Source organism: Panthera tigris, chromosome F3 (genome assembly GCF_018350195.1).
Source record: "Panthera tigris isolate Pti1 chromosome F3, P.tigris_Pti1_mat1.1, whole genome shotgun sequence".
NCBI classification, from domain to species: Eukaryota; Metazoa; Chordata; class Mammalia; order Carnivora; family Felidae; genus Panthera; species Panthera tigris.
The window spans coordinates 507,614-569,792 of record NC_056678.1 but is presented as its reverse complement, the minus strand read 5'-3'; the positions used below and the strand labels follow the sequence as shown (position 1 = coordinate 569,792).

Here is a 62,179-nt window from a genome sequence, read left to right as displayed (position 1 = left end):
TGTGTGAGGTAAACAAGATTAGATATTCAGGAGGACACACTCCCCAATTTAGTACTATGGCAGAAAGCTGCTTTCACAGGAAGGAAGGACCAAATTAGGTAAACAAGTAAATAGGGTTATAGGCTGTAGGCTGCAGGGTGAAGATGCCCAGAGGGGAGTAATTAGCAAAAGAAAGGTGCCTTATGGATCCTGAGGTAGCATCTGTCTTCTCCCCTAGACTAGTTAAGATAAACAGAGAAGGTGCCTCAGGTCCGCTGTTAACAACCATTTGCCAGGGGCCAGGATTTTGTTTTATATTGACCCAAACCCCTAACACCCTATATCTTCAAACCCCCTTTCCCTCATGCCCATGAGTTCATGTTCACAGATTGACTGTCTCTTTGTGCACGTCCATCACCATGTTTGGAAGCCTTCTGATCCTAATAAAAACAGAGCAAGGACCCTTAATCCTGCCTCATGTGTTCTCCGGGACATTAGCTGTCTCTCCCATTGTAATCCTGCATCCCGCTGCTGTCTTGCTAGACAAGCAAGAACCCTAGACCCAGAGTCTACAGACACATACTGAAGCAATACATAGATTGCTTTAGCTAGGAACATTTGTTTATATTCCTTCTCTTAGTTATTGCTTCTTTCCCATTTTATTGTTTATGGAAATGCAATTTATATTTAAGTCAATATATTTTTAAGAAACCTGGAGATTATTGTTTTTTAAGCAGTTTCCTTATGGTTATTCTGGTTCATGAGGTCACATGGTACTTATATAGCTAAGTTAGTTTCCCAGTTCATATACATAAGAATCATTCATAAGAATGTTTTCCTGAACTCCTATTTGTTAGATAGCAGACATAATCTATTTCCAGACACAATTACTTATTTAGACAATTCCATTTTATACAACTCTTGTTCTCTTGAGTGGAAAATCAGAATGGATCAGATAATTGCTAAAGAGAAAAAACAAGAGTAACAGCAAGGCAGACCTCTATCTCTTTTGGAAGTTGAACTTTCTTTCCAAAGACAGGAACTCTACTTGAGACATGCCTATCTCATTCTTAAACCTTTGCATATCTTGATGTAATTCTTCACTTAGATATACTTCAGATGCTGGAAAACTAGATGCTGAAGAAGAACTCACAATTTCTAATTCAGAATCAATACTTTTATAGTTAGGAGTACTGTCATTATCTGCATATAAAGGCTTCTGGAAAAAAGTCTTGTACTGGTTTTGTTTTCTCGTGTTTGTGACAGCAGAAATATCATGACTTTTTGTTTGAACCATGTGTTTCATCACATCGCAGCAGGCAAGCCACAAATCAAAAAGGCTCTCTGAATCACTAGACTGAGGTCTAATTTACAATCGGTGGTATTTTGGTCCATATTTTTTGCCATTTGCATGTCAAACTCTTGGCCTTCTTTCACTTTAAATGTAACTAGTGGTTTCCTTGCTTTTTTATTTTCTATATCATTTTAAAAATCCTCATTGTTGTTAAAAAGATGCTCAATGTCTGGTTTGTTCTCATTTTCATAGTCTGATTTACTTTCTTTCTTTCTTTAGTATGAAATTTATTGTCAAATTGGTTTCCATGCAACACCCAGTGTTCATCCCAACAGGTGCCCTCCTCAATGCCCATCACCCAGCCTCCCCTCCCTCCCATCCCCCATCAATCCTCAATTTATTCTCAGTTTGTAAGAGTCTCTTATGGTTTGGCTCTCTCCCTCTCTAAGGTTTTTTTGTTTTTTTTTGCTATGTTTTCACTTCCCCTCCCCCATGGTCTTCTGTTAAGTTTCTCAGGATCCACAAAAGAGTGAAAACATATGGTATCTGTCTTTCTCTGTATGACTTCTTTCACTTAGCATCACACTCTCCAGTTCCATCCACGTTGCTACAAAAGGCCATATTTCATTCTTTCTCACGGCCAAGTAGTATTCCATTGTGTATATAAAACACAATTTCTTTATCCATTTGTCAGGTGATGGACATTTAGACTCTTTCCATAAATTTGGCAATTGTTGAAAGCGCTGCTATAAACATTGGGGTACAAGTGCCCCTATGCATCAGCACTCCTGTATCCCTTGGGTAAATTCCTAGCAGTGCTATTGCTGGGTCAAAGGGTAGATCTATTTTTCATGTTTTGAGGAACCTCCACACTGTTTTCCAGAGTGGCTGCACCAGTTTGCATTCCCACCAACAGTGCAAGAGGGTTCTTGTTTCTCCACATCCTCGCCAGGATCCATAGTCTCCCGATTTGTTCATTTACCCACTCTTGACTGGTGTGAGGTGATATCTCAGTGTGGTTTTGATTTATATGCCCCTGATGATTTGCTTTCTTTTAAAGAAAGCTTAGAAGATGACTGACAAGCACATTCTGGGGACCCAGAGTATGAATAAGAGAGAATGACATTTTCAAGACTAGGCTCTTTTTGTTCAGGAAATGCCTGAAATACTACCGAGACAGACGCTCTAAATGCAACTTCTTCCTCACAATCAACTACAGTATTTGTCCAATTCAAAGGTATTTCCTTTCAGTTGGTTCCTTCTTAGAGTGACCCCATGGTGGTTCTTCAAGATGAGTAGGAATTAACAAATTTCAACAACTTCAGCTTTCATTCACTGCTGATGAGTTTTAAGCTATTTTTCCAGTCTAATTTGTCTTATTTGATCCACATTTCCTCAAAATTTTGCATAGAAGCATGTCTTAAATATACAGATATATCATGCTCCCTCTCACATTCCTTATTCATTGCTGGTTCTTGAGTCATTTTTTGCAGTTGCAAAAACGGATGGTTAATTTCCTTGTTTTGATTTTCACATGTCTTTTCTGCCAGGATACATGTTGTAAAAACACCTTATCCTTAAGTAATCAAGTATGGACAAAGAAAAATGAGAAAATAATTACAATTTAACTGTTAACTTTCTTAACCTATGTTTAGCTGTTCCCAAGTCACTGGATTGTAACTTCCTGTAAGAAGTGAAAACTAACTTGCCTTAGCCTAAGGCAGAAGAAAATATGACTCATAAAATTAACCTTGTCAGTTTTTGGAACTAAAAAATTCATTACGTGTTAAATCGACCAAAAAAGAATTTAGATGATTTTTAATGTCACAAACCTAAAAACTGTTTAGCTTACCATCCCTTATAACGAGCACTAAAGTGCATTTGAGTACTTTTTAAAGATTAATAACTAGAGAATTGGAAAACTTTAAACTAGTAGCAGCCAAATCAATTAATATCAAAGAGAAAGAAATGCGCTGGCAGTGTGAATCGGCTTAAGATTCTCTCTCTCCCCTGCCCTCACCGACCCACGTGCTCTGTCCTCCCTCTGTTAAAAGAAATAATTAAAAGAGAAAGAAATCATAAGGAACAGAAAATACATTTACAGGATAGTACTCTATTTATTGAAAAATATCTGTGTGTAAGTGGACTCCCACGGTACAAACCCACCTGGTTCAAGGGTCAACTGTATACCTGTATGATGTCTCCACTAAGAGATTACCGGAACTTAACATAGCGCCAAATTAGAAAATCAAAACCCCGTTCCTACTTTCCCATTCTTTTCTGGACACTATGGCCATTTTATTGGCCTTCAGACATCTTCACATTTAAAACAAGTATTTTCTTGGGGGGCCTGGGTGACTTAGTCGATTAGGCGCCCAACTTTGGCTCAGGTCATGTTCTCAATTTCATGAGTTCGAGTCCTGCATTGGGCTCCTTGCTCTCAGTGCAGAGCCTGCTTCAGATGTTCTGTCCCCCCACCCCCCTCTCAACAATAAACAAACATTCACCAAACAAAGTATCCTCAATATATAGTAAGTCACTAAAAGCCACTGTGATCATTTTGCCTTCTATTTCTATAGCACGCTTTACAGTTTACAAAACGTTGCCACATTTGTTCATTCCACATAACCAAGAGGTGGGTATTAGTGCCATGTTTAGGAACGAGGTCATTGACATTCAAGCAAGTTTTTCCAAGATCCCACAGCTAGGAAGTGACGGAACCAAGATGCTAGCATGTCTTTTGATTTCAAATACAGTGCTTGTAGCATTGTGCAGCAGCTGCCTGAGCCTAAGAGATCAGGACCTTTTCACCTCCTTCCCTAGTTGTCACCTTAGAATACGTCATCATTACTTTAACTATATTACTACAAGTGGGACTGCGAAGTTATTTTAATTATCCAAAATGGGTTTTACTTATTGAAGCACCACTAAACCAAACTGTGGTCATCATAATCCCAATGTTCCTTGTAGATCTACTTGACAATCCAAATATATTATTATCAAGTCCCAGGCCTTATCTTTGGAAGGTTCAAGTGGTAAACACCATAATCCAAGCTCTTTCTGGATGTCAGTAGGAGTTTGACACATCCGTATACACCACAGGATCATACACTTGGCCATAGGTTGACCTAGAGTAATTCTTTAGTGTTTCAGATAACTTAACTCCAAAACCCAAACTCATTCCCTCCAAGCCTTCGTTTTCTGCACTAATACTACACAACTTTCATTATGTCTGCAAATTGGCAGAACTCTACTATGTTGTGTGGTCATAATTAACACATAATTATTTTATCACATATAGGAAAACATACAAGGAAATCGTTTCTGTGGGAAAATGCAGAGATGAGAGAGTGAAGTCAAAGCATCTCTTGGACGTTTTAACATCACTCCATGCTTATACTTAAAAATAAGAAGAAGACAGTACCTCAGGAAGAGAAGGTGATTCTACATCTTCCTCTTCTCCTAGTTCTAATGCTAACATCATATCTAGAGAATACGGTCACAGATAAATTAATGAAAACATGTGTTACTATGAATTTTAAACACATACACAAGTCTATCTCCATTCATGAATATTTCAATAAAATAAAAGCAATAGCAGAAAAGATGTTCAGGGGGTTCAAGATTTTCCAGAAGTAAAAGGGGGTCGTACTTGGGATACTTATAAAGAAAGATAGCAAGAGAAAAATATCTTCACGAATAAAGGATAATATATTTGGATCTACATACTTTCAGATTTTTCTCGTACTAGCATTTAATCATAGGAAAACAACTCACAGAGATTCACTAGCTTACCACTTCTGTCATTTTTATGCACTGCACCAGCAGAAGTCAAACTGCCATTAACTGTTTGCTCTGGTGGCACATTTTCAATAATACCAACACCATCTTCCTTTGCTTCCATTGCTGACTTTGCTGTTCCTTCCTAGAAAAAAAGCACAAAAGCAAAAACCCAACTTCAGAAAAATATCACATTAATTCATTTGGTCACACACTCACCCACTCAGAAAGACAGGCACATACTGTATCTGTCAAGTCATAGCCACGATCCGGGGCAGAGCTGGAAATAGAAATCAAAGACAGAGTCTGTTCTATATGCTAGTAGCGGTAGAGATGCATGAAAACAGGTAAGGACAGAAAAATACCATCCACTAGTTCTACAAGGGAAGTGAATAACATACAGTGAACGCACAAAGGAGGAAACACTTACAGTTGGGAAGCTCAGCAAACACTGGGAAGATAGGGCTGTATCTTAAAAGACACACAAAGTGCACAGGGAGGGTGTGAAGGGCATTCTAGAAGGAGCAAAAGGATCAAGTATGAAATAATATAGTAAGTGACAACACCTATGCGATATGGCAAAACTGGAACAGAGTTATTGGCAATGGGATAGATAGAGATTACTGGAACATGAGGACGAAACCAAAAAAAAAAAGGGGGGGGAGCAGTGTTATGCTAGAACATGAATTTTCTCCTTCAGATAATGGGGATCCATTGAATAAGCAGAAGAATGACATTGTCACAAGAATATTTTAGAAAGGTCACTCTGGAAGCAATGTAGGAGGAATGTAAAGGAAGCAAAACCAGAAGAGTACTGCAAAATTATAGGTGAGAGAGTGAATTACAGGACTAACATATGAAAAATGGTAAGCAGGTACAAACTATCGAATGTGGTGAGTGACAGCATGCGGTCATTTCAGGGAAGTTCGGAGTCCAGGACTTTTCCTGTTTCAGGGATGCTATTTATCAGACTAGGGAACACAAATGACAGAGCAGATTACAAAGAGTCAGGAAAGAGGAAAGGGAAAGCATCAGAAACAATGTCTTTAAACTAGGGCATATTAAATTTAAAGTACCCAGGGGACGTAGGAAGAACACGTTAGGGCCGCCTGAATGCCTCAGTCAGTTAGCACCTGACTCTTGATTTTGGCTCCGGGCATGATCTCACAGTTCACGGGTTCAAGCCCCCCATCTGGTTCTGCGCTGACAGTGCAGGGTCTGCTTGGGATTTTCTCTCTCTCCCTCTGTCTCTCTGCCCCTCCCCACTGGTGCTCTCTCTGTCTCTCTCTCCAATTAATAAATGAATAAACTTTAAAAAAAGAAAAGACAGAAAATTAAGATCAATACAGTTCAAGTAAGAAAAAAGCCCATCATAAATATCTAGAAAACATATTAAACTGATATAATGCAAACCTACACAGAACTCTGAAGTTGTGAAAAGGAAAGTAAAAGGAGGCGGGAGGAGTTAAGATGGCAGAGGAGGGGGATCAGAATTTCCCTTGTCCCTCAAACACAGCAGTATTGAGGTCACAACACTCGGAATACCAGGAGTACAGGCTGCAGAGGGACAGAAAAATCTCCACAGGTGCAAACAGACAGCTCGGCGGGACAGAAGGGTGTGTATGCGAATTGGGAGACATAAAATGGGCAGCACAGGCATGGAGTGGGGGAAGCCCTTTGGTGGAGAAACCAAAGGAAGGTAGAGAGAGGGGCTGCGGGAAGTGCATTTGGATATGAGAAAACCTGTCTGGACCACAGACCAAGGAGAGGTCCAGAGAGCCAGTTTCTACTTTGCAAAACAGCCTTAGAGGCTAAAAACCAGAATTTTCAAGGTTGCCAGACTTTCTCTAGAAAAGAGCTACCACCTCCCATGCCTGGTGGGGAGGGAGCCGCCCCTAGGCTTGGTAGCAATCTCAGGGCTACACTGGGAGAGAACACCTTGAGTATGGTGGAAAGGGGAGGTATTGCCCTGCCCAAGGGAAAAAGACCCTGCAGGCACGAGCCAGAGGCCCTCTGTCCACTGCGCAGAGTGGCGCTACTCCAGAACCAGGTCCGAGCAAAGCGGGATCCTACAGGGTTTTGAATCCCAACTCAGTGCTCAGGGAGCACAGGAGACTGTGCAGCCAGGCAAGCCAGCCCCGCAGGCTATTCCGTGAGGACGGCCTGAACAGTGAGTTTTGAGACACCTCGTGTGGGCAGGAGAGATTGGGGTGTCACCATTTCTCTCCCCATGACCTACATCGTGGGGCTTCAGGGAACGGACAGTGAGCCTCAGCGGAGGCAGGCCCATTACACCAAACCCTGCCTCTCTGTGCCTGGTAACTGCTTCTCTATGGGAGTGAGACTGACACTGATGGGACCAGACAGCCCCTCCCCTAGACCAGCACAGCCACCAGTCCCAGGCACCAACAGACAACTCTCCTCTGGTTTCGTATCTGAGTTTGTTTGTTTGTTTTCATTTGAATTATTGTTCTTTTTATCTTTTCTTTTTTAATGTTTATTTCTGTATTTTGAGAGAGAGAGTGAGTGATCAAGCAGGAGAGGTACAGAGAGAGGGAGAGAGAGACAGAATCCGAGCAGGATCCATGCTCACTGCAGAGGCTGGTGGGGGTATCGAACCCACCAACAGCGACAACATGACCTGAGCCAAATTCAAGACTCGGACACTTCATCAAATGAGCCGCCCAGGCGCCCCTCTTTTCTTTCCTTTTCTGTCCCTTTCTCCTCTTTTTCCCTTTTTTGTCTTTCTACTCTCCTCTTTCCTCTTCTCCCGTTGGGAATCAGCCTAGTAGTCTCGAGTTGATTTTCAGTCAAAGCTAATTATATATATATTTTTTTCTCTTTGTTCCTCTGTTCTGATTGTTTGTTTGTTTGATCGGGCATTTTCTCCATACCTTTCCAGATCTCCTTCTTCCTTTTCCTCCTTCTCTTTCTGCATTAAGCCCTATAGCTCCTTTGAGTCACTGCCTGGTCTTTTTTTCCACTCCTGTCATTTATCGCTTTGTTTGGGCTAAGGATTCTTCACCACCCTCTTCTCCTTTTTTCCAGGATTACTTCAACAAACAAATCAAAGCACACCTGGTGGAAGGCCCAAGCCACCACTCCAAGTAGCAAGAAAAGCAGCCAAAGATGCACCAAAAGAGTGCACACAACACACTCCAAAAACATTTGTTCAACTGCCAGGCCCTGGACCGTGTAGGACCCCTTTTTAATATAGTAGTACTCGCAGGTGTGGGACACAGAACAAGCTATTAAAACACATAAAGGGCAGGAATCTGGCCAAAACGACGAAATTGAAGAATTCTCCTCAAAAAAAAATCCAGGACGAAAGGACAGCCAGAGAAGTGCACAAAAGAGACAGAAACAATATATCTGAGCACGTTTTGGGAAGAACACTCATAAGACGCATAGCTGGGCTTGAAACCAAGCATAGAAGACAGCAGACAATCTACTGCTTCAGAGATCAAGGACCTAAAAAATCGTCAGGATGAATGCTGAAAATAAAATGTAAACGAGTTACAAAATAAATTGGATGCAGTGACAGCAAGGATGGGAGAAGCAGCAGACAGAATCAGTGAAACAGAAGATAAAATTATGGACAAAGATGAAGCAGAGAAAGGAAAGAAAGGAAATTACTAGACCACGAGGCAGGTACTAGAGATCTAACTGATTCGGTGAGATGAAATAATAGCCACATCATAGGGGTCACAGAAGAAGAAGAGTGAGAGAAAGGGGCAGAAGGTTTATTTGAACAACTTGTAGCTGAGAACTTCCCTCATCTGGGGAAGGAAACAGGCATCCAAGTCCTGGCGGCACAGAGAATTCCCTTCCAAATCAACAAAACCAGGTCAACACCACGACATGTCAAAGCGAAACCGGAAAAATACAAAGATCAAGAGAGAATTCTGAAAGCAGCTTGGGACAAACGGGGCTTAATCTGCAAGGGAAGACACATAAGGGTAGCAGCAGACCTGTCCAATGAAACTTGGCAGGGCAGAAGGGAGGGGTAGGAAACAGTCAATGTGCTGAATGGGAACATATGCAGCGAAGAATGCTTTCCCCAGCAAGGCTGTCATATGAATAGAAAGAGAGAGAAAGGCTTCCCCAGACAAACAACACCTAATGCAGTTCATGACCACTAAACCAGCCCTGCAGGAGATCCTAAGGAGTGACTCTGTGAGTGGAAAGCAGCAGAGACGACAAAGGACCAGAGGCCTCACCAAAAGCATGAAACCTTCAGATAACACAATGGCACTAAAGCCATATCTTTAACTAATCACTCTGAATGTCAATGGACTCAATGCCCCAATCAAAAGACACAGGGAATCAGAACGGATAAAACACAAAACAAAACCAAAGAACAAGATCCATCTATATGCTGTCAACAAGACACTGATTTTAGACCCCAGGACACCTCCAGATTCAAAGTGAAGGTGTGGGGAACAACCTATCATGCTACTAGAAGTCAAAAGAAAGCTGGAGTCGCCATACTTCCACCAGACAGACTAGATTTTAAACCAAAGACGGTAGTAACAGATTCAGAAGGGCTTTTTATCATAATTAAGGGGTCTATCCATCAAGAGGACCTAACAATTGCAAACGTTTATGCCCCAAAGTGAAACGCCCACTTATATGAATCGATTAATCACAAACATGAATAAATGTATACATACAAATACCATGATTGTAGACGACCTTAAGACTCCACGCATGGCAATAGGCAGATCGTCAAGGCAGAAAATCAGTAAGGAAACACAGATCCAATGTGTCACTGGACCAGATGTATTCAGGTACACATAGATATATATTGACCTTCATATATACATTTATATACCTGGATATCAATACCGATATATTGAGATCTTTTCATCCAACAGCAGTAGAATGCACATTCTTCTTAAGTGCACATAGAACATTCTCCAATATAAGTGACATCCTGGGTCACAAAACAGCCCTCCACAAATATAAAAGGACTGAGATCGTACCTTGCATATTTTCAGATCACAACAACGAGCACTTGCTCATTCTTTCTCTCTCTTCCTCCCTTTCCAAGAGAAATACAAACATTACAAAAACATTTAGCTCGGCTCCTTCCAAAAAAGAGAAAAAAAGAATAACAAACCTTGTGAGGCAATGAGTCATGGATGAAAACCACACACAGACAGTAGAATTCCATAACCAATATGTTGACAATGGAGTTGACAGAAAGTGATGTACTAAGAGAACAGACACTAAAGAAATGTTTTCTGCAAGGAAATATTAGGGTAGGGGTAAACCATTAAAAAAGAGCATGGTGGGGGGGGGGACACGTCGGTGGCTCAGTCAGTTCAGCGTCCAACTTCAGCTCATGAGTCATGATCTCACGGTTGTGGGTGTGAGACCTTCATTGAGCTCTGTGTTGACAGCTCGGAGCCTGGAGCCTGCTTTGGATTCTGTGTCTCCCTCTGTCTCTGCCCCTACCCCACTTGCACTCTGTCTGTCTCTCTCTCTCTCCAAAATAAATAAACTTAAAAAAAAATACCTTAAAAAGCATGGGGGGAGAAGAAAAAAAAAAGGAAAAAAAAATAAGACATGACCAATCAATCAAGCATGAGCTTAAGACAAGGAAGAAAAGGAAAAATGTGAGCAAAATAAGGTAAGTGGAAACAACATATATTTTTTAACAGGTACATAAGTAGGATTGGGAATATTCTATGAACAATAGTCTCTTTTAAACCTTTTAAACATACATATATAATCTATACATAAAACAGAGGTTTTCATTCACAGTATATCCTTAATAATACTGACTTTTATCACTCTACAGTTATCTGGTTATATATACTGTAATAAAGAATTTAAGTTTTTTCACTATAAAATAAATTTTTCAATTACTGGCATCTGTTGCTTCATAAAAGCTGTAAATTATTACTAGACTAAGAGAAGAACAGAAAAAGAAAGGTTCCTAACACAACAACTTTCACTATGGAGAAAGAATTGGGAATGAGTATTCTAGGAAGAAATGTGAACCTTCAAAGGATGCATATAATGGGACACAGATGGGTTGAAAAAACAAAGGCTGAGGACTTTTTCTCTGCAATTCTAAGCTCACAATGGGAGGATACTAAAAATATACTGCAACCTTCTTTCGTATGTAACTCCTGATTTCCTCAATAGAATTCATTTGCGTTTATACATATTAAACACCAAAACGGAATACAAACTGACCTTACTTTTTAAATTCACATATTTAATTGTGATATATCATGCGTATTTCATTACTTTTCAAATTCCATTCTACGGAATTCCATTTCCCTACTCCTTTATTCACATTCAACAACTATGACGTTGCTTCTTACAAGCAAGACTTCATTCTAGGAGCTCCAGGAGTCAAACAAGTGTGTTTCCTAACCTCCAGTAGCTTATAATGATTTAGGGGCTTTGAAATGAATATTTAACAAAATATCAGATGTCTGAAACTTAAATTTTAGAATCTGACACAAGGACTAGGAGGAGATATTTTTAAAAGCTAGAATAGGAAAGATTTCTGAAATTAGAAATTTGACAACTTGGCTATGAAGAGCCTCTGCTCATAGAGCTACTCTTTTCAGCAAAATATGTATTCTTCAGGGAGATGCACCATTTTAACTTACTCTTCATGGAGTTATTTCAAAAATACAGGGAAACACCTTTGTAAGGTAAATGTTGAGAAATAATGTAAACATCTAAGTTTCTACATTTTCTAATATTATTTTAGTCTAAATGTAGAACAAAAGATAGAGACAAAGGAAAATCCTGTATCTCTCTCTCAAAATAAAAATTGCCCGGGGCGGGGGCAACCTACAATAGACAATTGGATCCAATAAAATTTCATTTAGGCATGAGTATTATCAGTCATGTTACTATCACAGCAAGAATCCTTATCCTTAACCAAATATCATATTTCCTCCATTATGGGAAAGCTTTTCCCAATATAATTTGACGGTCATTATATATTTTCCAGCCCATTCTTTTCTCAGCCTCCACCTCTAGGATTTACCAAAGTACAACAAAACAAAACAAAAAATCCAACGTGTCATGTATCTGTCAAGGGGTTTGTTCTTGCTAACTTTCCATTACACACATAAAATGATGATGCACAGGCTACTCTTAAATTTTCAGAGTAAATAAGGGAGAAAACTAAATTCAGAGCAGGAAAGTGAGTGTCACAGGAGGGTACTTTACCTTGGTACCGAAATCTAAGTCTTGGCTAGCTGATGTAGGCCATGAATCATCAGGACCAGGTTTGTCGGAAAGCCTTTAGAGCAAAAATATACAAGAAAAACATGTTCATTTATTTAAAAACAAAATTTCAAAAATTAAGGGAAAGGTCAGCTATCTGTTTATTCAACGAAGTCTCTTGGTATAATTAAAAGTTGGCCTCTGTTTTTTCCACTAAGTTTTATTTTAATTCCAGTAACAGTAACATCCAGTGTCTTATTAGTTTAAGTTGTACAATATAGTGATTTACCAAATCCATACTCACCCCGTGCTCATCATGACAAGGACACTCCTTCATCCCCATCACCTCCTTCACCCCTCCCACCACTCACCTCCTCTCTGGAAACCATCTGTTTGTTCTCGGCAGTTAAGAGCCTATTTCTTGGTTTGTCTCTCCTTTTTTTCTCCCTTTGCTCATTCGTTGTTTCTTAAGTGCTACATGAGTAAAATCATATGGTATTTGTCTTTCCCTGACTTTTCTTAACCCACTAATCTCAGGCTCCATCCAGGTCATTGCAAATGGCAAGATTTCAATTTTTTATGGTTCAGTAATATTCCAGTGTGTGTGTGCGTGGTGTGTGTGTGTGTGTGCGTGTATGGATATACATATACACACACGTACATACATATAGGACTTCTTTTTCGTTCACTCATTTGTCAATGGACCCTTGTGCTGGCTATTGGAAATAATGCTGCAATAAACACAGGGCTGCGTGTGTCCCGTGGAATTCGTGTTTTTGTATTCTCTTGGGTAGTATCCAGTAGTGTAATTACTGGATCATAGGAGAGTTCTGTTTTTAAGTTTTTGAGGAAACTCCATACTGCTTTCCACAGGGGCCGCACCCATTTGCATTTCCACCAACACTGCAAGAGGGTTCCTTTGTCTCCACATCCTCGCAAACACTTGCTTCTTGTGTCTTGGAGTTTAGCCATTCTGACAGGTGTGATGTGGTATCTCGTTGCAGTTTGGGGGAGCATCTTTTCATGTGTCTGTTGACCATCTGTATGTTGTCTTTGGAAAAATGTCTGGTTATGTCTTCTGCTCATTTTGAAACTGGGGTTTTCTGGAAGCGGGGGGTGTTGACTTGTATCAATGTTTTATACATTGTGGATACTAACCCTTTACTGGATTTGCAAAACATTTGCAAATATGTTCTCCCATCCCAGAGGTTGCCTTTTAGTTTTACCGTTTCCTTCACTATGCAAAATCTTTGTAGTTTGATGTAGTCCCCAAAGTTTATTCTTGCTTTATTTCCCTTGGCTCAGGAGACATAATGAGTAAAATGTTGCTATAGCCAAATTGAGAGAAATGATGGCCTGTGGTCTCTTCAAGGATATTTTATGGTTTCAAGTCTCACACCTAGGTCTTTAATTCATTTTGAGTTTATTTGTGTGTATGGTAAAGAAATTGGTCCAGGTTCATTCTTTGGCATGTGACCTGTCCAGTTTTCCCAACACCATTTGGTGAAGAGACTGCCTTTTCCCCACTGGATAGTCTTTCCTGTTTGGGGAACATTAACTGACCATGCAGTTGTGGATTTATTTCTAGGTTTTCGGTTCTATTCCATTGAGCTATGTGGCTATTTTTTACGCCAGTACCCACCATACTGTTAGGATTACTACAGCTTTGGAATAAAATTGAAAGCTGAGATTGCGATACCTCCAGTTTTCCTCTTTCACAATATTGCTTTGGCCGTTCAAGGTCTTTGTGGTTCTATACAACGTTTAGGATTGATTGTCTAGCTCTGTGACAAATGCTATTGGTATGTTGACAGGGATTGCATTACATCTGTAGATTGCTTTGGGTAGTGTACACACTTCATTTATTTTTTTATTTCTTTTTAACTTTTTTAGTGTTTATTTATTTTTGAGACAGAGAGAGACAGAGCATGAATGGGGGAGGGGCAGAGAGAGAGGGAGACACAGAATCGGAAGCAGGCTCCAGGCTCTGAGCCATCAGCCCAGAGCCCGACGCGGGACTCGAACTCACGTACCGCGAGATCGTGACCTGAGCTGAAGTCACACGCTTAACCGACTGAGCCACCCAGGCGCCCCAACACTTTAAAAATATGTATTCTTCCCGTCTATGAGCATCGGATGTCTTTCTCTTTGTTTCTGTCAACTTCAATTTCTTTCATCAGTGTTTTACGGTTTCCAGAATACAGGTCTTTCAAAATTTGGACCCCGTTTTAAAAAAGCTTTCAGTTCTCTATTTTGCCTCTACCTCTCCTAACCTGTGAAATCTCCAGGAAAGACCCACTCTGAGTTTCCATAACCAAGGGTGACAGGCAGGGAATTCTCTGAAATGGTTGAAAATTAAATCTATAAACTTACCACAATGACTTCTCACCTCACATCTGTCAGAATGGCTCAGTTTCACCACACAGGAAACAAGGGATGCTCAGGGTGTGGAGAAAAAACAACCCTTGTGCACTGCTCACGGGATGTAAATTGGTATCGTAACAGTGAAAGCCAGTATGGACGGGCCTCAACAAATTAAAAATACAAACACCATAGGATCCACTAATTCCACTACTGGGTATTTATCTACCCAAGGGAAATGGAAATACTAATTTGAAAAGATATATGCACCCCTATCTTTATTATAGCCTTATTTACGATAGACAAGATATGCAAGCAACCCAAGTGTCCACCAATACATGAACAGACCACGCACACACACGCACATACACACACACACACACACACACACACACACACAATGGAATATTACACAGCTATAAAACAGAATGATCTTGCCATCTGCAACATCATGGATATACCTAGACGGTATGAGGCTAAGTGAAATAAGTCAGAGAAAGACAAATCCTATATGATTTCACTTCTATGTAGAATCTAAAAAGGGGAACAAATGAACAAACAGAGAAGAAGCAGAAACAGACCCATAAATGCAGAGAATTGACTGTTGCCAGAAGGGAGGGGAGGTGAGGGGATGGACAAAGTGGGTGAAGGGGAGAGGGAAGTTCAGGGTTCCAGTTATAGAATGAATAAATCACAAGGCTCAAAGGTACAGCACAGGGAATCTAGTCAGTGGTATCGTCATAGCATCATACATTAACAGACGGGAGCTACGCTTATGGCGAGCATCGTGGAACATCCAGAGTTGTTGCATCACATATTACATTGTGTGTCAGGTAGACCTCCGTTTAAGTAAATATACCAAAGTTAAGGTTTCTATGTTATGAGTGGAAGTACTAACTAGAGATTAAAAGATTAAAAGTTCCCAAGGCCAACTTTGTTCCTCCACTGCTCTTGCCTTATTTAGGTCCATAATAACTAGCAAGACCTTCCAAGCCTTCAGGGGCATTCAGCTACCCAAGGAGAGACACTGTGATCAAAATGGTCCTGGTAGTTGTGCCTCTATTTCTCTATACGCTGCCTGAATATTTTCTTCCCGATGAGCTCCCACTCCTACATCACTCTTCGGCACGGTTCAGTGGCATTCTCCAACCTTTCAATCTTTAGCCTATGAAGGCACAGACTCGTACAAGAATGGGCTCAAATGACCGAGGGTAGGAGCCATGTCCTGCTCCTGGAAAACAAGCGAATTGGGAGTCTCAGTCATCCGCACAGTCACCTGAACATAGGCATGTTATCACCTATCCAGATGAAGCTCCCTTACTGATTTGACAAGTCAGTCCTACCCCTGCCCAGCCCTACAGGTACATGGGAAGGGCATCACAGATTTAGGAAAAGAGGTGGAGTGAGGAGACAGCTTGCCTCGGGCCATACATCTCTGTTGTTCAGAATCTCCACCCTCCACCCCCAATTCCTTCAAAGGATCTAAGCCATCCTCCCTAAGTTGGGGTTGAAGTAGATGATATCATAGTTCTATTTGCTGTAAACAGACTCTTCCCAGCAGCTCAAATGATTTTTAATCTCTCTCAACAGAAAATCTGAGGTATGCTCGCACCTTCAATGAACACAACACGCACAAAACCAGAAACCTGGTCACGACCCTCTTGAACTCTCTATTTGAATATGCCTTTCTAAACAACTCCCCTAATCCTGGGTCCTTCATTCCTGTCTTTCACCTTTATCTCACTTGGCATAAACCCCCATATTCTGACATGTCTTCTAAAACTCTTATTCCTATCCAACTCAGTGTTGTTCTTCTTGAAACCTGGTCTCCTCTGCTAATTCGATTCTTACTCTCCTTCATTGTATTCATTAGACCCACTCTCCAGCTTTCTATTATTAAAATATTTGCCTGCCAGATGAAGACAAAAAACAAAGAAAGAAAGGAAAGAAAGAAAGAAAGAAAGAAAGAAAGAAAGAAAAGAACCCGAATTGAAATCTCATTTCTGTCACTTATCATATCCAAATAGGTCACTTCAATCTCTTTTGAGTTTCAAATTCTCCATGGAAACAACCATTGGGCAAGGAGCTTAAACAGAGGTTGAAGTACCAGAGGGTATTTTGATGAATTAATCTCTGAGGTTCCCTAAATCGTGAGATTCTAAGTGCTTTTGATTTGGCTTCTGGAAAAGTGGAGAGTCCTTCACTGGCAGAAGTGGAAAAATTAATGGAAAAAGAAAAAGAAATACCAAGAAAACCAGAGAAGAAAGTAAAAAGGCAAAAACACAGTACAGAAAAGTCATGGGAAAAAACATCTCCAAACAAAGAAAAAGCTTCCTAGAACTAGTCAAGGGTACTAGCCCAAAGGGAAACCAGACTGGGAACTTAGGCAACAGAGAATCATATAGCAATATCCTCGAAACAGAGGCTGAATTTAATTAACGTAACATGGTCTACAACTAGATATCCTTCCCTTACAGAAAAATTATTTGTCTCAAGAAGAGGAGATATCACCATATCTAAGGCGCTGCCTGACGAGATCTTGCTTATTATGTGAAAGCCGTGACACCATGGCCATAGCTGACATCCACCCTAAAATCTCTGATGGTAAAAACAAGGGACTAGTTACCACTGCACTAATGACTTTTGTCAGCACTAGTGGTCACATATATAAGGGCAAATGCTTGGAGTAACCTGGGTTCTTAAGAAAACCCTAAATTAGAGTTCCGACATCCTTACCTTTGACATTCTGAGTTGATCTGCCCTAGGATCAGGATCTTCATCTCAGTGCTGCTGAGGAACCAGAGAATGGATGTGGAAGCTACACAAGCTGACGGGCAAAGCCCCCCAGCTACCCATTAACTATGGAATCATGGGGCGAGTAATCCACCTCCCTGAACCACACTTGCCAAAGAAATAAAAAGTAGGCTACAATAACACAGCTACTTTGCAAAGCTATGCAATGACTATATAACTGAACAGATGTTACGCATAGGATATAGTGTCTAGTCCAGGGTAGAACACTCAACAACTGCTTTTGTTCTCTGCGTTCCCTTAGGAAACACATAATTTTCACTTCATTCATTTCCTTTCCTTTCATTTCATTTAATTCCTTTATACTTTGAGGATGAGTGCGCACAGAGAGAAGGAAAGATATCCCAAGGAGCCTGTCAGCGCAAAACCCGACGCGGGCTTGAACTCACAAACCTGAGTTGAAATCAAGAGTCACACTCTTTGACTGAGTCCCCCAGGTGCCCCAACAAATGTCATTTTTATTTTTATTTTTAATTTTATTTTTTAAAAAATTTTTTTTCAACGTTTTTTATTTATTTTTGGGACAGAGAGAGACAGAGCATGAACGGGGGAGGGGCAGAGAGAGAGGGAGACACAGAATCGGAAACAGGCTCCAGGCTCCGAGCCATCAGCCCAGAGCCCGATGCAGGGCTCGAACTCACGGACCGTGAGATCGTGACCTGGCTGAAGTCGGACGCCTAACCGACTGCGCCACCCAGGCGCCCCACAAATGTCATTTTTAAAACCCATAAAAATCCTACCTGGTTATAGAGTCTTCCTCAGCATTCCTATCTGCTCCTAGAGAAGAAAGCAAAATACATGTTAAATCAACAATCGAAAAATATAGGAAGTTACAAGTGTATGGCTTATGATTTGTTAAAAAGTATTCCTTTGGGACCACACCTGGAAACCACACTACACTGAATGGTAATTATACGATTGGTAGGGATAAAGCACTAAGATATCTTACTTTCTCCTCTCTTTGACGAAAAGCAAAAAAATAGGTTTTATCGGAATTTGACACCTACAGGTGAACTGATGTTTACAATGACCATCACTGACCGACTCTGTGACACTGGAGGAAATTGGTATCGTTAGGAGAATGATTATCATGAGCTGACAATGTCAAACTGAAACTAGCATGATTTTTCTGGACTTCCACTACTAGAGGAGTTGAAAGAGAGTATGTTTATTTTGCTCTAACACAGCAGAACTTCCCCAGCCCCTCAGTAGAGACTGTTCACTTTTAGGATGGAACACCCCCTCACAAAGTGTGCTCTATAGCTATTGTCCTTTGCAGCATGGCCAAACCATAGCAAACACACTCTCCCTGACCTTATTTCCAATGGCAAGGTTAGTAAGAAGGATTTGGCATTCCACTTTGATAAAGTTCTAACCTCTTGGGACTGTCTCCTTCCATTGCTAGAGAATCTATCTACACCCACCGCACATCACAGAGGAGGATGATCCCAATGTGAGTGCTATGTAGTGGTTCATGATGTCATTTTTCTCAACCCTCCCCATTAGGTGACACACATCTAGAGAAATCATGCTTTTTTTCATGGAAGGCAGAGGTCATCAGACCCTCTACTGAAGAGCAACAAAACAAAACAAAGGGCAAAGAATGTCTTGAATGCCTACCTTCAATGACCAGGGAAGTTTAACTTTCTAAACATTCAAAGATATCCACTGTATGATTCTAGCTATATGACACTCTGGAAAGAGCAAGGCTATAGAGGTAAGGGTTGGGGTGAATGTAGGGATAAAGGGGCACAGCACAGAGGACTTTTAAGGCAGTGAAACTCTTTCACACGATACCACAAAGGTGGATTCACATCATTACACATTTGTTAAAACTCAAAGAATGTATAACACCAAGGCTGAACACTAATGCAAATTAGAGACTTGGCCTCAAAATGATGAGTTAGTGTCCATATAAAATGCACGACTGTTCTCAGGGTGCCTGGGTGGCTCAGTTGGTTCAGCGTCCAAGTCTGGATCTGAGCTCAGGTCATGATCTCACAGTTCATAGGATCAAGTCCTGCATCAGGCTCTGTGCCGACAGCACAGGATTCTTTCTCCCCTCTCCCTCTGCCCCTTGGCTGCTCACACACATGCATGCTCTCTCGCTCAAAAATAACCCAAGGAACTGAAAAAAATATACTACTAAAAATGGACCACTGTCGTGCAAGATGTTGACAACAGGGGAGGCTAGGCATGTACGGGGGTATGGTATATGGAGACTCTCTGTACTTTCTATTATATTTTGCTGTGAACTTAAAACTTGTGTAAAAAATAAGGCTTATTAAATGTATAGAACAACACCAACAACAAGACATGGTATCCACTGAAGCTACTCTTAGTGTATATTAATGCAAGATACAGTCACCTTGAAAATGAAGATAGAGATCAAAGTAACAAATGTCATTTTTACAAATCCATAAAAATCCTACCTGGTTATAGAGTCTTCCTCAGCATTCTTATCTGCTCCTAAAGAAGAAAGCAAAATACATGTTAAATTAACAATCGAAAAATAGAGGAAATTACAAGTGTACGGCTTATGATTTGTTCAAAAGTATTGCTTTGGGATCACACCTGGAAACCACACTACACTGAACGGTAATTGCACCATTGGTAGGCTTAAAGCACTAAGAAATCTTACTTTCTCCTCTTTATTGACCAAAAGCAAGAATGGGTTTCATCAGAATTTGACACATACAGGTGAACTGATGTTTACAATGACCATCACTGACCGACTCTATGACACTGGAGGAAAATGGTATCGTTAGGACAATGATGATCATGAGCTGACAATGTCAAACTGAAACTAGCATGATTTTTCTGGACTTCCACTATTAGAGTTGAAAGAGAATACCTTTAGTTTGCTGTAACAAGGCAGAACTTCCCCACTCTTCAGCAGACACTGTTCACTTTTAGGATGAAACACCCCCTCATAAAGTGGACTCTATAGCTATTGTACTTTGCGGCATGGCCAAACCATAGCAAACAGACTGTCCCTGGCCTTATTTCCAATGGCAAGGTAAGAAGGAAAGATTTGGCATTCCAGTTAAAGTTCTAACCTCTTGAGACTGTCTCCTTCCATTGCTAGAGCGTCTATCTAGACCCACCGCACATCACAGAGGAGGATGATCCCAATGTGAGTGCTATGTAGTGGTTCATGATGTCATTTTTCTCAACCCTCCCCATTAGGTGACACACATCTAGAGAAATCATGCTTTTTTTCATGGAAGGCAGAGGTCATCAGACCCTCTACTGAAGAGCAACAAAACAAAACAAAGGGCAAAGAATGTCTTGAATGCCTACCTTCAATGACCAGGGAAGTTTAACTTTCTAAACATTCAAAGATATCCACTGTATGATTCTAACTATATGACACTCTGGAAAGAGCAAGGCTACGGAGGTAAGGGTTGGGGTGAATGTAGGGATAAAGGGGCACAGCACAGAGGACTTTTAAGACAGTGAAACTCTTTCACACGATACCACAAAGGTGGATTCACATCATTACACATTTGTTAAAACTCACAGAATGTATAACACCAAGGATGAACACTAATGCAAATCAGAGATTTTGCCTGAAAATGATGAGTTAGTGTCCATATAAAATGCACGACTGTTCTCAGGGTGCCTGGGTGGCTCAGTTGGTTCAGCGTCCAAGTCTGGATCTGAGCTCAGGTCATGATCTCACAGTTCATGGGATCAAGTCCTGCATCAGGCTCTGTGCTGACAGCACAGGATTCTTTCTCCCCTCTCCCTCTGCCCTTTTGCTGCTCACACATATGCATGCTCTCTCGCTCAAAACTAAACAAAGGAACTGAAAAAAATATACTACTAAAAATGGACCACTGTCGTGCCAGATGTTGACAACAGGGGAGGCTAGGCGTGTACGGGGGTATGGTATATGGAGACTCTCTGTACTTTCTATTATATTTTGCTGTGAACTTAAAACTTGTGTAAAAAATAAGGCTTATTAAATGTATAGAACAACACCAACAACAAGACATGGTATCCACTGAAGCTACTCTTAGCATATATTAACGCATGATACAGTCACCTTGAAAATTAAGACAGAGATCAAAGTAACACAATAGGGGGACTGTCTCCCATATGGAAGTATATGAAAATACATAAAGCAAAATACAAAAATACAAAAGTTATTTGTATACTTAGGCAAGAAAACAATTGGTGAATATGATCAAATATCTTATAACTATAAACAGGGATTCAGCACTATAGGAATCAAACCTGGGTTTTCCTTATAATTAAGAGATTTTATTCTAATTTTAAGTCGAAAATCATTATGTTGATCGTATCTAAGAATCATAGTGAAAGCTTAGCCACATAAAAAAAGATTATAATGAACTAATATTGCCCTAGTAATTTTTGTGCAAATACCTACTTCATATGGATGATGAAACTGAAACCAGTACCATGGTAACCATCATATTACTTGCTAGTAAAATAAAATCTTAAGACAGCACCAAAAATTAAGTCAGGGCTATAATTCCTATGCAGAACAGGTTTCATCCAGCGGGCCAAAGATGGCTACCCTCCGAACATCCTACTTGAATGACTGGCCCTTGGTGGTTCCCTGGGATCTTGGATTTCAGGAGGGTTCCCACCATTCCCTAGCTGGTTAAGAGTCGCTCACTCTGCCTAAGTGCTGGTACAATCAATGTGCTTCAGGCCGTACACTTCATTTCCTTCTGGAAACCTGGAATTTGGGGACATGCTAAGGAGAAGATGCCTATGTGATTAGCATCTGATGAAACCTCGGGCACTGAGTATCCATAAGCCTCGTACTGGCAGACAACATTTCACTTCTGCTGTCCTAATTTCATGCTGGAGGAATTTAGCACATCCTGCTAACTCCATAAAGATAGGATTCCTGGAAGCCTGCGCTTGGTCTCCTCTGGACTTCACCCCATGCACCTTTTCTCTGTGCTGATTGGCCTTTCCAGCCTGTCCCCATACCAAACCACAGGCATGACTGCAACTACATGCTGAGTCCTGTGAGCTCTTGTAGTGAATAATCAAATCTGGGTGTCGTTGGGATGCCTCTAACACAACTGCATTATATGAAATTTTATTATTTGGGTTGATGTCTTACACGTGGTTACAGTCAGAAGGTTATGTCACAGAATACCTTTCCTGGAATCTCTTTTTCTTGATATTTGCCTTGAAAATCCCTACATTCCTATATATCCATTTGAAGAAAGATTTAAAAGGAATAGATGAATTCATGATGTCAGAAAGTGTGAAACAAGCAACAATCCTATTTTACTCAGAAGAAACAAAAAAGAGAGAGAGAATCCTGGTGATTGCCCCTATGTTCTACCATATAAAAGTTCCTCTCAAATATGAAAAATCAGTTAATTTTATCCAACTAACTAGGACTTAGTTCATTTTCCTGTCAGATAGGAATCAAAGAAGTAACAGGGGTCATTCTAGAACAATCAGAACTATCAGAATATGAAAACACACTGCTGATCATAGTTTTTTTTGTTTCTTTTCCTTAATTTCTTAGAAAATTAAAAATATAGTTCCCCTAGTAAAGGCAGTTATTGCCAAAATAAAAGTCAAAAATACTGCATCCAAAATGTCAGATGAGTTATCTTGATGTCTCCCTATCTGACCCTCCTTCCCATTCTCTTATTTTGCCCTAAATGTTACTACCGTATGAAATACCCCCATTTTATATGGCATTAACGTATATACATTTATCGCTGACTACAAATGCTTATGTTCATCCATGGTAGTTAGGACATAACTCTGCATCATCAGCTAGGTCAGTCCTTAATGTCTTCGCAACAGTGAGGATAACAGTAAGAGTGGGAACATTTTGGGATACTACTCTGACAGATTCTGGTACTAGAAGCTCACCTGATAGTGTTGCTGCATTTCAAATAGTCTGCTCTTCCTTTTAAAGAACGAGTGTATTTTACCACCTTCCAGTAGAAACACAATACACACCGGCTTACTTTCCTTCATTTACTCCCTGTAGTCTCCACCGTTCTCATCATTCCCTCTTTGGCTCTTCTCTTATTTCCTGAGGTCCTTAGGCCTTCCAGTATCTTGAAAGGGAACTAGTCATTTAGCTCCTTTGGTGGCACTCTCAAATTAATCTGTTGCTGACATCACATATATGCAACTTATCTCCTTTTCACATCTCTTTCTGTTTCCTATGCACTTAACAGGCGGTTTTCTTTAGATATTAGAATATATCAGTGTTCCTGTTTTAAATCAACATTCTGTCAAATAACCTTTGAATAAAATACTGGTCTTACCTTCTACTTGTCCATTTAATATACTTTGCACTTTCTGATCTGCAGCACCAGAGAAATGAAGAACATATTTGTTGGGCTTCTCACACATACTCTGTTAAAAGTAGCATCAGTAATGAGTTGCGTGAAGACTTCCTAATCCTTTTCCAAGAAAATATCTGAATTTATGATTTTAATAACAATCAGACTTACAAATAAGAAAAACGTATTGAAAACCAAAACATTTAAATACCTCATATACGCTCTCTTGATTCAGCGTACCTTTGAATCTTCATTTGGCTATTGACTCTCTAAACTGAACAAGGAAGGCCAGAATACTTTCAAAGGCAGAAGCCTGACTTGTATGCAGATTTCAAAAAGGAACTAACAAAACACCTTCCTTTGCATTCCCGACCAAAATAAAAGGACATTTGAAATAAGTATTGAAACAAATTCTTTAAAAGTATACTTGCTATAAATTAAAACTGCTTCTAATAACATGGCAGACATTTGTTTCAGTGTCAATTCATACCTCACATGATAAACTTTGGAGTATACCATGTTGGGTATAAACAAAATACTGTTGTAGCTGCTGCTTCCTTTAGGTAAGCAAAGGCTTGACCTTTTTCTTGATGAAAGAAAGGTTGGATCGAATGGCAAAGTAGTAAGAAAAACTTTTCTTAAAATTACGATTAACTAATAGCAAAAAAATTGTAGATATACGTATGGAACTCTTCAAAATGTGTAGTAAGCATTCAAACGGCAAGTATAAGAACATTTATGTCTTAGTCACCTAAAATGTGCCAAACACTTATTCCAGTATGCACATTTTCTTTTCTACACACAACAATCATAATGATTATGATGATGGAGTGGGTCTTCCTACATCTTGGTCACTCTAAGACATTGGAGTAAAACGATGATCTGTGGTCCTCTCTGTCCGGAATGTCCCTCGCCACGGTCTACACGACCGGTCCTTCTCATCTTTCACTTGGCACCTTTTGCCACTCTCAGATCTTTTCTGACTACCAGAATTCCCACTCCCACTCTCATCCTCACCCTCACTACAAACGCCCCCAATATTCTCTCAACTAACAGTGTCCGTTTTCTATTGATGAAGCCTTTATACTGACTTATAATGGATTGCTGTTGACTTACTTTTCTGCTTCGACCACTACAACCTAACCCCTCCACTTGTACACTCAGTATCTAACTGCTTCGTACATACTCAGCATACAAGGACCAATTAATTAAGGTCAAAACATTTACACTAATCTCACCGAGAAGATCTCAAAAGTGCCAAATCACTATACTGTTGACCTTTGAGCAAAGCAAGAGGTACGGGCTCTGATGGCCATGCACTCGAAAATCCACAAGTATCTTTTGAATCCTCAAAAACAAAATAAAAATAAAATCTCCTACTGAATTTCCTACTTCAAAAGCAATTACACTTAAACATAAAATATATATATATTAAAAACCAAAATATTAAAGCAGAAGCCCTTGTATATGCTCTCTAGATCTAACCTACCTTTCAGCCTCATTTGGCCATTAACTCTGTAAACTGAGCATGGAAGGTCAGGGTTAGGATAACGGATGCTGACCTTACCAACAATATAAACAGTCGAGTAATGCATTTTTTCTCTGTTATATGTATTACATACTGTATTCTTACACTATAAACTAAAGAAATGTTACTAAGATAATCGTAAGGAAGGGGTGCTGGGTGGCACTGTCGGTTCAGGGTCAGGCTCTTGACTTTGGCTCAGGTCCTGATCTATACCTCCTGGGTTCAACGCTGGCAGTGTGGAGCCTGATGAAGATTCTCTCTCTGCCCCCGCTTCCCCTCCTCACGTGCTCTGTCCTCTCATTCTCTGAAAATAAACAAAAACAAGAAGAAAAAGAATATCATAAGGAAGAGAAAATATATTTACAGGATGGTACTGTATTTATTGGAAAAAATCTGTGCGTCAGTGGACTCCCACAGTCCAAACCCATCTTGTTCAAGGGTCAACTGTATACCTATATGATGTCTCCACTAAGAGACTACTGGAACTTATCACAGCCTCAAATTAGAAATACAAAAACCCATTCTAACTTTCCCATTCTTTTCTGGACATTATGGCCATTTTATTGGCCTTCGAACATCTTCACATTGAAAACAAGTATTCTTGCGGGTCCTGGGTGACTTAGTCGATTGGCACCCAACTCTGAAATTGTGAAAAGGAAAGTAAAAGGAGGCAGGAGGACTTAAGATGGCAGAGGAGGGGGATCAGAATTTCCCTTGTCCCTCAAACACAGCAGTATTGAGGTCACAACACTTGGAATACCAGGAATACAGGCTGCAGAGGGACAGAATAATCTCCACAGGTGCAAACAGACAGCTTGGCGGGACAGAAGGGTGTGTATGCGAATTGGGAGACATAAAATGGGCAGCACAGGCTGGAGTAGGGGAAGTCCTTTGGTGGAGAAACCAAAGGAAGATAGAGAGAGAGGCTGTGGGATGTGTATTTGGATATGAGAAAACCTGTCCGGACCACAGACCAAGGAGAGTTCCAGAGAGCCAGTTTCTACTTTGCAAAACAGCCTTAGAAGCTAAAAAACAGAATTTTCAAGGTTGCCAGACTTTCTCTAGACCAGAGCTGCCACCTCCCATGCCTGGTGGGGAGGGAGCTCCCTCTAGACTTGGTAGCAATCCCAGGGCTACACTGGGGGAGAACACCTTGAGTATGGTGGAAAGAGGAGGTATTGCAGCCAGGTTGCTCGCACACCCCGGTTTACAACTTTAATTACCTTTCCCCATACAAGGCAACATTGGGCAGATTCCAAGGATTAGAACATGAGTATCTTGGGGGGTGGGCATTATTCTGACACAGATAACATTGCCCAGGAGTGTCTGGGAGCAAGTACTATTTGAATGTAGAAACCCCTCCCTCCATAGGTACCCAGGGAGAGTAAGAGACACTTGGCCGGCGGGGGGGGGGGGGCGGCCACTGGAGTCTCAGGGGGGCAGAACCCTTGAGTATCTGCACCATGTCCTGTGTTCCTTTCGCCCTTGTCCTCCTCAGTCTGCACAGGTGACAGCCGACCTGCCCTGGGTGGAAGATTGGTGGGGGACCTCTCAGCTCTGTTCCACCCCTTCACTCACCTGGCTTTGTGTTCTACCTGTTCCTTCCCATGCCAGGGTGTGTGTGGCCCAGGCAGGGCTGACTCAGCCACCCTCCGTATCCAAGAGCCCAGGACAGATGGCTACCATCACCTACACTGGAAACAGCAACAGTGTTGGCAACCAGGGAGCAGCTTGGTTGTAGAAACACCTGGGCCATGTTCCCAAACTCCTGACCCAAAGAATTATAACAGATTTTAAGGGATCTCAGAGAGATTCTTAGGCTCCAGGTTAGGCACCCCAGCATCTCTCTCTCTCTCTGCGGCTTGAGCCCGGAGATGAGGTTGAGTATTACTGCCCAGCACGAGGCAGTGGCTTGGGGCCTGCATTGTGCTCGGGGCTCACAGGGAAGGGAGATTAAAACCCACGGGCTGCCTGCACCTATTCACTGCCCAGAGCCTTCCTTGTCACTGTGCCTAGTGGGTAATTGGCTGCTGAGTTCCAGGGATGTGTCCGTGGGGTGGGGTGGTGGAGGGTGGTCACGCGTGGCCATCCTCTCTCTTATGGTCTCCTGGAACTGGGTGTGTTGCCGCACCTCCATTTCTAAAGTCCTGAGCGTGGCCTGCTGACTCAGCCGTCCTCACTGTCTGGGGCTCTTGGTCAGAAGATCACTCTGTCCTGCACTGGAAGCATGTTAGTTCCTAGGACCAGCTTGCCTAGGGAAAAAGCTCTCCCCTCAAAACTCTTGCTCACTCCCAGTCTCCTGCTTCTACATGTACACCCCCAAAGAGTAGACCCAGTTGATCCCTGGGTCCGATCTTAGGCTGAGGGTAACCGGCTTGTTCCAAGGAGGGCTCAAGTCTGCCAGAGTGGAACACCCATGAAATATGCTGAGAGCTGTCTCTCTGTCCCTGAGGACACATCCCTGCATTGTCCTCTCCCCCTAGTCAGGGATGACAGCATGGGACGAACTGCAGGGTGAGGTGAAGACTGTCCACCCCTCATGACTGCCATAGTGGGAAGCTGGTTGGTCTTGGCCAGTCCATCACTGTCCTTTGTCCTTCTGATGTCCTCAATCTGGAACGAGTGTTGTCTGAGCACGGCTTCCCTCTGGCCCCCCTCTACAGGGATCTCCACCATGGAGGCCATTTCGCTGAGGTCAGGGCTTCGCCACGGAAAAGAGGCTGCAGCCTGAAGAGGAAGCTCGTGGGCAGCAAGGAGACCCCTGACTGGGAAGAGGGGGCAGCGGACAGAGCATGGGGTGCAGTTCTGTCTCTCCAGGGTCCCCTTTGTATAGGTGCCTCTGGCCCTCAGGCAGCAGGGGGTGCAGTGGGCCTGCCCTGCTAGAACCCCTGGGGCACAGTCCTGGCTCAGAGCTCAGATGGAGCTCCCTCCAAGGGTAGGAGAAGGATCTGCATGTCCCATTGAATAGGGTAAGTGGGTTCCTCAGGAAGCAGAGCTCCAGGGGCGTGTCCATCAAAGCCTACGAGCTCACCTCCCCTCCTCCTCCCTCTCTGTCCGGGTGATCTGCTGTCCATGAATCAGGGGAGGCTCAGTCATTTCCTTCTTATCTGAGGGCACAACAGGACAATGACTTCAGCCTCACCATCCCCGTGTCTCTCTGCCTTTATTGCAGGGCCCTGGGCACAAACTGCACTGTCCCAGGAATCTCAGTGGTGGGGTATCCTGGCCAGAGAGGTCCCTATCTTGCACTGGGTAGGGCAGCATCTTTAGACTGTGCTGTGCAGGCTGGTATAAACCGCTCCCTGGTGCTGCCCCCAAAGCTGTGATGCCCAGAAGTTCTCGGTGCCCACCTCCTTCTGGGATTATGGTTAGGCTTGCCCACTTCGATTAGTTGTGAACCATCTTGCATTCGATGGAAAACTTTGAGTCTGTTTAGAGTGATATATGTTCATTGAAGGAATGACGTAGGAAGTGACCACTAAGGATTCAAGTGTGAGTTCTGTTCCTTAGGAAGTTGTCTTGGTGACTTATCCCATGTCTTCAGTGACTATGGGGCTAAACAGGCTTTTCTGCCTGGTTTTGGACAAGAAATTGACTAACCTCTCTTCAGACAGGCTGCGTGCAGAGGTGACTAAACTCACGTTACAAGTTTGGATTAAACGGACAATTGCCAGTTAAGTGCTTGGGACATGTGGGCGAGCATGGGGTGGGGGGGTGTGTGCTCTTTGGAAGAACCTGAGAGACTGTACAATGAACATGCCAGGAGGGCAGGGACACCACCGCACTACTGTGTATCCCATGTCCCCAGTAGAGACATCCAGCCCCTAGACATCTGTGCTTTAAGGAAAACAAAAGGCAGGCACACAACGTAGAACTGAGAAAAGAATGTCCATGATAGAGGCTGACTGGTACTGGCACGAAAACACTCAGATCAGTGGAACACAACAGAGAGCCCAGAAATGGACCCACAAACGTATGGCCAACTAATCTGTGACAAAGCAGGAAAGAATACCCAGTGGAATAAAGACAGTCTCTTCAGCAAGTGGTGCTGGGAAAACTGGACAGCGACATGCAGAAGAATGAACCTGGACCACTTTCTTACACCAGACACAAGACAGAGTTTGGGATTGGCTGTGGCAATGGTGGGGGGGTGACAGCTGTGGTGACAGTGGTCCTAGCCTGGACCTCAGAGCTGCATGGAGGCTCAGGCCTGCTGGGTGAGGTCGTGACCCAGTAATGCGGGGCCAGGCCTCCACACATTTAGTGGTAACAGGACAAGCACCTTGCGAGGACCTTAGGCAAATAATACTTCTGTCTTCACAAGCGCCCCTTGAGGATGGTACTGGAAGGACTGTCACTCCTATTTTAGACATGAGGAAAGGGACGCCTAGAGGGGTTTGTTGAGCCTGCCCTGGGTCATGCAGTGTGAAGGACAGAGCTGGGCATGGAGCAGACTGTGCAGATACAGATCCTGCACCCTCCCCGATGTGCACCCGTTGTCCTGTCTCTGGGGAATCTCTGTCCTGTTCACCAGGTGCAAGGGGGTGTGTGCAGCATGCCTGTGTGAGTAAGAACTTTGCAGTCTCTGCCTCCATCGATCCTAAGTATTCTCTGGAAGATACATACGAAATAAACACACAATAAGAAGTCACCTAGGAGGAGATCCCCGAAACAGATCACCTGAGCACAGCTCTAGTCAGGGAGCACTTGGGTGGCTCTCTTGGAGGGGCTGACTAAGCCCCCAGCTAAGGAACGTATTCAGGGTAACTGGGGTGCAGCATGGGTCATGGCTGGGGTGAGCAGTGGTGGAAGCAATGTCTCCTGAAGAGGAAAAAGCATATGGATGGAATCAGGAGGTGACAAGGAAAATTTGAGAAGGAAGTGATGGGAGGCCTATGAGACAGGAGCTTTACCTCAATCAACAAGACAACTAACCAACCCAGCAAACTGCAGGGTGTGCTGAGACACAGCTCAGGGCACAGAGTCAACTTGAAGCCACAATAACAGTGTCCTGAGGCTCAGACTTCCGTGATAGGAGATACAGTGAGAATCTGAGTCCTCCCCAACCTCTGTGCCATACACACATCTGTGTGATTCAGGTTTGGAGTGGTCTCTAGGAAAACAGGATACAAAAATCAGCTGCATCCTCTTGGCTGCTGTAGACGGCCTTTGAGCAGTTTGGAGCAATTCTGCGTGTATTTTAAAGATGCAACATGGAGGGGCACCTGGGTGGCTCAGTCAGTTGAGAATCCGACTTTGGCTCAGGTCATGAGCTCATGGTCTGTGAGTTCGAGCCTCGAGTCGGGCTCTTTGCTGACAGCTCAGAGCCTGAGGCCTGCTTCGGATTCTGTCTCTCTCTCTCTCTCTGTCTCTGCCCCCCCCCCACTCATGCTCTCTCTCGTGCACGCACATGTGCACTGTTAAAAATAAAAACATAAAAAAATTTTTTTTAAAGACGCAATGTGGATCTCCAATGACTGGAAGTTTTACATTGTATCTTGGAATCCCTGGATATGTTCACATTTCTTTTCCATAAATCACAAGTCTCATCAAGATAGCTTTTGATAAAACATTCCTGGCCAAAAATAATTATTTTATTTTATTCCAAAATATCCATCTCTGTGACTGTGAGGATGAGTGAAATTTATAAGTGAAAGAAATCATAAATATCCAAATTTGACCACTACAAAATAATATATATAAGCTTTGAACAATTGTTTACTTTTTCCAACTTAAAAATAACACAACGAAACCACATCTCATAACCTAAATTCAACTGGAGGATACCGTCAATATTAGCCACAGGTGCTGGGTTACATTATTCAGTATACTGTTTTAAGAAAATTCCTTTTATTCATTTATTTATTTTTAACACTTATTTAATTTTTGAGAGAGAGGGTGAGCATGAGTTGGGAAGGGGCAAGAAAGAGAGGGAGACAGACCATCTGAAGCGGGCTCTGCACCGAGAACAAAGGGCCTGACACAGGGCTCAAACTCATGAACCGTGAGATCATGACCTGAACTGAAGTGGGATGCTTAACCAACTGAGCCACCCAGGTGCCCTTAAGAAAGTTCCTTTTAAGCCGGGGCGGAGGGGCAGCCCGCCGGCAAAGCAGAGCCCCCGAGTCTGGCTTGCAAAAACGGAGGGGCCGGACGGAGTGTGTTCTGACAGCAAGCAGGATTTAACATCTGGAAGGTTATAAGTTAACAGATCTGCTCGGAGAACGGGGGTGGGGAGTGCTGGAGGACAACGGGAGGGAGAGTTGTTGAGCCCCGGACAACAGAGCGCAGCTTGGCGGGGAACAAAGGCGCTCGCCAGTGCCATCTCCCTCACCCATCCCCCAGCCAAAATGCCAAAGGGAACCAGTTCCTGTCAGGGAGCTTGCTTGCACCGCGCAAACACCCAATGCTGTGCTTCTGCGGATCCATCCCTCCGAAGGTCTGACTCCTTCCCGGTGCCGCAGGGCCCCTCACGAAGCGGATCTCCAAAGGAAAAGCGAGCTGAGCCTGCCCCTCCCGCCCCTGTGCACCTTGCCGATCCACCCCAGCTAATACGCCAGATCCCCAGCACCACAAGCCTGGCAGTGTGCAAGTAGCCCAGATGGGCCACGCCACCCCACGGTGAATCCCGCCCCTAGGAGAGGGGAAGAGAAGGCACACACCAGTCTGACTGTGGCCCCAGCGGTGGGCTGGGGGCAGACATCAGGTCTGACTGCGGCCCGCCCACCAACGCAAGTTATGCAAGACAGCACAGGGGAAGTGCCCTGCAGTTCCGCACCACTCCAGGGACTATCCAAAATGACGAAACGGAAGAATTCCCCTCAGAAAAACATCCAGGAAATAACAACAGCTAACAAACGGATCAAAAATGACTTAAACAATATAACAGAAAGTGAATTTAGAATAATACTCATAAAATTAATCGCTGGGCTTGAAAACAGTATGAAGGACAGCAGAGAATCTCTTGCTACAGAGATCAAGGGACTAAGGAACAGCCAGGAGGAGCTAAAAAATGCTATTAATGAGCTGCAAAATAAAGTGGAGACAACCACAGCTCGGATTGAAGAGGCAGAGGAGAGAATAGGTGAACTAGAAGATAAAACTATGGAAAAAGAAGAAGCTGAGAAAAAGAGAGATGAAAAAATTCAGGAGTATGAGGGGAAAATTAGAGAACTAAGTGATGCACGAAAGGGAAACAAGTACTAGAAGAAATCATAGCTGAGAACTTCCCTGATCTGGGGAAGGAAAAAGGCATTGAAATCCAAGAGGCACAGAGAACTCCCTTCAGACATAACGAATCGATCTTCTGCACTACATATCATAGTGAAACTGGCAAAATACAAGGATAAAGAGAAAATTCTGAAAGCAGCTAGGGATAAACGTACTCTAACATATAAAGGGAGACCGATAAGACTAGTGACGGATCTCTCTACTGAAACTTGGCAGGCCAGAAAGGAATGGCAGGAAATCTTCAATGTGATGAACAGAAAAAAAAATATGCAGCCGAGAATCCTCTATCCAGCAAATCTGTCATTTAGAATAGAAGGAGAAATAAAGGTCTTCCCAAACAAACAAAAACTGAAGGAATTCATCACCACTAAACCAGCCCTACAAGAGGTCCTAAGGGGGATCCTGTGAGACAAAGTACCAGAGACATCGCTACAAGCATGAAACCTACAGACATCACAATGACTCTAAACCCGTATCTTTCTATAATAACACTGAATGTAAATGGACTAAATGCGCCAACCAAAAGACATAGGGTATCAGCATGGCGAAAAAAAACAAGACACATCTATTTGGTGTCTACAAGAGACTCATTTTAGACCTGAGGACACTTTCAGATTGAAAGTGAGGGGATGGAGAACTATTTATCATGCCACTGGAAGTCAAAAGAAAGCTGGAGTAGCCATACTTATATGAGACAAACTAGACTTTAAATTAAAGGCTGTAACAAGAGATAAAGAAGGGCATTATACAATAATTACAGGGTCTATCCAGCAAGAAGAACTAACAATTATAAATGTCTATGCGCCGAATATGGGAGCCCCCAAATATATAAAACAATTACTCACAAACATAAGCAACCTTATTGACAAGAATGTGGTAATTGCAGGGGACTTTAATACCCCACTTACAACAATGGATAGATCATCTAGACACATGGTCAATAAAGAAACAAGGGCCCGGAATGATACATTGGATCCGATGGACTTGACAGATATATTTAGAACTCTGCATCCCAAAGCAACAGAATATACTTTCTTCTTGAGTGCACATGGAACATTCTCCAATATAGATCACACACTGGGTCACAAAACAGACCTTCATAAGTATACAAGAATTGAGATCATACCATGCAAACTTTCAGACCACAATGCTATGAAGCTTGAAATCAACCACAGGAAAAAGTCTGGAAAACCTCCAAAAGCATGGAGGTTAAAGAACACCCTACTAAAGAATGAATGGGTCAACCAGGCAATTAGAGAAGAAATTTAAAAATATATAGAAACAAACAAAAATGAAAATACAACAATCCAAATGCTTTGGGATGCAGGGAAGGCAGTCCTGAGAGGAAAGTACATTGCAATCCAGGCCTATCTCAAGAAACAAGAAAAATCCCCAATACAAAATCTAACAGCACACCTAAAGGAAATAGAAGCAGAGCATCAAGGACACCCCAAACCCAGCAGAAGAAGAGAAATAATAAAGATCAGAGCAGAAATAAACAATATAGAATCTAAAAAAACTGTAGAGCAAATCAATGAAACCAAGAGTTCGTTTTTTGAAAAAATAAACAAAATTGATAAACCTCTAGCCAGGCTTCTCAAAAAGAAAAGGGAGATGACCCAAATAGATAAAATCATGAATGAAAATGGAATTATTACAACCAATCCCTCAGAAATACAAGCAATTATCAGGGAATACTATGAACAATTATATGCCAACAAATTGGACAACCTGGAAGAAATGGACAAATTCCTAAACACCCACATACTTCCAAAACTCAAACAGGAGGAAATAGAAAGCTTGAACAGACCCATAACCAGCGAAGAAATTGGATCAGTTACCAAAAATCTCCCAACAAATAAGAGTCCAGGACCAGATGGCTTCCCTGGGGAATTCTACCAGACATTTAAAGCAGAGATAATACCTATCCTTCTCAGGCTATTCCAAAAAATAGAAAGGGAAGGAAAACTTCCAGACTCATTCTATGGAGCCAGCATTACTTGGATTCCGAAAGCAGACAGAGACCGGTAAAAAAAGAGAACTACAGGCCAATATCCCTGATGAATATGGATGCAAAAATTCTCAATAAGATACTACCAAATCGAATTCAACAGCATATAAAAAGAATTATTCACCACGATCAAGTGGGATTCATTCCTGGGATGCAGGGCTGGTTCAACATTCGCAAATCAATCAACGTGATACATCACATTAATAAAAGAAAAGATACGAACCATATGGTCCTGTCAATCGATGCAGAAAAAGCATTTGACAAAATTCAGCAACACTTCTTAATAAAAACCCTGGAGAAAGTCGGGATAGAAGGAACATACTTAAACATCATAAAAGCCATTTATGAAAAGCCCACAGCTAACATCATCTTCAATGGGGAAAAACTGAGAGCTTTCCCCCTGAGATCAGGAACACGACAGGGATGTCCACTCTCACCGCTGTTGTTTCACATAGTGTTGGAAGTGCTAGCATCAGCAATCAGAAAACAAAAGGAAATCAAAGGCATCAAAATTGGCAAAGATGAAGTCAAGCTTTCATTTTTTGCATATGACATGATATTCTACATGGAAAACCCAACAGACTCCACCAAAAGTCTGCTAGAACTGATACATGAATTCAGCAAAGTTGCAGGATACAAAAGCAATGTACAGAAATCAGTTGCATTCTTATACACTAATAATGAAGGAGCAGAAACACAAATAAAGAAACTGATCCCATTCACAATTGCACCAAGAAGCATAAAATACCTAGGAATAAGTCTAACCAAAGATGTATAAGATCTGTATGCTGAAAACTATACAAAGCTTATGAAGGAAATTGAAGACGATATAAAGAAATGGAAAAACGTTCCGTGCTCATGGGTTGGAAGAATAAATATTGTTAAAATGTCAATACTTCCCAAAACTATCTACACATTCAATGCAATCCCAATCAAAATTGCACCAGCATTCTTCTCGAAGCTAGAACAAGCAATCCTAAAATTCATCTGGAACCACAAAAGGCCCCGAATAGCCAAAGTAATTTTGAAGAAGAAGACCAAAGCAGGAGGCATCACAATCCCAGACTTTAGCCTCTACTACAAAGCTGTAATCATCAAGACAGCATGGTATTGGCACGAAAGCAGACACATAGACCAATGGAATAGAATAGAGACTCCAGAATTGGACCCACAAAAGTATGGCCAACTAATCTTTGACAAAGCAGGAAAGAACATCCAGTGGAAAAAAGACAGTCTCTTTAACAAATGGTGCTGGGAGAACTGGACAGCAACATGCAGAAGAATGAAACTAGACCACTTTCTTACACCATTCACAAAAATAAACTCAAAATGGATAAAGGACCTGAATGTGAGACAGGAAACCATCAAAACCCTAGAGGAGAAAGCAGGAAAAAACCGCTCTGAACTCTCAGCTGCAGCAATTTCTTCCTTGACACATCTCCAAAGACAAGGGAATTAAAAGCACAAATGAACTATTGGGGCCTCCTCAAGATGAAAAGCTTCTACACTGCATGGAAACAATCAACAAAACTAAAAGGCAACCAACAGAATGGGAAATGATTTTTCCAAATGATATATCAGACAAAGGGCTAGTATCCAAAATCTATAAAGAGCTCACCAAACTCCACACCCAAAAATCAAATAACCCAGTGAAGAAATGGGCAGAAAACATGAATAGACACTTCTCTAAAGAAGACATCCAGATGGCCAACAGGCACATGAAAAGATGCTCAACATCGCTCCTCATCAGGGAAATACAAACCAAAACCACACTCAGGTATCACTTCACTTCTGAGATGCCAAAATGAACAAATCAGGAGACTATAGATGCTGGAGAGGATGTGGAGAAACGGGAACCCTCTTGCACTGTTGGTGGGAATGCAAATTGGTGCAGCCACTCTGGAAAGCAGTGTGGAGGTCCCTCAAAAAATTAAAAATAGACCTACCCTATGACCCAGCAATAGCACTGCTAGGAATTTACCCAGGGGATACAGGAGTACTGATGCATAGGGGCATTTGTACCCCAATGTTTATAGCAGCACTCTCAACAATAGCCAAATTATGGAAAGAGCCTAAATGTCCATCAACTGATGAATGGATAAAGAAATTGTGGTTTATATACACAATGGAGTACTACAGGGCAATGAGAAAGAACGAAATATGGCCCTTTGTAGCAACGTGGATGGAACTGGAGAGTGTGATGCTAAGTGAAATAAGCCATACAGAGAAAGACAGATACCATATGTTTTCACTCTTATGTGGATCCTGAGAAACTTAACAGAAACCCATGGGGGAGGGGAAAGAAAAACAAAAAGAGGTTAGAGTGGGAGAGAGCCAAAGCATAAGAGACTCTTAAAAACTGAGAACAAACTGAGGGGTGGTGGGGGGTGGGAGGGAGGGTAGGGTGGGTGATGGGTATTGGGGAGGGCACCTTTTAGTATGAGCACTGGGTGTTGTATGGAATCCAATTTGACAATAAATTTCATATTTTAAAAAAAGTTCCTTTTAAAGTGAGACTAGCCTCTGTTTTTAAGTGCAATTAATGCACGTATTTGACCTAACAGTATGCACACAGCTTCAAGGTGAGTTTTCATCTGAGATGCAGTTTATATTGAACTGTGTATATTACAAAAACCCGAGGACAATCTGTCACGCATGTGGCCTGAGGATACTCAAAAGAATATGATTTGGTGAATGAGTTCAGCGGAGAGATGGGAGACGACAGATCCACAAAATTCTGCCCTCCAAAAAAGCAATGAGGAATCTGTCCCAAATTGCCACCATCAACATTTGCAGAACTCTGGAAATGAACGAGGATTTGCAGCAATGGAGGGGATGCTCGTTCCAGGAAAACAGCAGCTAAATCTCAGTCAGAACCATGAGTTTCGTGCTGTTCTCACCTGCCTTGCCCCATGCCCTGCTCTGTGGTTCCACACGATCCAGAAAATGAAGAGCCCACATTCACAGTGAGAGTCAGCACTGTGCAGCCAGCCACCAGACAGAGCAAAGAGGGGCTTAAGCCTCCTCAAAACCTCTTTCCTAGGAAATAATCACTACTGGACCTATCTGGTAGGTCTCTATCAGACCCTACTTATTCAACTGTCTGCATTTAATTGGACTCGGAGCTTGCCCAGGACAAAAAGCCCTTTTTTCCCCTGGAATCATTGTCAAAACACAACAAAACAAAAATACAGGCAATTGCTTAACTTGCACTTGCTTAATGTAATGGATAATACTTGGAGCAAATAACAGGCCAACAAAAAGCCTTAAAAAAGGAGCTTAGAAATGAAATTTCTGTAGGAGTTTTGAAAAGCTCTTAGTCCTAGGAATCTAGACCACGTGCAAATGTAGGGCTGTGCACATGCTCAGGAAAGATTCCACAAGCCCCCATGTTGTCACCGCTGGCTGACCTTGATGTTGTTCTTCAGCAAGTGAAGGTTATGGCAGAGTTCTCTGCTGCCAGCTGAGTGTTGAAAACACGGTTCCACATGCCCACACAGCCCCTCAGCAAGGACTGAGTGACTTCTCAGTTCTGGGCTGCTAATGCAATCTCGATCCAGTCAATGGCTGCACCACCAAGTAGCCAAGCAGGTACTACCACGATCCTACATGACAAAGAATACAGACTTCTTCAGAGAATGAGTTCAGAAAGGTCACTCACAAGAAAACAGCAATGACAAAATTAAAAAAAAAAAAGCTAACACAATCAACCATAGGGAGGGGTGAGATCCGATTCCCAGAGTTGCCATATTATTTAAAATGTTTAATTTATACACCCCTGCACCCCAAATAATAGTAATTATAAGAGACCTACAAGGAAATTACTAAGTCTGGCTCTATACAGGAAAGAGTTACACAACAGGTTTGAGACTGCTTTCCTTAGAAAGGTCTGCTTGCTCGATTGGCCACTGGCTGACGTCTGGGAACTTGGAACCAGGAGGGTCCCCACCATTCTCTGGTAAGAGTGGCTTGGTCTGCCTCAACTGTATGAACACTGTGGCTTACGCTAAGAATCTCTTACTTTCTGGAATTGTGGCCTTCAGTTATGTGCTAAATGACTGGTCTCCACTAAAAACCTTTGGGCACACAGTCACTAATGAACTTCCCTGGAAGACAATGTTTCACACGTATTGTCTCGAGTCGTTGCTGGAGGAATGAGGTGTATCCATGAGACTCCATTGCAACAGGATATTTTAAATTATTTAATGTTTATTTATTTTTGAGACCGAGAGAGAGAGAGAGAGAGAGAGAGAGAGCGCACAAGTTGGGGAGGGGCAGAGAGAGAGTGAGACACAGAATCCAAAGCAGACTCCAGGATCTGAACTGTCCACACAGAGTTGATGCGGGGCTCAAACTCACCGACCGTGAGATCATGACCTGAGCTGAAGTTGGGCACAAAACCAACTGAGTCACCCAGGCGCCCCCATTGCAACAGGATTCTTAAAACCCTGTGCCTGGTGTTCTTTGGGCCTCCTCTCATGTGTCTTTTCCATTTGCTTCTTTTGCTGGGCGTGCTTCTACTGTAATAAACCATAGCAATCAGCATGACTGTATGCTGAGTTCAGTGAGTCTTCCCAGAGAGTCTTACCAGGCTGATACACAAGAAAATAAAAAAGCAACCAACCGAGCTGTCCCTGAGAGAAGTCCAGACATTGGACAAATACTTTGTATCAGTTATATTTTATTTTATTTTATTTTATTTTATTTTATTTTATTTTATTTAATTTTATTTTATTTTATTTATTTATTTTGGTGCTAAGAGAGTAGATCTTTTTTAAATATGAAATTTATTGTCAAATTGGTTTCCATACAATACCCAGTGCTCATCCCAAAATGTATCCTCCTCAATACCCATCACCCACCCTCCCCTCCCTCCCACCCCCTATCAACCCTCAGTTTGTTCTCAGTTTTTAAGAGTCTCATGCTTTGGCTCTCTCCCTCTCTAATCTCCTTTTTTTTCTTTTTTTTATTCCCCCCCCCATGGAAGTTCTGTTAAGTTTCTCAGGATCCACATAAGAGTGAAAACATATGGTATCTGTCTTTCTCTGTATCAGCTATTTTAAAGACATTCAAGGACTTCACAGAGCTCATAGTTAAAGAGCTAAATTATAGTACAAGAATTGTGCCTCTCCAAGTGGAGAGTAACAATAAAAAGATATAAATTATAAAAGAGAACCAAATAGAACTTCTGGAGTTGAAAAGAATAAAATGTCACCAGAGAGGCTTGAATTGATTTTCTGGGGCTTCTGTGGCAAATTACTATACACACTACGTGGCCTTAAACAACACAAATTTCCTGTGATATGCTGCTGTGTGAAAAGCTAGAAGTCTGAACTCAAGCTGTAGGCTGGGAAAGAGGTGGGGAATTATCCCTCTTCACCACTATCTTGCTTTCGGGATTTTTCTGGAAACCCATGGCTTTCCTTGGCTTATATCTGCAGTTCTTCTATCTCTGCCTCAGCCAGCACCTGACATGGCCTTTGCCCCTCTGTCTGTGTGTCCAAACCTCCCTGCTCTGGTAAGGACAACAGCCTCTGCATTAGGGCCAGCCCCAATCCGGGGTTGATGATATCTGGAAAGACCTTACTTCAACTTTCACAAGTACTGGGGGTTAGAGCTCTGATACATAATTTGGGATGGGATACAGTTAAATGTGCACCAGAGCTGAACAGCAGATTTGAGCAAGAGGAAGACAGAACCAGCAAATTTGAAGGTAGGAAAATTGAGATCCAGTCTGATTGACAGCAAGTTAAGAAAAATAAAAATGGGGGGTGGATGAACAGAGCCCCAAAGACCTGTGTAATACTATCAAGCATACTAACACACTAACTGAGAGAGGGAGTCCCAGAAAGACATAAAAGAGAGAAAGGACAGGGAGAATATGCAAAGTAATAAGAGCAAAAATCGCACTGAATTTGATGAAAACATTAATCAAAATATTCAAGAAGTTCAATGAACACCAAGTGGGATAAACTCACATCCCACTAAAATGGTTCAAGGCCACAGACAAAGGATTGTGAAAACAATACAAGAAAAGTGATTAATTATGTATAGAGTGTCCTCAGTAAGTTTAATGGCAAATTTTCATCAGAAACCATGGAGGCCAGAAGGCAGTGGGATGATCTACTGAAAGTGTTAAAAGACAAAACCTGTGCACGAGAATTCTGTATCTAGCCAGGATGTCCTTCAGCAATGGAAGAAGACATGAAGACATTCCCAGGTAAACAAAATATGAGAGAATCCATTGCTATCACCAGCCCTACAAGAAACCCTAAGTCCTGGGGCACCTGGGTGGATCATTCCATTTCATATCTGACTCTTGATTTTGGCTTAGGTCATGATACCATGGTTTATGAGTTCAAGCCCTGAATCGGGCTCCACATTGATAGTGTGGAGCCTGCTTAGGACTCTTTCTCTCTCTTTGCCCCTCCCCTGCTAATGCATTATCTCTTTCTCAAAATAAATAATAAACTTACAAAAAAAAAAAAGAAGTCCTGAGTCCTTCCATCTAAAATGCAAAGACATTTGGGGCGCCTGGGTGGCGCAGTCGGTTAAGCGTCCGACTTCAGCCAGGTCACGATCTCACGGTCCGTGAGTTCGAGCCCCGCGTCAGGCTCTGGGCTGATGGCTCGGAGCCTGGAGCCTGTTTCCGATTCTGTGTCTCCCTCTCTCTCTGTCCCTCCCCCGTTCATGCTCTGTCTCTCTCTGTCCCAAAAATAAATAAACGTTGAAAAAAAAATTTAAAAAAAAAAATAAAATAAAATAAAATAAAATGCAAAGACATTTATTTCTACATGAATAGTTACATAGGTAAATATAAAAAAGTACAAATGTATAAGTGCATAAGCACAAGTGTATTAGCACATAAACTATATGTAGCCTAAGTATATAAACAATAGATTTTCTTCTAATTTAAAACTATGAAGTTAAAATTATACATATATATAAATTGCATATATTATAAATAAATAAAACGTAAATATATATGTTAATGAGCACAGGCTGTATAAAGAGGTAATTTGAGTGAAAATAATGGCAAAAAGAGAGGACATCAATTAGATATACTAAGAGTCAAGTCTCTAGGGGCACCTGGGTGTTCAGACAGTTGAGCGTCTGGCTCTTGATTTCAGCTCAAGTCATGATCTCAGCATCAGGGGATCAAGCCCAGAGTCCACAATCAGTGCAGAACCTGCTTGAGACTGACTGACACCCTCTCTCTCTCTCTCTCTCTCTCTCTCCCTCCACTCCCCCATTCATGCTCTCTCTCCCTCTAAGATAAGTAAATGAAAAAAAAATTTTAAAAGGGTCAAATCTCCGTATGCCATTGAAATTAAACTGGTATGAATCCAATTAGAATGTTGGAAATTAAGACATTAGTTGTAATCTCCAGTGAAACTACTAAGTATTCCCTGAATACATAGTAAAAGAAACAACATGGGAATTTACTTGGTACACTAGAAAATAACACAAAAGAAAGCAGAAATGGAGGAATATTAGAACAATAAGATATAACATATACAGAAATAATGAAAAAACAATTGATTTTGATGCTACCTGATGAGTAATTAAGGGTACATGGATTTTACATCCAATTAAGAGGCCGATATTGACAGAATGGGTAGAAAACAACAATCTCTCTCTATGCCATCTACAGGAGAGTCATGCTTTAAACCTAAGACACAAAGGCACTGAAAGTAAAAAGGATGGAAAAATATATACCAAGCAAATAGTAATCAAGAGAGCTAGACTGGCTTTGTGAAGACAAATAAACTTTATGACAGTTTTTTTCTAGAGACAAAGGAGGACATGGTATAGTGACAAAGTGTGCATCCTCCAAAGAGATCATTGTAAACACTTTGCACTCAACAGGAGAGCGCCAAAGTACATGGTGAAAGGGCGGGCCTACCCCGGCCGACTCCATCTTGTTCTGTGTCCTTCACCTTGACCATACCTCCTCCCCTTGAGCAACCCCCTCCCCCACCTGCCCAACAGAACTCGGACCCTTCCCCAGCCAATCGGCTGAGGCCATAGCTATTACCTCACCAACTGCCCCTAGGCCCCAGTAAAACCTTTGGGCTTTGGAAACTCGCTCTCTCTCCCTGGTATCTCACCGCTGTGTCGGTGCAGGTAGGGGACTGAGCTCGAGCTAGCTCGAATAAAGGCTCTTTTGCTTTTACATCGGACTCGGCTCCCTGGCGGTATTTGGGGATCATGAATTCTGGGCATAACAATGGAACTGACAAAAGGAGAAACTGATCTCTCAACAATAAAACTAGGAGACTTCAATATTACACTTCTAATAGTGAAGAAAACCTGTTAATTCTGGTGATGCTCATGAAAGGACTGTGGGGTGGGCAGAGAAGGGGCTGGGACCTATATTTTATGGTTCAGGGCATTGACATTTCAGAGGTTAAGTGGCTCACTCAGAATCACAGCACTGCTGACTTATGGTTCAGAGGTAGGGGATACAGAGAATTCCCTGAGGACAGAGATCTCTGATCACCTGGATAGGAGATCATGCCCTGCACACTGAAACCAAGCCCTTTCCTCACTCCCTGGCCCATATCCTTTGGCCCCAAGGTTGCTGAAGGGAGACAGCTGGCTCCCTAAGGAGGTACTGGCCCAAGAGAATGGCCCAAAACCCAACCCAACTCCTGCCTCTCTATTTCAATCCCTGACCCAGAAAACAATGCCTTTTCCCCCTGATGGGAGGAGGTGTGAGAACAAAAAACACATCCCCATCTCCCCATCCCATGCCCCCCAGTGCTTGATGCTACTAGCTGCCTTGCTGGTGGCCAGGTGACCACCCTGAATGACCACTTGTCTGTTTGACTCCCAACTGTCTCAGAACCCAGAACATTCCAAACCAACTGCCCACAGGACCGTTGCCCAGTGAATTAGCGTCATCGTCAACTGACCAAACCTGGGTGATGAGCAGTTGATAGTAGCTAGGAAAGGGGTCTGCTAGGTTGGTGCTCTGGCAGATGAAGTCTAGAGGCCCCAGCGTCTCCCTGACGAACGATCTGACCCACCATTTGAGTAGCCTGGACAAAGGCATGGCTAGGAGTGGGCAGGGGCTCCCTGCCTCTGAGTGTACACCTTCCCTGCTCCTTCCATCCTCACCAACATCCAGTCTCCACTGTACAAACTGCCCTTACTCCTCTTGAATCTACTTACTGATTTTATACCCACACTACCTTCTTCAATGGAGTAGTCATTCATTGGAGTGTTATTTGTGGCTCGGCCCTGTTGTTTGGAAAGATGGCCATCTTGATGCTCTGAAGCACTGCTGGGGAAAGCCAGTAGATTGTCTTGAGCACAGATACCTTTCTTGTGAGCTCTGTGTCTGAATCCCTTAGGATCCTCTTTTTGTAATCTGAGCCATGATCCTAGAAAATACACTAAAAAGGGAGAGAACTGTTAATATGCACCTGGAATATTCACGCATCCCTAGGTCACACTCCCATTCTCCTTGTTCACCAGTGACTGGGGAGCCAGCTGAGTCTGAGCTGGGCTTAGAAGAGGGGTACTGCGATGTGGTATGCACTTACCACCCCCAGCAGACTTGTGCCTAGGGACCTGACATTAGATGAGACCATGTGGAAAGGACAATACAGAGGACAGTGACGGAGAGCCTGGGAGCTGGTGCCTGATAACCTGTATCAGATCATACTAGAAACCACACATACCTGGGAAAGTTACCTAACCCCTCTGACCTCAGTTCCCCGTTCTGTGATATGGGACCTACTTACTAGTATTATAAAGCTTACTATAAGAAATCCAAATAATGCCTAAGGAAAATGACTGGGACCTCCTAAGGGCTCCACATGTGACCCAATATTACATGTCTGGAAGAACAAGCAAGAAACGTAGGAGTGGTTGCCTGCAGAGAGGAAACCTGGATGGCCACAGGGCAAGGGTGGGTGGGAGGTAACCTTTCCGCCTTAAGGTGGGCATGAGGCTTTCCTGTTCGTGGAGAAGATCTGCCATCATCTCCTGTGCTCCCCATCAGACTCCGTGGAATGCACAGGGCAGGGCAGTAACCCATATTTTGTAGTTCATGACACTGAAATTCAGAGATTTTAAGCAACTAGAGTGAAGAAGCTGATGACAGGACAATGTGGGACAGGAATGTAGTTGGTTTCTAGGGACAGAGATCCCGGAGCCCCCAGAGTTCTCTAGCTCCTGTTTGCCCTCCGATCCCCAAACTCTCCTGCCGTGAAACCACAAAGGGAGCACATGCCTGCCTCAGCCTCCACCCATAGGTTTCGATCCCTGACCCAAAAGCGATGTCGCTTTCCGCACAGGAAGTCCCTTGAAGGGTCAGGGTGTCCAACCTATGTCTCTCCGCCTGCAGCATCTTCACACATCAGCTGTCCAATGTGAGCTCCTGGGCATCTGGCCAGTGCTCTACATGCCCCCATGCAGCTCAGAATGTGGGCATTTCCAAGCCCACTACCCACATGACAGCTCTCTAGTGATGAGCTTGGTCTTCAACGGCCAACCCTGGATGAACAGCACTGGTTAATGAGGGCGTGACTTGCTGGGCTGGTGTTTGGTGCTTTAATGGATGAAGCTGGCATGTCCCCCACTACCTACTGACCACTGATGCGAGCAGCTGTCAGAGCAGCCTGGCTGAGGGAGGGCAGGGGCTGCACTGGCTCTGAGTGCACACCTTTCCTACTTCTCTATGTGACAAAATCTCTCCAGACTCCTTGTCCTTCTCTGGCCCTGGCAGTGGAAGGGGACAGAGTCCCCTGTCCTCTTAGAGGGTCCCCTCCATAGCCACAGCCTGTGACACCCACCCCAGGGCTCTCCCTGAGAGTCACTCAGATTCTCCTTCCCTCGGTCATCAAATATTTATTCCGCCAACCCGATGGCACTGTCCCTTCTCACCACCCCTGGGGCAACACGCAAAGTGCCACTGACTCTGTCCACATCCCCCCATTGGAATCCCACTGTGAGATCTCAATTGGCTTCCCAAATCTCCAGATTTATGCTGTATGGTTTTGGATTTTGACATCTACATCCAGGAGAGTTGACCTGTGTGTCCCCCTTTCCTGTCATGCCTACTGCTGGGGTGGCATCAATTTTCTTCTGATCCAATGAAAGCAATGTGGGCATATTCCCTCTGTATCTGTTCTCTGGAAGAGTGTGTATTTCCGTGTCTGGATGGAAGTTTCTCTGGAAGAGACAGGCATATTTTCATCTTCAACGTTTGTTTGAAATTAAAGGAAGCCACCTGGGCTTGAAGTGCGCTTCATGTGAAAATTTCTTATATTGCCTTTTTTTTTAAATGGCTGCTTTATCTAGTGTATGTATAGTGCACACATCTTAAGTACAGCTTTATGGTTTCTTATAAACATATCTGCCGCGAATCCTAGTTCCATATACTGAATGGCTCTAGCACCCTGGCAGCCTCCTGTAGAAGGAGATAAAAAATAACTGCTAACTTATTAGGGTAAGGAATGAAATCGGCTACCATGTATTTCCCAAGCATGATGATTATACATAATTAGGACACACAAGAGTGTGGTGGCACCCTGGGAAGGTAGTGCGACAAACTGGGGAGCTGGGAGGATCCAATTTCCACTGTGCAGGCATGGGGGCAGGGCAGAGAAGCTGGAAGACGCTTCTCAGAAGCATTTGTCTGAATCTCCCTACTTCGCAATGAGAAAGAATGAAATCTGGCCATTTGTAGCAACGTGGATGGAACTGGAGGGTATTATGCTAAGTGAAAAAAGTCAGGCAGAGAAAGATACCATATGTTTTCACTCATATGTGGATCCTGAGAAACTTAACAGAGAACCATGGGGGAGTGGAAGGGGGGGGGAAAGTTACAGAGAGGGAGGGAGGCAAACCATAAGAGACCTTAAATATACTGAGAACAAACTGAGGGTGGATTGGGGTGGGTGGGGAAGAGGGGAAAGTGGGTGATGGGCAGGGAGGAGGGCACCTGTTGGGATGAGCACTGGGTGTTGTATGGAAAGCATTTTGACAATAAATTATATTTAATATAAAAAAAGAAAAAAATAAAAAAAACCCTAAAAATCTATTTAAAAAAAAAGAGACAAGCATTTGTCTTTCACAGAGGGAAAATCACCGCTACAAAGTATGGTGCCCACGGTAATTCAGCTTCTGCTACCTATGCATCATGTGCTTTTGTCTGTTTTATTTTACATAAAAATGAGTTCAAGATAAAGCAGGCAAAAGATAAATTTTGCTTGATGTAAAATCCTCCAGAATTAACTATAAAATATATCTCTGCAACTAAGACAGAATCTATACAATTCACATGCTCAGAGGCTGGCACTGAGTTAGCGGGTAGCCCTTCGTCCATGACCTCCTGTCTTCTTAAGCTTCTAGACACGTAGGTGCTCTGAGACCCCAGCCGACACTTGCTTGGTGCTTCCTTCACAGGTGTCAAAGCAGCAGCAAACACGGGTGCCCTATTCCCTGCAGAGGCACAGAGGTGGAGGGAGGAGGGGTGCCTGGGGTGGGTGTGTGGGACCCCAAAGACTCCTCCAGTCTTGGAAGGTAACCTTGGGCCCAGACACCCCCAGGGGCCTGTTTGGGGCTCTTGGCTAAGGGCATTGTCGTTGGCTGACGGTGTTAAGTGTCCTCCAGGAGAGATTTAACCCGGGCATGTGGCCGTGCAGCCCTCAAGCGTCTGGTCCCTTGAACAGGGTATTGGAGCAGAAGAAAGGGGAGGCTCCGGACTGCAGGAGGAAAAGCCCAAGTCCCACCCCTAGCCTGTGAGGAGCAGGAGGTCTGATGACACAGGGCTGGAGGGCGGAGGTGATGATGTCCCCTCATCCACCTGTGATAGGGCCTAGCATGACACCTGCACCATCGAAGTGACACTTAGAGGGCTTCCCTTTTCTTCCTCAGTATCTTTCCTCCCCATTACATCCAAATGCCTGACATGTGCCTTTCCTTTTAAAGAAGCTTATGATGAGGTAGTAAAAAAATAATAATCTTTATGGCTTAATGTGTTTCAGTGCGAAAAGGCTACAGAAGACACTACTGTCTAAGATGTAATGAAACCTAAAAAAAAATAAAAATAAAAATAACACAAATGGAATTAAACCAGTTATATTTGAATTAATTTAAAAAATTGAAAAATAAAAGAAACATAAGCAATTTGCAATTCTACCTCCTTACAAATTCCCTAATGGACACTGCACTGAATTTCCCTTCATTTCCATGTGTGTTTTGATTTTTATATATATATATATAAACAAATAATATATAAACAAAATTTATATATATGTATATTAAAACAAAAAATTATAGAACCCCAGTTTGAGGTGATCCAGGCTGTCCACAGGGCTCCGCAGAAGCTGACTACCCCAAGGGCTTGGGCTACTCCCAGCCCGGGCTGGAGGCTGCGGTGGCCCCTACTTTATGCCCAGGCTGCTGTGCGGTCACGGGTCTGCAGATCTGGACCTGGGGAGCCGCCGTGCTTACATGCCAGGGAGCGCAGGGCCTCTGCCTTCACTTTTCCCAGGAGGCCCGACTTGGGCAGAGTCAGGGCCATGCACCCCTGGAAATATGGAGCAGGTATCCGTTTCCAGGAGAGATGTGCTCAGGGCATCCCTCCCCTTCCCTGTGCTGGTTCTTACCACCCTTCTGTCTCTCCCTTGCACGATCACATGCAATATGGCCGCCACAGGGCTCCCTTCCCTTTGGTTGCCTTTCCCGAGGGGCCCAAGAGAAAGTCAGGGAAGCCGCGGAGATGTGGGCCCTCATTTGCCTTCTGCTTTTCCTCCCGCCCTCGCCACATTCCACATTTCCTCTTACTCTTCCACTTTATCGCCTCTCACCTTCTTCACCCACCCCCCTCTTGAGCCTGGGGGAAGAGACTTTCTGACCCCTGCCAGCTGGTGGGAAGAGAAGGATCGAGCCTGTCCAGAGCACCACGCCCCTCCCTGGGGCAGGAGAGCACCAATTGCGGGGTTCCTGGAACCCCCAGTCTTCTGGGGGAGCCTCTCAGGCAGGTGGGCCCATCCATCCTCCGCCCCCACCCTGCTCCCAGTCCACCACTCAGGGTGGCTGAGCAGGATCCAGGAGTGCAGACTCAGGTCTGGACCCAAGGCGCTGCTCGGAAAGCAGGTGAGGGGGTGGCGGGAGATCTTATAGACACTGGAGATGTGAGGATGTCCTGTGTCTGGACAGGACCAGGTTCTTCAGGATGAGAATCGTTCAAAGAGGGAGTGGTGAAGAGCCACAGAAGAAGGAGCTTATGGATGGGAAATGCAAGAAAGTGAAGGACATGACAGAGGAAAGAAATTAGGTGCAGAATTTTGCTCCCTTTTTCTGAGTCTTCATAATCTGCAATTAATCTTTGGCATGGACCATGGCAGCTGTGGCCTGGAAGGGGTGGCCTTGGGAAAGGACAGGGGACAGTGAGAACTCATACTCACTGCTCCTGGCAGGATAAGGGCTGATCTCAGGCCCCATTCTGACCTCAGCTCTGCACTCCTCCCTGGGGCCACGATGAGGGACTGGGTCTCTGATCTCCAATGTACTTTTTCAGCCCTCACATTCCATAATTGTGGCCTGGAATGAACACTGGTGTCATCTTGTCCTTCTTAGAAGGCAGCCGCTGTCTCCGTGCATTTCTGTGCGTGACGTTGCCTTCCTCAGTACTCACAACCTGCTGCTTCCCTTCTATCTCCCGTGTCCTTTCCCTTTTCCTGTCACCTCCACCGACCAGACTGTTGTGTCATATGGGAGGAGGGGGGGAATGATCACGGGTATACTGCCAGCCTCCCTAACCAATCAGTTGATCAAGTAACCAATGCAGCCAACCCCCCTGGGATACCTGCCACAGGTCTGGGGTTGTGCTGGGCCCTGTCAGAGAGAATGGCAACCACTGCCACACACAGAGTGTCTGTCCTGTGCCTGGGGCGACCTTAGGTACTTGGGGATACTTAATCCTCAGGACCCTGTACCTTTCCTAGCCCCTAAGAGGATAAACATGAAATTAAAAGTACTTGGTCCAAATTTCCCTAATCCACAAGCAGCGTGATAGGGGTTCTATAGTAGGTGAAGCCACACGAACACTGTAGCTGCCAGCCTTTGCCTGAGCCCTGGAAAGACTGGGGGGAGACCCCGGGCAGGCCTGAGCGAAGGTCACAGGATGGGCCAGGACCGTGTGGCTGGAGCAGCAGGTTGTGACAGGGGCAGGGACTCCTGTCTGCTGCTCGGAGTCTCTGGGCCTGGCCAGTCCCAGGAGAGAGCTCAGTGGGGCCGTGAGAGCCAGGGTGTGTGGCCAGCCCAGCAGCCTTCACACAGGCTTCAAGAATTCCCGCCAACCAGGGAGGGTCTCAGGGCAGCTGCACGCAGGCCTCTCTCACCTGGACTCACGTGTGCGGGATTTATTCTGATCCTGAGAGAAGCGTGCTCCAAGGTGCACCTCCCACCTCACTTCTGCAGGAGGCTGAGAGGGTACATTTTCTGTGATGCCCACTCCGGGAGCGTCCTTTCACCCAGGGGCAAGGCTGAGGGTGTCCCATGCAGGTGCTGGGCTGAGACCTGAAGGTGCAGAGAAGAGGGTCCCCACATCCCCAGCCTCCGGCTCACACGGTAGCACTTGGCCTCCAGTTCAAGCATGTGTGACAGTGTATCTCCCCAGACGACTTCTGTCACAGGTCAGACCGAACCCAATGTAGTAACTTCCCTGTTCAATTCGCAAAACGTGCAAACCAAATGTAATTGAGGCTCTGATGCTCGGTGGAGGAGAAGCAGAAAAGAGCTGGTCTTGGGGGAAAGATAATCTTGAAAAGCAAAACACACTTGAAGCCCACACACAGTATCTCCTACTGTTATGACGCTGACATATGAAAAACAGAACAAAACAAAGCTTCACATAGATTTCCTCCTTCTCTCGGATTTCATACCCCATTCCTCAGTCTCCAAAGCAGCAGGGATATTCAACTGCTTGAGTGTTTAACTTCATTTACATTAATTAACTTAAGCATAAGCAGGCACATCTGATCAGTGGCTGCTCCCCTGGATAGCGCGGTTAGGGACACTGGTGTATGGATTTCTGTAGAATATTGTCACCGTGATGCACGACATTATGCGTTTGTCAAAATTCATAGAATGTCAAAGCACAAAGAGTGAATTTCAATGGAAGCTGCGACTTTAATTTAATGAAAACGTTTCATTATGATTTTGCTAATTATACCAAAGGTATTACACTCGTGTTAGATGTTATCAAGTGGGGAAACTGGAGGGGTAGAATATGGGAACTTTCTACATTATCTGTTCAACTCTTACATTCATCTAAACCTCCTGTTCTAAATAATGCCTATTGAGGTTTTTAAAAATCTGTAAACACTGTTTCAGGAAGAGATCTATTAGAGCCAAGGTTCACAAGTCAGCTAAAGGTCTATACAACAGCGAGAGATGTTGTTTAGTGTAAAACGTGTGCCCAATCTTGAGTTAGAAATGTATCTTGACTTCTATACAGTTACAGCACAACTGATACTGATTGCCTTGATCATTCCCCTTTGCATACAGAAGAATATGGTTTAGATTTTATGGTTTTCTATTAAATATGGGACACTGACTAAAGTAGAATCCTTCTTGAATGAGCTTAATCAGTGAATCTCCACATACCTCAATGGGGTCATTTATAGAGTACCTCCTGTTGTTTGCCAGATGTGGAGTTTTCTGAAGCACTGCCTGGTGCCAGTTGATATTCTTGACCTCAGGGGAACATTTCTTCTTCATCCTTGAAACAAGATCCTGGGAAAAGCATTGCAACAGAGAGAACTGTTGACACCTTGCTGTAGAAGTCCATAGGGAAATCAGCGATAATGTATTCACAGTCAATCTTTTGATTCCATTATTTGCCAGCTGACCAGCAGAGCCTCGTGAAGCCAAGTTGGACGTCTGGAGATCGTGCAGTTAGTTGGGTGTACGCCTAGAACACCCAACAGACAGATCTTGTGAGCAAATAGCTTTATTTCCCTGAGCCACTGTAGAAGCACAGCAAGTACATAGTCTGTGACTGACGGCCTGGGTCAAAACTCTGCTTAGAAGCTCTACGTACCTGAGAAGGTTGTATAGACCCCTCTGTGACTTGTTTCTCTGTTCTGAGATACTGAAATGTTAATAGGGCCTAATTTTTAGTATTAAGTTGTGAGCTCAAAATGACTAAACACAAGTAAGATCTTCAGAAAAAGAAGTGGTGTTCCATAACTTCCCTAGTGTTCAATCACTGAGTAAGGTAGACTAGTGGTTGAATCCAGAGAGGGGATGTGGATGGCTCCACAGCAGGGGGGGATATAAGCTTCCTGTTAGCCTTTATATGGAGAGATGCTTTACAGCTCAAAGAGAGTATCTGTGATCTCCTGTGGTTTCTGTGTCAGCCCTGTTGAGGTGGGAGGCGGCAGAGCAGGGCCTGCCATCTGTATTTTACAGCGGGGGCATTCAAATTTAGAGAGAAAAAGTGATTCGCCAAAAGTCACTACACTGTTGAGTTGGGTGTTCAAGACAGAAATTTAGCTGGTTCCCTGGAGAGAGAGATCTCTGAACACCTGAAATCATGCCCTGTACCCCTAACCAGGGGCCCCTCAGTCTCTTCCTCAAATCCTCCTGCCCCATTTTCTGTGAAGGAGACAGTTGATGCCTTGCAGGAGGTGCCTGAGCCAAGAGAAAAACCCAGATCCTAACTCAGTCTCCCATCTCTAGGTTTCAATCCTCGACCCACAACACGATACAGTTGCCCCCAAGCGAAGCCCCTCCGAAGGATGAGGGGAAGCCCAACGTGGGCCATCCTTCTCCGGCACCTTCACGCCATCAGCCATCTCACGTGGTGCCTTCCAGGTGACCAGTTGAACACCCTCAGTGACCACGGGTGTTTGGCTCCCAAGCTGACTCAGAAGCCAGGACATTCCAAACCAATGGTCACACGATGGCTCTGCTAAGAATTAGCTTCCCTTCAACTGACCAGCTCTGGCTGAGCAGGTATTGTGAAGTGGTTGGGAAACTGGCCACCTGGGCTGGTGCTTTGGTGGCTTCATAAATTGTCTGTGGCCTTCCATGTCTCACTGGCTATTGACTGAAGTGTCTAAGCTGCATGGACTAAGCCTAGACTTGGCTGAGAATGAACACAGGGCTGTTCTGGCTCTGAGTATCCACTTTCCCTGCTCCTTCCTTCATCCCTCAGACCCAGTTTCTACGGACTCATCATCCTTTTGATAAGTCTAGACCCTTTTGTGGCAGGGGACAGAGCCTCGTCTCCTCTGGGAGGGCCCTCCCCATAACCACATCCTAGATACCCCCTAAATACCCCCAAATAGCACACAGTGCTCGAGTCAAAGGTCCCCAAAAGCAAATGAATAGGATGCCTACCAGGAGTTGTTTTCTCCTGGGGATGTGTCTCTCAAGACCACTTAGGGTGCCGACTACAAAATTCCTCACCCAAGCAAGAAAAATTGCTACTCAGGAAAAGATCCTATGACACTGTTTATTAGCAGGATTGGCATTGCCAGCAGTTAATGTCCCCTTTATCAAGTTACGGTTGGCAAGAGACAACCAATCTCCCTACCAGGGAATGTAATGCTATCATGTAAAATGTACATTGTCCTATGTCACCGAATATGACTGGAGATACTCTAAGTAATCAACTTGTCTTCCATAGGCAAAGACAGGCAAGTTCACCTCAGCAACACCTTGGTGTCTTCTTACACGAACGGCCCACACTTTTTCCTCCTTAGGGACACCTAGAAGGAAACAGAATATACGTCAGTACATTGTTGGCACTGCTCAAGAATAGCTCTGGACTGTTCTTTAATATGAACATGGGCCAGAGCATATGGAGGCTTTGCCTCCATGGAATGAATGTCACTGCTGAGCCACGCTCAGCAATAATCCTTATAGTGTGCAGTATGAGGAGTTTTTTTGAGAATGTAAACATGAGTCTTGTCAAGTGTCCATGGCACGTATCTACTGGGGAAAACACATCTCTCTCTCAGTCACCTCACCCTCTCACGAGTGTGTCTCATACTCTGTGTGTTTCCCTTTCCCGCATTTTCTGTCTCTCTCAGACACACACGCGCATGCACACACACACACACACACACACACACACACACACACACACACAGTGAATACATTGTCTTCCTCACACTGTAAATAAACATGCACACAGGTTTTCCCCTGGGAAATCTGTCTTTTCTCCACACCCTCAAGCCTCTGTCCTACAGGGAACCTGGAGTCAGGGTAGCTCTCTAGACTGATGCCAGCAGGAATATCCCAACTTCCTGACCATTTAGATTATTTCATCAGCAGGGGACGGATTCCAAAGTACATACCATATTCCATTGCTCCCGTGGCGACCTGAATGTAGAGAAAAGAAACCCCATCAGGGTCAGATCATGATGAACAGGCATTGCACTGGTCTTTGGTTCTCCTCTTGACTTTCGGAAACCAGATGCACACGGTGCTCGAGTCAAAGGTCTCCAAAAGCAAATGAATAGGATGCCTATCAGGAGGTGTTTTCTCCTGGGGATGTGTCTCTCAAGACCACTTAGGGTGCCGACTACAAAATTCCTCACCCAAGCAAGAAAAATTGCTACTCAGGAAAAGATCCTATGACACTGTTTATTACTAGGTTTGGCACAGCCAAGTGGTTAATGTCCCCCTGACCAAGGTGACAGTTGGCAAGAGGCAACCACTCACCCCTGTCCCCATCAGGGAAAGTAACAGGATCATCGAAAATGTAGACTGTCATATGTACAACAGAAGTTGATTGGAAAGACCCTAAGAAAGCACTTGTGTTCCTCAAGGAAAGACAAGAAGCTCACCTCACCAACAGCCTGGTGACTCATGACAGGATGGGACTGCTGCTTTTCCTACTTAGGGACACCTAGAAGGACACAGAATACGTGTCAGTACCTTATTGGTGCTGCTCAAGAATAACTCAGGGACTGTCCCTTGCTATGAACATGGGCCAGAGCATATGGAGGCTTTGGTTACCTGCATGGACTGAATGTTGCTGGTGAGCCACGCTCAGCAGTATTCCTTGAAATGTGCAGTAGTATGAGGAAATTTTTGAGAATATAGACATTGGTTATTGTGCAGTGTCACTGGCGCATATCTCCTGGGGAAGGACACATCTCTCGCTGCCTCTCCTCTCTCCCTGTCTCTCTAATGAATGTGTGTGTCCCTTTCTCTTAGTGTGTTTCCTTGTCTCCTTCCCTGTCCCTCAGCTTCTGTCTCTCTCAAACACACACGTGGGCATACACACACACACACACACACACACACACACAAAACCACAGTGAATACATTGTCTTCCTCACACTGTAAACATGGACATAGGTTTTCCCCTGGGAAATCTGTCTTTTCTCCATACCCTCAAGCCTCTTTCTTACAAGGAACCTGGAGTCAGGACAGCTCTCTAGACTGATGCCAGCAGGAATGCCCCATCTTCCTGAATATATGCAGTCTTTCATCAGGAGAGACAGAGTCCAAAACGCATACCATTTTCCATTGCTCTCGCGACGACCTGAATGCACAGGAAAGAAACCCCATCAGGGTCAGATCATGATGAACACGCATTGCACTGGTCTTTGGTTCTCCTCTTGACTTTAGGAAACCAGATGGCACACAGTGCTTGCGTCAAAGGTCTCCAAAAGCTAATGAAATAGGTGCCTGTCAGAAGTTCTTTTTCCTGGGGATGTGTCTCTCAAGACCACTTAGGGTGCCGACTACAAAATTCCTCACCCAAGCAAGAAAAATTGCTACTCAGGAAAAGATCCTAGGACACTGTTTATTAGCAGGATTGGCATTGCCAGCAGTTAATGTCCCCTTTATCAAGTTACGGTTGGCAAGAGACAACCAATCTCCCTACCAGGGAATGTAATGCTATCATGTAAAATGTACATTGTCCTATGTCACCGAATATGACTGGAGATACTCTAAGTAATCAACTTGTCTTCCATAGGCAAAGACAGGCAAGTTCACCTCAGCAACACCTTGGTGTCTTCTTACACGAACGGCCCACACTTTTTCCTCCTTAGGGACACCTAGAAGGAAACAGAATATACGTCAGTACATTGTTGGCACTGCTCAAGAATAGCTCTGGACTGTTCTTTAATATGAACATGGGCCAGAGCATATGGAGGCTTTGCCTCCATGGAATGAATGTCACTGCTGAGCCACGCTCAGCAATAATCCTTATAGTGTGCAGTATGAGGAGTTTTTTTGAGAATGTAAACATGAGTCTTGTCAAGTGTCCATGGCACGTATCTACTGGGGAAAACACATCTCTCTCAGTCACCTCACCCTCTCACGAGTGTGTCTCATACTCTGTGTGTTTCCCTTTCCCGCATTTTCTGTCTCTCTCAGACACACACGCGCATGCACACACACACACACACACACACACACACACACACACACAGTGAATACATTGTCTTCCTCACACTGTAAATAAACATGCACACAGGTTTTCCCCTGGGAAATCTGTCTTTTCTCCACACCCTCAAGCCTCTGTCCTACAGGGAACCTGGAGTCAGGGTAGCTCTCTAGACTGATGCCAGCAGGAATATCCCAACTTCCTGACCATTTAGATTATTTCATCAGCAGGGGACGGATTCCAAAGTACATACCATATTCCATTGCTCCCGTGGCGACCTGAATGTAGAGAAAAGAAACCCCATCAGGGTCAGATCATGATGAACAGGCATTGCACTGGTCTTTGGTTCTCCTCTTGACTTTCGGAAACCAGATGCACACGGTGCTCGAGTCAAAGGTCTCCAAAAGCAAATGAATAGGATGCCTATCAGGAGGTGTTTTCTCCTGGGGATGTGTCTCTCAAGACCACTTAGGGTGCCGACTACAAAATTCCTCACCCAAGCAAGAAAAATTGCTACTCAGGAAAAGATCCTATGACACTGTTTATTACTAGGTTTGGCACAGCCAAGTGGTTAATGTCCCCCTGACCAAGGTGACAGTTGGCAAGAGGCAACCACTCACCCCTGTCCCCATCAGGGAAAGTAACAGGATCATCGAAAATGTAGACTGTCATATGTACAACAGAAGTTGATTGGAAAGACCCTAAGAAAGCACTTGTGTTCCTCAAGGAAAGACAAGAAGCTCACCTCACCAACAGCCTGGTGACTCATGACAGGATGGGACTGCTGCTTTTCCTACTTAGGGACACCTAGAAGGACACAGAATACGTGTCAGTACCTTATTGGTGCTGCTCAAGAATAACTCAGGGACTGTCCCTTGCTATGAACATGGGCCAGAGCATATGGAGGCTTTGGTTACCTGCATGGACTGAATGTTACTGGTGAGCCACGCTCAGCAGTATTCCTTGAAATGTGCAGTAGTATGAGGAAATTTTTGAGAATATAGACATTGGTTATTGTGCAGTGTCACTGGCGCATATCTCCTGGGGAAGGACACATCTCTCGCTGCCTCTCCTCTCTCCCTGTCTCTCTAATGAATGTGTGTGTCCCTTTCTCTTAGTGTGTTTCCTTGTCTCCTTCCCTGTCCCTCAGCTTCTGTCTCTCTCAAACACACACGTGGGCATACACACACACACACACACACACACACACACACAAAACCACAGTGAATACATTGTCTTCCTCACACTGTAAACATGGACATAGGTTTTCCCCTGGGAAATCTGTCTTTTCTCCATACCCTCAAGCCTCTTTCTTACAAGGAACCTGGAGTCAGGACAGCTCTCTAGACTGATGCCAGCAGGAATGCCCCATCTTCCTGAATATATGCAGTCTTTCATCAGGAGAGACAGAGTCCAAAACGCATACCATTTTCCATTGCTCTCGCGACGACCTGAATGCACAGGAAAGAAACCCCATCAGGGTCAGATCATGATGAACACGCATTGCACTGGTCTTTGGTTCTCCTCTTGACTTTAGGAAACCAGATGGCACACAGTGCTCGAGTCAAAGGTCCCCAAAAGCAAATGAATAGGATGCCTACCAGGAGTTGTTTTCTCCTGGGGATGTGTCTCTCAAGACCACTTAGGGTGCCGACTACAAAATTCCTCACCCAAGCAAGAAAAATTGCTACTCAGGAAAAGATCCTATGACACTGTTTATTAGCAGGATTGGCATTGCCAGCAGTTAATGTCCCCTTTATCAAGTTACGGTTGGCAAGAGACAACCAATCTCCCTACCAGGGAATGTAATGCTATCATGTAAAATGTACATTGTCCTATGTCACCGAATATGACTGGAGATACTCTAAGTAATCAACTTGTCTTCCATAGGCAAAGACAGGCAAGTTCACCTCAGCAACACCTTGGTGTCTTCTTACACAAACGGCCCACACTTTTTCCTCCTTAGGGACACCTAGAAGGAAACAGAATATACGTCAGTACATTGTTGGCACTGCTCAAGAATAGCTCTGGACTGTTCTTTAATATGAACATGGGCCAGAGCATATGGAGGCTTTGCCTCCATGGAATGAATGTCACTGCTGAGCCACGCTCAGCGATAATCCTTATAGTGTGCAGTATGAGGAGTTTTTTTGAGAATGTAAACATGAGTCTTGTCAAGTGTCCATGGCACGTATCTACTGGGGAAAACACATCTCTCTCTCAGTCACCTCACCCTCTCACGAGTGTGTCTCATACTCTGTGTGTTTCCCTTTCCCGCATTTTCTGTCTCAGACACACACGCGCACGCACACACACACACACACACACACACACACACAACACACACAGTGAATACATTGTCTTCCTCACACTGTAAATAAACATGCACACAGGTTTTCCCCTGGGAAATCTGTCTTTTCTCCACACCCTCAAACCTCTGTCCTACAGGGAACCTGGAGTCAGGGTAGCTCTCTAGACTGATGCCAGCAGGAATATCCCAACTTCCTGACCATTTAGATTATTTCATCAGCAGGGGACGGATTCCAAAGTACATACCATATTCCATTGCTCCCGTGGCGACCTGAATGTAGAGAAAAGAAACCCCATCAGGGTCAGATCATGATGAACAGGCATTGCACTGGTCTTTGGTTCTCCTCTTGACTTTCGGAAACCAGATGCACACGGTGCTCGAGTCAAAGGTCTCCAAAAGCAAATGAATAGGATGCCTATCAGGAGGTGTTTTCTCCTGGGGATGTGTCTCTCAAGACCACTTAGGGTGCCGACGACAAAATTCTTCACCCAAGCAAGAAAAATTGCTGCTGACGAAAAAGTCCTAGGACACTGTTTATTACTAGGTTTGGCACAGCCAAGTGGTTAATGTCCCCCTGACCAAGGTGACAGTTGGCAAGAGGCAACCACTCACCACTGTCCCCATCAGGGAAAGTAACAGGATCATCGAAAATGTAGACTGTCATATGTACAACAGAAGTTGATTGGAAAGACCCTAAGAAAGCACTTGTGTTCCTCAAGGAAAGACAAGAAGCTCACCTCACCAACAGCCTGGTGACTCATGACAGGATGGGACTGCTGCTTTTCCTACTTAGGGACACCTAGAAGGACACAGAATACGTGTCAGTACCTTATTGGTGCTGCTCAAGAATAACTCAGGGACTGTCCCTTGCTATGAACATGGGCCAGAGCATATGGAGGCTTTGGTTACCTGCATGGACTGAATGTTGCTGGTGAGCCACGCTCAGCAGTATTCCTTGAAATGTGCAGTAGTATGAGGAAATTTTTGAGAATATAGACATTGGTTATTGTGCAGTGTCACTGGCGCATATCTCCTGGGGAAGGACACATCTCTCGCTGCCTCTCCTCTCTCCCTGTCTCTCTAATGAATGTGTGTGTCCCTTTCTCTTAGTGTGTTTCCTTGTCTCCTTCCCTGTCCCTCAGCTTCTGTCTCTCTCAAACACACACGTGGGCATACACACACACACACACACACACACACACACACACACACAAAACCACAGTGAATACATTGTCTTCCTCACACTGTAAACATGGACATAGGTTTTCCCCTGGGAAATCTGTCTTTTCTCCATACCCTCAAGCCTCTTTCTTACAAGGAACCTGGAGTCAGAACAGCTCTCTAGACTGATGCCAGCAGGAATGCCCCATCTTCCTGAATATATGCAGTCTTTCATCAGGAGAGACAGAGTCCAAAACGCATACCATTTTCCATTGCTCTCGCGACGACCTGAATGCACAGGAAAGAAACCCCATCAGGGTCAGATCATGATGAACACGCATTGCACTGGTCTTTGGTTCTCCTCTTGACTTTAGGAAACCAGATGGCACACAGTGCTTGCGTCAAAGGTCTCCAAAAGCTAATGAAATAGGTGCCTGTCAGAAGTTCTTTTCTCCTGGGGATGTGTCTCTCAAGACCACTTAGGGTGCCGACTACAAAATTCCTCACCCAAGCAAGAAAAATTGCTACTCAGGAAAAGATCCTAGGACACTGTTTATTAGCAGGATTGGCATTGCCAGCAGTTAATGTCCCCTTTATCAAGTTACGGTTGGCAAGAGACAACCAATCTCCCTACCAGGGAATGTAATGCTATCATGTAAAATGTACATTGTCCTATGTCACCGAATATGACTGGAGATACTCTAAGTAATCAACTTGTCTTCCATAGGCAAAGACAGGCAAGTTCACCTCAGCAACACCTTGGTGTCTTCTTACACAAACGGCCCACACTTTTTCCTCCTTAGGGACACCTAGAAGGAAACAGAATATACGTCAGTACATTGTTGGCACTGCTCAAGAATAGCTCTGGACTGTTCTTTAATATGAACATGGGCCAGAGCATATGGAGGCTTTGCCTCCATGGAATGAATGTCACTGCTGAGCCACGCTCAGCAATAATCCTTATAGTGTGCAGTATGAGGAGTTTTTTTGAGAATGTAAACATGAGTCTTGTCAAGTGTCCATGGCACGTATCTACTGGGGAAAACACATCTCTCTCTCAGTCACCTCACCCTCTCACGAGTGTGTCTCATACTCTGTGTGTTTCCCTTTCCCGCATTTTCTGTCTCTCTCAGACACACACGCGCGCGCACACACACACACACACACACACACACACACCACACACAGTGAATACATTGTCTTCCTCACACTGTAAATAAACATGCACACAGGTTTTCCCCTGGGAAATCTGTCTTTTCTCCACACCCTCAAGCCTCTGTCCTACAGGGAACCTGGAGTCAGGGTAGCTCTCTAGACTGATGCCAGCAGGAATATCCCAACTTCCTGACCATTTAGATTATTTCATCAGCAGGGGACGGATTCCAAAGTACGTACCATATTCCATTGCTCCCGTGGCGACCTGAATGTAGAGAAAAGAAACCCCATCAGGGTCAGATCATGATGAACAGGCATTGCACTGGTCTTTGGTTCTCCTCTTGACTTTCGGAAACCAGATGCACACGGTGCTCGAGTCAAAGGTCTCCAAAAGCAAATGAATAGGATGCCTATCAGGAGGTGTTTTCTCCTGGGGATGTGTCTCTCAAGACCACTTAGGGTGCCGACTACAAAATTCCTCACCCAAGCAAGAAAAATTGCTACTCAGGAAAAGATCCTATGACACTGTTTATTACTAGGTTTGGCACAGCCAAGTGGTTAATGTCCCCCTGACCAAGGTGACAGTTGGCAAGAGGCAACCACTCACCCCTGTCCCCATCAGGGAAAGTAACAGGATCATCGAAAATGTAGACTGTCATATGTACAACAGAAGTTGATTGGAAAGACCCTAAGAAAGCACTTGTGTTCCTCAAGGAAAGACAAGAAGCTCACCTCACCAACAGCCTGGTGACTCATGACAGGATGGGACTGCTGCTTTTCCTACTTAGGGACACCTAGAAGGACACAGAATACGTGTCAGTACCTTATTGGTGCTGCTCAAGAATAACTCAGGGACTGTCCCTTGCTATGAACATGGGCCAGAGCATATGGAGGCTTTGGTTACCTGCATGGACTGAATGTTACTGGTGAGCCACGCTCAGCAGTATTCCTTGAAATGTGCAGTAGTATGAGGAAATTTTTGAGAATATAGACATTGGTTATTGTGCAGTGTCACTGGCGCATATCTCCTGGGGAAGGACACATCTCTCGCTGCCTCTCCTCTCTCCCTGTCTCTCTAATGAATGTGTGTGTCCCTTTCTCTTAGTGTGTTTCCTTGTCTCCTTCCCTGTCCCTCAGCTTCTGTCTCTCTCAAACACACACGTGGGCATACACACACACACACACACACACACACACACACACACACACAAAACCACAGTGAATACATTGTCTTCCTCACACTGTAAACATGGACATAGGTTTTCCCCTGGGAAATCTGTCTTTTCTCCATACCCTCAAGCCTCTTTCTTACAAGGAACCTGGAGTCAGGACAGCTCTCTAGACTGATGCCAGCAGGAATGCCCCATCTTCCTGAATATATGCAGTCTTTCATCAGGAGAGACAGAGTCCAAAACGCATACCATTTTCCATTGCTCTCGCGACGACCTGAATGCACAGGAAAGAAACCCCATCAGGGTCAGATCATGATGAACACGCATTGCACTGGTCTTTGGTTCTCCTCTTGACTTTAGGAAACCAGATGGCACACAGTGCTTGCGTCAAAGGTCTCCAAAAGCTAATGAAATAGGTGCCTGTCAGAAGTTCTTTTTCCTGGGGATGTGTCTCTCAAGACCACTTAGGGTGCCGACTACAAAATTCCTCACCCAAGCAAGAAAA

The 62,179-nt window shown here is 43.8% G+C and overlaps 1 protein-coding gene and 1 long non-coding RNA gene across 4 annotated transcripts; both read right to left on the bottom strand.

The window, feature by feature from the left end:
* Window positions 1-4,920: 4,920 nt before the first annotated feature.
* On the bottom strand, window positions 4,921-23,879 carry LOC122235899 (putative ankyrin repeat domain-containing protein 26-like protein). 2 transcript variants are annotated; one of them, XR_006214016.1, is made up of 5 exons: window positions 23,710-23,875; window positions 19,858-19,894; window positions 18,166-18,202; window positions 12,257-12,329; window positions 5,055-5,198 (listed from the first exon to the last, which is right to left on the bottom strand). XR_006214016.1 is itself a non-coding variant. In XM_042976452.1 (4 exons), exons 1-4 carry the CDS (start codon window positions 23,795-23,797, stop codon window positions 5,028-5,030), a joined length of 369 nt encoding a protein of 122 aa, XP_042832386.1. In that variant the 5' UTR covers window positions 23,798-23,879; the 3' UTR covers window positions 4,921-5,027. The 2 variants fall into 2 exon arrangements, 1 of the variants encoding a protein (XP_042832386.1); XM_042976452.1 differs by lacking the exon at window positions 18,166-18,202 and having other exon boundaries at window positions 4,921-5,198; window positions 23,710-23,879.
* Window positions 23,880-25,470: 1,591 nt separating this feature from the next.
* On the bottom strand, window positions 25,471-42,438 carry LOC122235905. Of its 2 annotated transcripts, none has more exons than XR_006214024.1 (3): window positions 42,403-42,438; window positions 37,907-38,101; window positions 25,471-25,559 (listed from the first exon to the last, which is right to left on the bottom strand). It is a non-coding gene; the product is annotated as an uncharacterized LOC122235905 (long non-coding RNA). The 2 variants fall into 2 exon arrangements; XR_006214023.1 differs by having other exon boundaries at window positions 42,051-42,422.
* Window positions 42,439-62,179: the final 19,741 nt, after the last annotated feature.

Coding starts and splice junctions, on each gene's coding strand:
- LOC122235899 (XM_042976452.1), bottom strand. CDS start 23,797: ATGTGTGAGAAGCCCAACAAATATGTTCTTCATTTCTCTGGTGCTGCA. Junction 19,895..23,709: donor ATTAAATGGACAAGTAGAAG/GTAAGACCAGTA, acceptor TTTCTTCTTTAG/GAGCAGATAAGAATGCTGAG. Junction 5,199..12,256: donor ACTTAGATTTCGGTACCAAG/GTAAAGTACCCT, acceptor CTTTTTTTCTAG/GAAGGAACAGCAAAGTCAGC.